The sequence below is a fragment of the Sprattus sprattus genome (assembly GCF_963457725.1).
Source record: "Sprattus sprattus genome assembly, chromosome: 19".
Taxonomy (NCBI): Eukaryota; Metazoa; Chordata; class Actinopteri; order Clupeiformes; family Clupeidae; genus Sprattus; species Sprattus sprattus.
In genome coordinates, this window is record NC_137917.1 from 10,270,675 (window position 1) to 10,342,763 (window position 72,089).

Sequence of the window (72,089 nt, forward strand, 5' to 3'; positions counted from 1 at the left end):
GTATTATAGCTCTTATAGACAGTTTCTTTTATTGCTGTGGTAGCCACGGGAGTGTTGAATTTTGACATGATTATGGTCTTGAATTCTTCATAACGCGTTCATGATCATATCCTGCGTTATCGGAGAAAAAAAAATAGTCTTTTTCTTTGAGTTTAGACCATTATACCTTTCAAAAAAATCATGGTTTTGGGGATCGACCTTTCTTGCCTTTTGAAGCAAGACGTGCACGCGCAATTTAGCTGACGAGATAAATTAACTTGAGGTTAAAATAAATTAGCGCCCGTCGCCAGACCGGTTTGGCCTGTTCTCATTTAGCGAGCTAGTTAATCTCCAGTTGCGAGCTAAATTAATTATCTTAGCTTCAGTCGTACGCCGAACAGGGCCCTGAAGACTGATTGAACTAAACAAAAAGAAAAAACACAAAATAAATGGCTATGTTATTAAACTAAATATTATCCATTGGAAAATGATCCCTGACAAAGTGCTACACTGTTAAAACAAAACTCAACAACTATTTACTACATGTGATGTCATGGAAGTATGGAGAAAATTTCAAAGCTGGGTTTTTTCAAAGTGCTCTCTCTCTCTCTCTCTCTCTCTCTCGCTCTCTCTTTTTTTCCACACACACACACACACACACACACACACACACACACACACACACACACACACACACACACACACACACATACACAAGCAGACTCACAAACACAGACAAAAACACACACACACACAAACACAAATACACACACTGAGATTGAGGCCTGATTTTTCCGGGTAAAACTCACTCAAATGAACACTTCCGTGAACCGTCAACTTCAGAATGTTGTTGTCGTTGTTTATTTAGTTTTTACTCTGGAGTGCCTTGTACATTTAAATGGAATTAAAACATAGATTGTCTCTGCATGGACATAATGGAAGTAATTTCCCTCTTACCTTGACATGGTCTCTTTCTTTTGATAGGCGTTGGAGACTTGTGTTTCTCTGAAGAAGGTTTAAAGTGTTGTATGGCTTAGAAACTTTCAGACCTATTTAAACCCCATCAGCCAGTAGTTATCTACAACTCCTTGTTAATTGAGGAAATTCTTGAAAATACGGTTGTCAAAAACAAGAATTATACAGTTCATCAAAGAGATAATATAAGTCACGTTCTGCCATGCCTCAGCAGCAGTTTGACCTTGTATCTAGCTATTCAGTCAGCTACTCTGATAAGATAAATACAAAGGGTACAATAAGGAAACCATTTTTATTTTGATGTTGTCTAAAAGCCCAAATACAGACACACACACACACACACACACACACACACACACACACACACACACACACACACACACACACACACACACACACACACACACACACATACAAATATTCACCCGAAATATAGTGTGGGAGATTTTACAGTGTCTAAAATAGGTGTTGTTATTTGCTGGCAGTTTATGCTTAAACTTCACTTTGTAACACCAGCTGAATTCCAATAATGATCCAAAACAAATGGAAAGGAAAGTGAAGAACATTTATTAATGTTTCTCTTTACCATGGTGTGTGAGTTTATGTTAGTACTTCTGACAATAATAACCTATTGCTCACAAGTATGTAACTCTTTCAGGTGTTCTGTGATCCCCTCAACCCCTGCTGGGAAGGGTCCCTGGGTTAACCTTTCACTATTAAACTGAATAGCATCCATTCTGGCAAAATGCTACACTGTGAATACAAAACTCATCAACTAACATGTGATGTAATGTGGAAATATGGAGAGAATATTTAAAGGTTGGATTTTCAAAGTTATCTGTCTCTCACACACGCATACACAAACACATATGCACACAAACATGCACACTGAGCTTGAGCACTGATTTATCCTGGTAAAACTCCTATAATAACCATAAATAAACACTCCATAAATAACCACTTCCGAATATTTCAGTTGTTGTTCAATGTAGTTGATTTTGTTTCGCCATTACTAGGAGTACTTTGTACATTAAGAAGAAATTAAAAACATAAATTGTCTCAGCATGGACTTAATAGACATGGTCTGCTTCTTTTCATAGGTGATGGAGAACTGTTTTCCTCTGGAGAAGTATTGATGTGTCATATGGCTTAGACGCCTTCTGACCTATGTTACTCCATCAGCCAGATATTATCCATTAACAAGTCCTTCTTAATTGAGGAAATTCTAGGCCACTATCTAGATTGCTTGTAAATATGGTTTTCAAAAACAGGAGACATGTGGTGAATAAAAGAGATAATAGTAGCAAAGTTCTGCCATGCTTAAGGACCTCAACAACAATTTGTCTGAGTATCTAGATAATCAGTTAGCTATTTTGATCAGATAAACACAAAGGGTACAATAAGGAAATAATTTTATTTCAGAGGTCCAAAATCCCCAATACAAACACACACACACTCACACACACAAACACACACACACACACACACACACACACACACACACACACACACACACACACACACACACACACACACAAACACACACACACACACACACACACACACACACAGAGACATTCACCGTCATAGTCAGTCAAGAAATATATTTATGTTCTTGGAAATGTACATTTTTATTGTAAATACACATGAACCGTAACATATATAAACGTGGTGCATGAAAACGGAACACTGTTCCAACAAGAAGCATACAGACAATAAAGAAAGTCACATCAGCTGGATTTTCAGAATATGTGCAACCTTGAATCTCTGTGAGTTACCCATTCTCTTTAATTCATCAGATACCACAGGTGCAAAAAGAAAATAGTGAGTTGATCAAAATGAATTCACCCTAAAGTAAGTCTGACTTTCATAGATTGCATAATTGAATGGAAAGCATTTCAATTAGGATATCCTGGAAACACTACAATAATTGTAAGGTCCTTTTAAATGTGCTTTTAATATGGATGTTACTTGATTAAGGGGTCTGATGTTAAAACACATGAAAAGCCTAGGTGGAATCACTGGACCCATCCAAGTGCTTTGATATATGTTCTGACGATATCAAGAAATTGAACCAGAGAACTTTACACATATTTTTAGTTTGCCTTACCCTTTTTCTTTGACTTTATAGTTGAAAGTGCTTATAAGACTTAAAGTGCTAATATGCTTTACTGTCAAGTATGTGTCTACTATTATGTGCGCACTGTCATGTATGTCACCAATGTAATGGCAAGAAGATGGTTCAAACATGCAGTCACACAGTGATCTTCGGTTGTGTCCACAGAAACCCTTCATGATTCAAAATGGCATTATTTAATAGAGCTGACATAGTTTGTTAGGGAGGAGTTCCATAGCACCTTTCATCCATTGTGTCATGACATGTCAGATATCCAAAAGAAAAACTGCATAGGAACGGCAAAATATGAATATGACACAACATTATATTTCTGTTTATTGTTTAAATTGTTTTGTTTATTTTCATAAACCGTTTTGCTTGCTTTGCAGTTCAGCATGTTAATGTAAATCAAGTGTGAAAACTGGCACATGAGATTTTTAGTCTCTCCATATTGTTTTTTTGCATTACAGTTGTCCATTTAATTGGTTTTTAATTTATAACATATCCACACAAAGATATAACACATGAGATTTTATGATTTCTGTAACACACAGAAAAAAGTGGGTTAATATAACTTGGAAAGTCTTCTAATATAAATAACAAATGTCATTAGCATGTTTAATTCTGAACAGAGTACTTTCCCTAAATATGTTATTTAAAACTGCTGATTGGATTTCATATCAATGTTGGCTAAATTAGTGTATATAATGTGTATGTACGCTCACCAAACAAACATGAAAATATAATGTACGTATCTCGTCAGATTATCTCAATATTTCCTCCTTGTGCTTCTCACAACGTAACTCTTTGTGAAAAAGAGTCTGATGTTCTATAGTGCCATAGATGGTAACCAAGGTTCCCAAGGACACCTCGGTTCCTGCACACACTGCTTATCATGACACACTGTGGAAAGGAGTTGATCTGCTGAGAATTTACAGAGGGGTCTCTGTGGTCATCACCAACAGAGGAGACAGCTGCTCAGAGAAACTGATTGGAGCTGAGTTTAGGGTTGGCAACTCCGTCAAATAAGGTAGGAGACAGTCACCCAGTGTAGGTGGTGTGTTAGGTTACCCCAATTTGACATTTTTATTGGTGTATGATATTGCAAATTATGTTTAAAAAAATAGGTCTGTGAGGTGGAGGTGCATGGATCACCACTAGACTAAAGCCAAGTGATGCTGCAACAGACAACACAAACCATTCACTGCAGACCTAGAAGACAGTCAGTGTATCACTGAGTTGTTTAAAACATCTATGATATAATAATCATATAAAGTGTTGATGTAAAGGCATTTGTGTCACTCTAAATGACTGAAATGAAAAAAATGAAATACTGTAGGCCGTATGTGTAAACAAATGTCCCATTCCTGCTCCTGTGTGTTAAATACACACTGGATATAAAACAACCATCACAGATTCACAGACTGATGAGTACTGATCAGATCACGGTACCCCAGTAAAAAAACATCCCCTTCATCAGTGCACACCAGGAACACACATGAGCCAGAAACATGTGGGGGTTATTTTTGACATGCCTATAAAAGCAAGAAGCACAGAAAGGGACACAACTCAGCAAAAGTCTGTTAAGTCTTTTATTTAAAGAAATAGGCAGCAGTTTTCCAATCCAAAAATTCTAACACACAGCAAAGAACTTTTACACAAAAGGTTAAACCAAAAACAAAATTCTCATCAGCACCTAAACTGAGTATCAGAGGAGAATAAAAGAGACTTAATATGTCTGAAGATTCCTGCAAACCAAAACAAAGATCTCATCAGCACTAAAACTAAGACTCTCAGAAGAGAATATAAAGGACTGATGATTCCTTCAAACTTACAATGCAGACCCATTAGGAACTCAACAGGCACACCCTGTGACATGGACACAGGTAATCAATGCTAACTGCAGACTGAAATTGTTAGCCATCTTAAATAAACACTGCGCTTCTGTTTTGTATAGGTAATGCAAGGGATGTGGGCCACAGGTGGATTTCTTGAAGCTAGGAAACTGAAAACTGTTCTTTGGCGCCAACTGGTGGCACCACAGGATGTGAGGTAAACTTTACTGAAAGGACTGCTGTTCTGATTATTTTGGCAGAAGAGTTAAAAACTTAACTACACAATACTTGAAAGGAACAGAGCTCAGACTCCCAGTAGGAAGGGAAACAGTCAACATGACAAACTGAGGGAAGAAGTGAGAGTCACCATTCAGATGACTCGTCTTCCCAAAGGCAGGCCTGAAACTACTAGTAGAATACCGGGCAGCTGGCAACAAAAGATTCACTTCAATCAAAAACTCAGGACAGTTGACAAATTGAATTTATAATTATAATGTCTATCTCCACTTGAAGTGAGCGTCCTAGAAGTTTTGCAACCACATCTGTCATACATTTATCATTAACACTAGAAACATTGCTGCAGTGGTGTGACAGTGAATATACTGATCTCTGTCCTCTTTTAACACATTTTGTAAATGACTTCAGCGTTGAATTAAATAAACTGTGCGCATCAATTCACCACTTTTTTAGGCATGTTTTTATAGGTAACAAGAACTGATATCATCTTCAAATTCATTTTAAGGTAGGCTTATATGGTCATTTGAAGGACAGATACACACACCCGTCGTTCCAAAAGAAATGATTTAGCATGCTAGGTTAGGATTGCTAGTTTTCGACCAACCTTTTACAACCCAGGGCGAACTGGTTTAAACTGGTGGCAACTCCAACATTCTATCCATGCAATATTAGTGTAATTGCACTCATTGTGAAAATGGTTGATTTGTTCCAACAGCTAATCATATTTAAATAATATGGGCCCTATCTTGCACCCAGCGCAATTGACATTGTCACCGACGCATGTATCATTCCTATCTTGCACCCGGCGCACAGCGCATTTTTCCCTCCAGAGGCGCGCTTCGAAATGAACTTGCGTCGACATGAGCGGGGGCGGAACAGAGAAGGCGTTTCTCTGGCGCAAGTGGTATTTTGCAGTTTCAAAACAACGACGTGCGCCGTGCCCCGTGCGCCATTGACCACAAAAAAGCTGGTCTAATGTCAGAGGCGCAATGTCTAAAGTCTGTAACGCCTATTCAGAACGCTATTTTAAGGGCGCATGTGCTTGCCAGCATAGTATAGGACCTATAGGCTACACTTTACTTCTGTCGTCTTCACGAGAGATTTACACCAATTGTTTGGCAAGCCATATATAATTACAAGTAAAATAAAGTATTTACCACATGAGGAAATCATTGTGATGTCCGTATCCAAGACATAGGCATACATCTAGCGTACACAATTGACCCAAATGATTCAGGTTAATTGAAGCTGCGTGACATTTGATTTATTGTATGGCTTTGTTGCATTTATTTAATGCCAGTATTATTATAAATCTTGTAAACTCATCTCTGTGTATGTGGGCTTTATTTATGTACCTTGGGTTTGGTCAGCTGGTGCACTGGCTTGGGTGCCGATTTCCATGCCCCCAAATCCCTGCACGCTCTCAGGCGTGAGGGTAGACGTGGCGATGTCCTCTGCTGCCGTCAGATCCTGGGTCGAGGCAGATCCACCTCCCGTGAAGCCACAAGAACGTGTGTTACCTTCCAGCTTGGATGTCCCACGTCTCCGGACGTCATTATAGCGTTTTCGGCAACGTTTTCGGGTGCCCCGTTGCAGAAACAATCACGGCAATATCTTGACATGCTTGCTTGACTTTGCTTACTTTTTGAGGGTTTCTCGTATCCCCATATATATATCTATCTCCCGGCTTTTTACAAAGCCATACAATAAATCAAATGTCACGCAGCTTCAATTAACCTGAATCATTTGGGTCAATGTGTAGGCTACGCTAGATGTATGCCTATTTTTAAAATATCTTGGATATGGATATCACAATGATTTCCTCAAGTGGTAAATACTTTATTTTCTTTGTAATTATATTAGCCTGACGATGTCATCAGGCTGGTATCCAGGCTATAATTATATATGGCTTGCCAAAAAATTGGTGTAAATCTCACGTCGGTCTCCTCGGCTGTGAACTTTTCCGGTCTTCCACCAGGTAATTCCGCCATCAAAATAACAAGCCGCTATGGACTATGCGCTCCTCGCTCTTAAAAGGAATGTGAGATGACGCTCGGATTGGTTTATTGCATAATACGCCCAAACCACACCTATGGCTGAGTAACCTCCTTTGGACCAACCCTTTTGACACTTGCGCTGGACGCAAGTGTGTTTTTTCCGCCGTTAAAATAGCAACTGCGCCATAGAGCCGCCCACACAGCTACTTGCGCTTGGCGCCGTCCTACTTGCGTTTCTGATCGGCAAGATAGGGCCCATTATCTGTAAGACTACCAGTAATTCTGTATTTTTAGTAACAAGAACAGATTCTATTTTTATAAATGAAAGTGTTGCCCATGACATGTTCAGCACAACAACACATTTGCTGTGTTTTGAGAGTAGTGTAAGCTATCCATCGCTTTTCCCTGGGCTTTAGTCCAGCAGTGATCCATATACCTCCACTTCACAGAGTGTCAGGTACTCTGCACGTCCAGGAATCACCACGGTAACATAGCGTCCCTCCATCCCATTACACTCAAAGGTCTCGGAAAATCCACCAGGAATAGAGGAGATTACAGCACACCTGAAAAGGATATTGTTTTTTTTAACGCACACTAATACTGGGTCTTTGAGCATACCCTATATCATTCTGTCATTGTTCTGTCATTGTTTAAGTATTCCAAATATTCTAGCACTGTCAGAGATTTTGTACGGAGTAACGGATGGCACAAGGTGCAGTTAAAAATAATGCATGCCAAGGATAACAATACAAAGGGCAGCATGTCAGCCCAGAGCTATACTTTGGTGTCAACATGGTGTTGGTGTTAGATATAGCCAGAAATTGAAATACCAATTCTTACCTGGGGTTGTTGATGCCATTGTTGTCCAAAGAATTTCCAATTCTGATTTCAGCTCCATTCAGTCTACTGGGAACACTATCCACAGTGTTGGTGATTATCACAGAGAAGACTTTATATTTTTGGAGCAAATCCACTCTCCACCAAGGGTTGAAATGAGATTTTGTGTGAGTACAGGAACCATGGTCATATATGCCGTCACGATTCCCATCAATGGCATTGGATGCAAATCCATATCCATGAAGGTCTGACTGAGTTGCTTTCCCTCTTAAAGCCACATTCTCACCTGCATAGAAACAATGAGAGAACTAAGACAAATGATCAACTGGACTAACAATTATGTACAGTTAAGAACCATGTCCTGTCTGAAGAGGTTGAGAATGTTTTTGGGCAATTCAATTGTATTCAACCAGGTTCCTCATCTCTCATTTACTGCTTTTCCTATGCTTACATCAAATCAGAATAGCTTGGCTTGTTTTCTGAACAGCTTTGACCATGCGCAGAAAATTATACTGTGTTTAGTTAACAGGAAGTAAATGCCTCTGGATCTTAAAGAAGAAATGTACTAAGATTCGTCTTCCATTTGATTTACCGAAAAATCTGATCAAGTGTGGGGATACTGAAAAACAATTGTAATTGTTCTTAAGCTTTTCAGTCTTGACAAAGACATGTGCAAAATAGTTTCAATATTACTACATTTGTATGCTTCCATTATAAAAACCTAAATATTGTGTGATATGTGTGATATATTTACAAAGACAATGCCTACCATTTGGTGCTAGATAGCCATACACCTCCACCTCACACAATGCCAAATACTTGCTGTTTCCAGGCAAAAAAACATTAACATAGCGGCCCTCCAACCCTTTATCCCAGCCGAAGGAGTGGGTTCTCCCAGCTGGGATAGAGGATATAACCTCTGCCCTGAAAGTGAAGTCAAGAGTTATAGTGTTTTGTGTGAAATATTCAGCGCTTTTATATGAAAACACATATGTACACATGTCAAATATTTAGCATCATTACATGAAAATAAAGGACCTTGTCTGAGTTTGTCTAATCATGATGAATCGCTTTAACAAGCATGCTAGGACAGAATATCTCTTCTTATTGATTCAATTAATAAATTGGTTGATTAATTACTTAATACATTGTTCTCCTTGTATAACATTGCAACATGAAAATGAACATGTAGTTTGGGTCAACCTAAAACCTGAGTGAAGCAGTTCTCTCAGACATATTGACTTTACAAACCACCTACTGCAATACAGAGTGTCAGAGGAAGGAGGCGGAAGAGTAAACAATATTCATTATCACTTTCTTTTGGCAGTATATGATAAGATAATAAACTATACATTTGCAGCTGCTCATTGAAACTGACCGTGAGCTTATGCATGAGAAATTCTGAAATAACTTTTCGACCTAGTCACTTTCAATCAGTTAACAACTAGAGCAAATGAGAATCTTACAATGGATTGTGATTGCCATTGTCCAGCAGGGAGCTGCCAATACGAATCTCAGCTCCGTTGATTCTCTCAGGGGCGTCGTCTCCTCTGTTGGTGATGGCCACTGAAGTAATAATGTACTGCTTCAGTAGATCAACCCTCCACCAGGGATTAGTCTGTTCATCAGTATGACTGCAAGATCCATGATAAAAATCTGAGTCACGATTTCCATCTATGGCATTTTGGGCAAGACAGTGCCCATCCAAAGGGTTTCCAAGCAAGTCTGACTGGGTGGCCTTTCCATACAATGCTACATTTCTAGCTGTAAAGAAATATTTTTCACAACAAAATGACTTGAACAACAACAGCGTATCATATGTAGTTTTCTTTGTTAATATGTGTGTAAGTAATGCAGCATTTTGCCATGTTATAATTATTGAAGCAAATTGTACCGATATCATCTTCTGATTAATTTTCATGAGTTTTACTTCAGGGGAATGTTGCAGTGGGCATAACAGTGAAGTTTCTGCATGCAGGTTTCCTATTATGCAGTGAGATTGCTGCTTTAAATGTGCATTCAATGAAATAATAAATACTATGTATAATTTAACATTGCCTTGTTTTATTATGTGCCATTAACAGAATAAATAAGTGACGGAGACAATTAGTCTGATGATTGTGACTGATGCTGTGCCTGTTGGGTCTGTTCTATATGGCTGTGTTAAAAACTGACCCATATCCGCTACCTGGGTTGACGCTTATTTGACACTTGAAACAACCCACGCGCGTACAAGAGGGTTTGGTCACTGAAACTGAAAGTAAACAACCAGCCGGCACTGCACTGGATGCAAACTTATTAATAAGCATTTTCAGAGGTCTAAAATATTGGTCCTAATTTAAGGCTTTAAATAAAAAGGAGAGCCCTTATTGCATGTGAAAGTAAAGTTATACGCCATTAAAAAGCTGAACATTATAAAATATGAGAAGTCATATTTCCAATGATGTGCGAACTGGAAAGACAGTGAATATCTGATCGGTCCGTTTACATGATGTTGCACTGGCAGGAATCCCGATTAATATCGGATTTATTTCCACATATGAATGGGGCCCGAATCAGAACTAAGAATATCCTATTCCATCTGCTTTCTTCCTGTTTATACGTACATAATACATATCCGTTCTGTGCCACGTGTGTGCAAAACATTGGAACTGGGTCACTTTTCACAGCTAATGTAAACTTAGCCTAAGAGATGACTGTCTGGAGAGCTGAAGGAGGAACTTAACCTTGACATGACATTGAGCATGACAGAGATCTTAGGGTTCCTCAAGCCTATCTATTTTTTGCAACTTTGCAATCATTTGCTATATCAGTCACAACAGTTTGATCAAATAAAGACTTGTTCGTTCTTGAGTGACAGACAATGTGATAAGCATCTGGTAAATAATTGATCACAGTTTGTCATTGTTTACCTTGAGGTAGTGCCATAACTGTCAATCCTGACACACCAAGGAAGATAATCAGGAAAAGTGTCTCCATTCTGGTTAGGAAAAAAATCTTTAAGGAGTCATCGCATGAGAAATATTCTCTGGAATGGAAATCAGTCTCTCCCTCTCTTTCTTTCACATATAGTTTTTTGTATCTGATGGCCTGATTATTCAAGTCTCAGCCACAGATATGACAGATGATGACTGAGTAGCCTAGAAAAGTTATTGTTATTCACAGCACTAGGTTTACAGCACTTTCTATATAACAACAGAACCAACACACACAGACATGCTAACACGCACACACACACACACGCGCACACACACACACACACACACACACACACACACACACACACACACACTGAGCTTTATGACTGATTGTTCCAGGTTAAACTCCTATAATAACTTTAAATTAACAATTAGAACTTGCACTCATTGCACTTTAGAATATTTCAGGTGTTCATTTTGTTTTTACATTCCTATGGATTACCTTGTGCATTTACATTTAATTAAAACGTAGATTGTCTCAGCATGATCATAATGGAAGTAATTTCCCTCTTACCTTGACATGGTCTGTTTCTTCTGATAGGTGTTGGAGACTAGTGTTACTCTGAAGAAGTGTTCAAGTGTCTTATGGCTTATAAGCTTTCCGATCTATTTAAACCTGTCAGCCAGATGTTATCGATTAACTAGTCCTTCCTAATTGAGGAAATTCTTGAAAATACGGTTGTCAAAAACAAGAAGCATACAGTTCATCAAAGAGATAATAGTAGTCACGTTCTCCCATGCCTCAGCAGCAGACAAAAGTGACCTTGTATCTAGCTATTCAGTCCGCTACTCTGATAAGATAAACACAAAGGGTACAATAAGGAAACATTTAAATTTTTATGTTGTCCAAAAGCCTTAATACAGAGACACACACACACACACACACACACACACACACACATACAAAGATTCACCGGAAATATAGTGCGGGAGATTTTACCGTGTCTTAAATAATTGTTTTTTTATTTGCTGGCAGTTTATGCTTAAACTTCACTTTGTAACACCAGCTGAATTCCAATAATAATCCAAAACAAATGCAAAGGAAAGTGAACAACATTTACTAACCCGTTTCTCTTTATCATGGTGTGTGTGTTATGTTGGTACTTCTGACAATAATAACCTATTGCTCACAAGTATGTAACTCTTTCAGGTGTTCTGTGATCCCCTCAACACCTGCTGGGAAGGGTCCCTGGGTTAGCGCTGTCGTTCCAGGATGGTCAGAGTACCTTACACTATTAAACTGAATAGCATCCATTCTGGCAAAATGCTACACTGTGAATACAAAACTCATCAACTAACATGTGATGGAAATATGGAGAGAATATTTAAAGGTTGGATTTTCAAAGTTCTCTGCAAAGTTCTCTGCGTGCAGGGATATGGGGGCATGGAAATCGGCACCCAACCCAGTGCACCAGCTGACCAAACCCAAGGTACATAAATAAAGTCCACATACACAGAGATGAGTTTACAAGATTTATAATAATACTGGCATGAAATAAATTTAACAAAGCCATACAATAAATCAAATGTCACGCAGCTTCAATTAACCTGAATCATTTGGGTCCATGTGTACGCTAGATGTATACCTATTTTTAAAATATCTTGGATATGGATATCACAATGATTTCCTCATGTGGTAAATACTTTATTTTCCTTGTAATTATATATGGCTTGCCAAAAAATTGGTGTAAATCTCTCGTGTAGACGAGAGAGGTAAAGTGTAGGCTACTGCGCAGCCAAGCACGTGTCCTTAAAATAGCGTTCTGAATACCCGCCACAGACTTTAGACATTGCGCCTCTGACATTAGACTAGCTTTTTTCTGGTCAATGGCGCACGGCGCACGGCGCACAGCGTTGTTTTGAAACTGCAAAATACCACTTGCGCCAGAGAAACGCCTTCTATGTTCCGCCCCGCCCATGTCGGCGAAAGTTCATTTCGACGCGCTCCTCTGGAGGGAAAATCCCGCTGTGCGCCGGGTGCAAGATAGGAATGATACATGCATCGGTGACAATGTCAATTGCGCTGGGTGCAAGATAGGGCCCATGGTCTGCTTCTTTTCATAGGTGTTGGAGAACTGTTTTCCTCTGGAGAAGTATTGATGTGTCATATGGCTTTGACGCCTTCTGATCTATGTAACCCCATCAGCCAGTTATTATCCATTAACAAGTCCTTTTTAATTGAGGAAATTCTAGGCCACTATCTAGATTGCTTGTAAATATGGTTTTCAAAAACAGGAAACATGAAGTGAATAAAAGAGATAATAGTAGCAAAGTTCTGCCATGCTTAAAAGAAAGAATTTTATTTCAGAGGTCCCCAATACAAACACACACACACATACATTACATTTTTGTTGTAAATACACATTAACCGTGACAAATATAAACGTGGTGCATGAAAACGGAACATTGTTCCAGCAAGAAGCATACAGACAATAAAGGAAGTCACATCAGCTGGATTTTCAGCCTTGCTCAGTGTCTTCAGAATATGTGCAACCTTGAATCTCTGTGAGTTACCCATTCTCTTTAATTCATCAGATACCACAGGTAGAAAATAGTGAGTTGATCAAAATGAATTCACCCTAAGTAAGTCTGACTTTCATAGACTGCAGAATTGAATGGAAAGCAAAGTAAGGATATCCTGGAAACACTTCAATGATTGTAAGGTCCTTTTATGTGTGCTTTTAATATGGATGTTACTTGATTGAGGGGTCTGATGTTAAAACACATGAAAAGCCTAGGTGGAATCTGTTACGAATTGGGGTTGGGGTGTGTGAACTCAATAGCACGACTCAGACACAAGGGGTAGAATGAAGAATAAACTTTACTGTCCAGGGTTCGGTACACGGTAATCAGTCAAAAGGCAGGCAAACAATCCAAAGGGGTAAGGCAAAAGAGAAGTCGAAATCCAGTACAGGGTTGGCAACACGACAAAACTTAATTACAACTGTGAACACGGAGGAACACTGAGAACACTGAGAACATTGAAACCGCTAAAAACACTGAGAACTAACACGCAACATTAATGACGAACCAGCAACGAGAGACAAGAACACAAGGACTATATATACACACACACAAACAGGTGAAAACAATCAAGGCAGGGCAGACAAGGAGACACAGGTGGACTAAACGAGGGGAATTAACAGGGCACAGGTGAAACCAATAAGACAAACAAACCAGGTGATTATTGGGAACAGGTGAGGGGTGGAGACACGGACAACAACAAGGGCACATGGCATACACAAACAAACACAGGGAAGCACATGGTGGAAAGCACATGGTGGGAACAAGGAATCACAAAGACTAGACAACAAAGATCACATGACACACAAGGGAGACAAACTAATAAACAGCACAAGCACAATAACAAGGGAAGGGCGTGAGGAGACAGACACGAGGAGACAAGGGTAAACAAACACAAAAGAAGGAACACGTGAGAACACAAGGGATACATACCATGAAACAAGACAGGGACAGAACACAGACCTCACAGAATCACTGGACCCATCCAAGTGCATTGATATATGTTCTGACGATATCAGGAAATGAAACCAGTGAACTCTTTCTACACATGTTTTTTGTTTGCATAGAAAGTTAGAAACTACCAAATATGAATATGACAAAACATTATATGAGTTTTTATTGTTTATATTGTATTATATTGTATTGGTTTGATGGGTGATCCCCCATTGCATGTCAGATATCCAATGGAAAAACTGCATAGAAACAGCAAAATATGAATGTGACAAAACATTATATGACTGTTTATTGTTTATATTGTATTGGTTTTCATATTAATGTTGGCTAAATTAGTGTATATAATGTTGGTTAAATTAGTTTATATCATGTTGGCTAAATAAGTGTGATACAGTGCCACTTGAAAGTATGTGAACCCCTTGAGCACTTCGTCTGATTAGACCCATGTACATTTACCCCAGATCCTGCCAGAGAGACCCGAAACTCTTAAGAGGTGATGTGTGGGTTGGCTTTTACCTGATTTATTCTTCTTCTGGTGCTTCTTGGTGATGGTCTTGATGGGCGTCCACTTCTAGGTAGAGATGCGGTCATGTTGAATGCCCTCCATTTCTAAATTTTTTGACTTGGATGGATGGATGGAGCTGGAATCTTTTGGAGATGGTCTTATAGTTTTCCCAAGACTGATGGGCTGGGTTTCAAAACACTCACACAACAAACATGAAAAGATAATGTACGCATCTCGTCAGATTATAAATATGTCATTCCTGTTTCTCACAATGTTACCATAGATGGTAACCGAAATGCCCACGGACACCTCGGCTCCTGCACAGACACTGCCTATCATGACACCTCAAGGTTGGGAGTTGATCTGCTGCAGAAATACAGAGTGGACTGAATGGAACTGAGTTTAGGGTTGGCAACTGCGTCAAAAAAGGTAGGAGACATTAACCCGGTGTAGATGGTGTGTTGGGTCACCACCCAGTTTGACATTGTTGTGGGATGCATGGTATTGCAAATTGTGTCTAAATAGGTTTGTGAGGTGGAGGTGAATGGATCACCACTAGACTAAAGCCCATCGATGCTGCAACAGATAACACAAATCATCCTCTGCAGACCTAGAAGACTGTCAGTGGATCACTGAATTGTCTGAAATCTATTATGTAATAATAAATAAATGTGTCACTCTAAATGGCTGAAATCAATTAAATATACTGTAGGCCCTATGTGTAAACAAATGTCCTATTCCTGTTCCTGTGTGTTAAAAAAGGGTTCATTTTGTAATGCCTATAAAAGTAAACAAACGCCAGTTTCCAGATTTGTGTCAGCTTTTGAAAATTAACACACAGGCAAGGGTTAACATTTCAGAGCAAGAAGCTCAGAAAGCAACACAAGTCAGGCAAAAGTCTGTCTACTCTTTTATTAAAAGGCGTAGGCAGCAGTTTTCCAATAAAAAAGACATTCCAACACACAGCAAAAATCTTTTACACAAAATGTTTAACCAAAAACAAACTCATCAGCACTCAAACTGAAAGTCTCACAGGAGAATATAAGGCACTGAAGATTCCTTCAAACTTACAATGCAGACCCATTAGGAACTCAGCAGGCACACTATGTGACATGGACACAGGTTTTCAATAACTGCAGCCAGCTTAATTAAACACTTCGCTACTGTTTTTTTTTTTTACAGATGATGCAAGGGATGTGGGCCACAGGTGACAGGTCGAATTCTAGAAGCTAGGGAACTGAAACCTGCTCTTTGGCGCAATCTGGTGGCCACACAGGATGTGAGGTAAACTTTACTGAAATAACAGTTGTTGTTTTTATTATTTTTGCAGAACTGTTCATAACTTAACTACACTACCTGAGAGGGACAGAGCTCAGACTCCCAGTAGGAAGGGCAAGAGTCGACATGACAAACTGAGAGAAGAAGTGAGAGTCACCATTCAAATTACTTGTCTTCCCAAAGGCAGGCCTGAAACTACTAGAATACAAGAAGTACCGGGCAGCTAGCAACAAAAGGTTCACTTCAAACAAACAGGACAGTTGACAAATTTAATTTTATAATGTCTACCTCCACTTGAAGTGAGCGTTCTAGAAGTGAACTATCTCTTGTAATACTTTTTGTCATTGATTTCAGCGTTTAATTAAATCAACAGTATGTATCAATTTACCACTATTTTTAGGCATGTTTTTATAGGAAACTAAAACTTTTGTCATCTTCAAATACATTTTTAAGGTAGGCTCATATGGTCATGTGAAGGACAGATACACACACCCGTCGTTCCTGTGAACTAGTTCTGTGATTCGAGTCAGACCACCGCACGGAAATGCAAGAAAAGCTTTCACAGCACGACATGCCAATTATGCTACTATACTACTATACTCCCTGGGCTTTAGTCCAGCGATGATCCATATACTTCCACTTCACATAGTGTGAGGTACTCTGCACGTCCAGGAATCACCACGGTAACATAGCGTCCCTCCATCCCATTACACTCAAAGGTCTTGGAAAATCCACCAGGAATAGAGGATATTACGGCACACCTGAAAAGGATATCATTTTGTATTAATGCACACTAATACAGGGTCCTTGACCATAACCTAAATCATTCTGTCATTCGTTTAGTAAGTATTCCCAATAGTCTAGTCTTGTCTAGTCCTTTGTCAACTCAGAGCTACTTTGGTGTCAACATGGTGATGGTGTTAGATATGGCCCGAAATGAGGACACCAATTCTTACCTGGGGTTGTTGAGGCCATTGTTGTCCAAAGAATTTCCAATTCTGATTTCAGCTCCATTCAGTCTACTGGGAACGCTATCCACAGTGTTGGCAATTATCACAGAGAAGACTTTATATTTTTGGAGCAAATCCACTCTCCACCAAGGGTTGAAATGACCTTCTGTGTGAGTACAGGAACCATGGCTATATATGCCGTCACGATTCCCATCAATGGCATTGTATGCAAATCCACTTCCAGCAAGGTCTGACTGAGTTGCTTTCCCTCTTAATGCCACATTCTCACCTGCATGGAAACAATGAAAGAACGATGACAAATGACCAGCTAGCCTAACAATTATGTACAGTTAAGAGCTATGTCTTTGCTGAAGTGGTTGAATATGTTTTTTTTTGGCAATTCAGTTGTTTTCAACCAGGTTCCTCATCTCTCATTTACAGCTCCTACTGTATATGTACATTACATAAGAGTAGCTTAGCTTGTTTTCTGGACAGAAAAAGTATACTGTATGTGTTTAGTTGACAGAAAGTAAAATGCCTCTTGATCTTAAACAAGAAATGTACTTAGATTCCTCTTCCATTTGTTTACCGAAAAATCTGATCAAGTGTGGGGATACTGAAAAACAATGATTTGTAATTGTTCTAAAGCTTTTCAGTCTTTACAAAGACATTTGCAAAATTGTTTCAATATTGCTACATTTTTACATGCTTCTATTATAAATGTAATAAAAACCTAAATATTTTATGTATGATGTGATATGTTTGCTATATTTACAAATACTGTTACCATTTGGTGCTGGATAGCCATACACCTCCACCTCACAAAGCCCCAAAGCCTTGTTGTTTCCAGGCAAAAAAACATTAACATAGCGGCCCTCCACCCCTTTATCCCAGCTGAAGGTGAGGGTTCTCCCAGCTGGGATAGAGGATATGACCCCTGCCCTGAAAGTGAAGTCAAGAGTTATAATGTTTTGAGTACAAATCTCAAATATTCAGCATCATTACATGAAAATAAACTACTTCCTCTGAGTTTGCCTTATTAATCGCTCTGAAAATCATGCCAGGACAAAATATCTCTAAAATATCTATAATTAATTTATTCATTGGTTGATTAATTACTGAATACAGTGCACTCCTTGCATAACAATGCAACATGTTACAAAATAAACATGTAGTTTGGGTCAAGGGAATAGGGTACATTGTACCTAAAACACAAAAAAAACTAAAAATCACTGTTACCTCAGTGAAGCAGTTCTCTCAGACATATTGACTTTTCAAATCACCTACCGTATTTTCCGGACTATACGGCGCACTTAAAAGCCTTTAATTTTATCAAAAAACAACAGTGCGCCTTACAATCGGGAGCGCTATATAGATTAATTCTGGATGCGCTCTGTCAAAATGTTTTAGTACGACTTTGGTAAACTACAAAGCCCGCCGTTTGCAGCATTACGGCTACCGTATTTTATATAAAACCTCAAACAGTACATTGCTTCTGACTACTGCTGGTCTATTTGCTGGTGACTCGGTGTTGAAAGTGCCTTCTCTACAGCTAGCTTGAAATGACAAGGGGCGCAGGGGACAGTTTACCTCTGGGTCTCCCAAATGGAACTTGTTAAGTTTGAATTTTCCTCTGCTAAAATAATAAACTAAGCCTACATGGTCATAGGCTAACTCATTATTCACGTTTTTGTCATTGACTTACTTTCACCACTGATGTTATGCTAGGCTTAGGCAAATTATCTCTGGTTAAAACTAGCTAACGTAAGCTATTCGCTAGCTAGCTAGACAGCTATCGTTATGGTGTTAATTATCGGACTGCGTGTGTTTTTGCCAAACGTTCACGTTGTCATTTTAATCCATTAGCTACTAAAATGAGCACATCGATTGTTAAACCATTATTAAACTTAGCATTTTGATTGTTTAACAGCATTGCCGATATTTGACAATGTTAGATAACTGACCTAGCAGCTACGTTAGGACACTGCCCTGTCAGCATAGTAATTTGCTATGGAGTAATGCTGGTAGCGTTGCTCTCTATCCATTAAATATGGAATGTATTTCACGTGTAGAACCTATTTAGAATGGCTGACCTTTCATAAAACGGCAGTGAAAGACAAGCCTGGAGACAAACAGTAAGCTACCTCTGCCCTAAAGGAGGGGGAAGTGTGAGAGCATATCAGCATGCTAACGTTATACGTATTAGCAGCGAGGCTAGCTAGCTACTATGTGTTTCTATGTGTTTTTGATGCTGATCTGCTGAAGCGGCACTGAGTGTTGACGACCCGGTGTGCGATATCTGTGCTGCTATGACGAAAGCAAGGGCTCAAAAGCGTCTGGCGTTCTGGGAGCGTACCGACGCGAGGAGGACGACTCCAGCGTCAACCGGGGAGGTTTCCCCTGTAGGTCCCTCCGGCCCCAGGCCGTTTAGTGTCCGGCAACTGCCCTGTGGCTGCAGCCGGTCGGGACAGCCTGTCTCCCTCCCCCTCTCCTGCCCTCTTTGTCAACCCAAACCCTAAGTGACGGCGCGCGTGGGCCCGAATTTATGGGCTCCTGAGGGGCTGGGCTCAGGACACAACGCGACGTCTCTCTGCCTATCGGCATGAATGAATAAGTTCTTTGATTGTTCCGTGAACCTTGGTCAAGTCCCATTTGTTATATCTGTTCCCTGCTAAGGTAACTGAGGTTACGTAAGTAACGAGACGTTTTTACATTTGCAGCTGCTCATTGAAATGGACCATGGGCCTATGCATTAGAAATTCTAAAATAACCTTTGGACCAAGTCACTTTCAATCAGTTAACAAATAGAGAAAATGAGAATCTTACAGTGGATTGCGATTCCCGTTGTCCAGCAGGGAGCTGCCAATACGAATCTCAGCTCCGTTGATTTTGTCCGCGCAGCAGTCTCCTCTGTTGGTGATGGCCACTGAAGTAATAGTGTACTTCCTCCATAGATCAACCCTCCACCAGGGATTACTCTGTCTATCAGTATGTGTGCAAGATCCATGATGGTAATGTGGGTCACGATTTCCATCTATGGCATTTAGGGCATGACCTTCCCCTGAATAGGGGTTTCCAATCAGGTCTGACTGGGTGGCCTTTCCGTACAATGCTACATTTTTAGCTGTCAAAGAAAAATTGATTTCACATCAATAATACTTGAACAACAACAGTGTATCTTATTTTATTTTATTTTTTGATATGTGGGTAAAAAATGCAGAATTTTGCCATGGAAAAAATATTGAAACATATTTTTATAAGCAACCTGTACTGGTATCATCTTCTAACTAGAAAATGCATTTCCTGAAGGAAATACCAGTGCATGAAATGCAAAAGTTAAGAAAGGAAGAAGAAAAGAAAGAAGGGTGAAAGAAGGAAAGAAGAAAGGAAAGAAGAGTGGAAGAAGGAAAGAATAAAGGAAAGAAGAGTGAAGAAAGGAGAGAAGAGAGGAAGAAGGAAAGAAGAGTGAAAGAAGGAAAGAAGAAAAGAAAGAAGAGTGAGGAAAGGAAAGAAGAGTGGAAGAAAAAAAAGAAAGAAGAGTGAAAGAAGGAAATCATAGTTGAAGAAGGAAAGAAGAAAGGAAAGAAGAGTGAAAGAAGGAAAGAAGAAAGGAGAGTGAAGAAAGGAAAGAAAAGTGAAAGAAGGAAAGAAGAGTGGAAGAAGGAAAGAAGAGTGAACAAGAGTGAAAGAGAAAAAGAGAGTGAAAATATTGAAAAAAGGAGATAAAAATGGAGTGAAGAAGAAGTGTGTGAGAGAAAGTAGACTGAGAGGGATAGAGAGAAAGATGGAGAGATGGAGAGAGAAAAAAGTAGAGAATGGAAGGTGTCTTAATGTTCCTAGTTACAGTTAAATTGAGAGGGACAGAGAAGAGGTTCCTTGGATTTGGCGCAGGTGTCAGTGAAGCACAGGTGCAAGCCAGTTTAAAGACCCTATTATGATGTCATAATGCCCCAATGTAAGTCAATGGAAAAATTTAGATTCGTTTTTATTTAATATCTTAAAAAGTATAAAGTTTAGAAAAGTGAAAAATGCATAGCATAAGTGTCCTTTACAAGACCTACGCGACAAAGTTTGAATGAAGTTTCTACGTTAAGCGGTTCGGGCTGAATTAATCGCAGAAAAAGGTAAGAAGAAGAAGAAGAAAATGCCTAGGAATAACAATACAGGGCATTTCATGCACTGTAATTAATTTCCATCGTCTATGGCCATTTGAAGGACAGATAAACACACTTGTCATTCCAACTAGCTGTATGCACTATGCAGTTCTGTCGTGCCCAATGAGGAAGCATTAAAAAGCTTTCACAGCCCTACTTCGCCAACTATATTGCCAAAAGAAAAGTGTTACCATGCTAGCAGTGCCAACTGTCCTGTTGTTGGTGTTTGTAAGTGTAATGGCTATGTTCCTTGTGCAGTTTGTCCTCTCCTGTCCTATCTGTAGCTCTGGGCAGCTGTACTACATCTGATTGCTCAATGAGGTGCCTATGGCTCTGGGAATTTTAACAGGTTGCTTAACAGGTCTGGTGTCTGCAGTAGAAGAGAGACTTCTTGCTTGGGGACTGCCGGGCTTCATACTTCTCAGTCATGGATTTCATTTAGTGTTGCTGTTGCGTTTTGACTGTTATTTGTAGTCTTAATTTAGTGTCTTGGTTGTTTATAGAGCTATATATTAATAAATCCCATGGCATGGGTTTGGTGAGTTTTACTTGAAGGGTGGAGTGTTGTTCGCCCTATAGGGCCACCCAAGGGCATAACACTGAGGTTTCTGCATTCCTGTTGGCAGTTAGATTGCTAATGTTTGACCAGAACTCCTCAGTGCTGCTTTAAATATGCATTAAATAAAATAATAGCCTAAATGCTCGGTATAATTTTGCATTAGGTTTTTATTATGTTTCATAAATCACTAACTAGATAAGTGACAGAGACAATGAGTCTGATTGTTGGGACTGATGCTGTGCCTGTTCGGTCTTTCGGATTGATTTCCACATATAAATGAGGCCCAAAACGGATCTGAGATTATACGATTCCATGTGTTTTTTCCTGTTTACACGTTCATAATACACATCCTGTGTGTGCCACATGTAAGCAAAATATCAGAAATGGGTCACCTTTCACAGGCAATGTAATCGCAGCATGAGTGTCTGGAGAGCTTAATGAGGAATTTACCATGACATGACATTGAGCATGACAGAGGTCTTAGGGTTCCTCAAGCATATACATATATATATATATATATACTGTATATACAGTGGGGAAAATAAGTATTTGAACCCCTACCGATTTCGCAAGTTTGGCCACTTGCAAAGAAATGTGTGATCTAGAATTGTATTGGTAGGTGTATTTTAACAGTGAGTAACAGAATATCAACAAAAAAAATCAGAAAACTGCATTTTATAACATTTATGACTTTATTTGCATTTGATGCAAAAAATAAGTATTTGAACCCCCAAGCAAACAGCAAGAATTCTGGCTCACAATGACCAGTTATGTGCCCAAGGAACACACAGATTAGTCCTCATTAGGTCTAACAAGGTACACCTGATCTCAACTGGTGACGTTTATAAAAGAAACCTGTCCAAAGAATCATACTTCACACCTTCAACCTAACCACCATGGGCAAGACCAAAGAGTTGTCCAAAGACGTCAGAGATAAGATTGTAGACCTGCACAAGGCTGGAATGGGCTACAAAACCATTGGCAAGCAGCTTGGTGAGAAACAGACAACTATTGCTGCGATTATTCGTAAATTGAAGCAACACCAAACAAATGTTAATCGCTCTAGGTCTGGGGCTCCATGCAATATATCCCCTTGTGCGGTATCAGTGATCATTCGAAAGGTGCAGAATAACCCCAGAACTACACAGTGAATGATCTCAAGGCAGCTGGGACCACAGTCACCAAGAAAACCATTGGCAACACACCACGCCGTAATTTTTTGAAGTACTGCAGCACTCGCAAGGTCCCCCTGCTCAAGGAAGCGCATGCACACTTGAATGATTCTAAGGAGGATTGGGAGACAGAATGTGGTCAGATGATACCAAAATCAAGCTGTTTGGCATTAACTCGACATGCCGTGTTTGACACGGGGGGATGCTGAATATGACCCCAAGAGTACATTATACCCACCATCAAGCGGAGGTGGAAACATTATGCTTTGGAGCTGTTTCTCTGCCAAGGGATACAGGACGACTCCACCGCATCAAGGGGACTATGGATGGGGCCATGTATCGTGGAATATTGGGCTTGAACCTCATTCCCTCATTCCCTCCCATTGCAAACGCAACCTTAAAGATTTGGAGAGGATCTACAAAGAGGAGTGGACCAAAATCCCTCCTGAGATGGGTGTAAACCTGGCTACCAACTACAAGAAACGTCTGTGCTTGCCAACAAGGGTTATTCCACCAAGTACTAAGTCATTTTTGTCAGTCAGTTTTGCTAGGGGTTCAAATACTTATTTTTTGCATCAAATGCAAATAAAGTCATAAATGTTATAAAATGCATTTTTCTGGAATTTTTTTCTTGATATTCTGTTTCTCACTGTTAATATACACCTACCATTACAATTATAGATCACACATTTCTTTGCAAGTGGCCAAACTTGTGAAATCGCCAGGGGTTCAAATACTTATTTTCCCCACTGTATATATATATTAGTGCTGTCAGTTTAACGTGTTATTAACGGCGTTAACGCAAACCAATTTTAACGCCGTAAAAATTATTATTATTTTTTTTTATAAACGTTCTTTTTGGCCTCGCAAACTGTGTAGTAGGCTAACGTTAGGTTTGAGAGAATGGTGAGCGCGATACGCCGAAATGGATGATAAAAAGCGTCTGAATAGAAAGTTTACCTTTAAAGGTTATGTTGTGCAAAAGCGGCGAGCTTCACTGTTGTCTGTAAGCACAGAAGAAGTAGGCTTACCTTTTATTACCTTACTGTTACGGTTCATTGGTCTTTTAAATAAGAGGCCTGACTTCTATGTTCACAGCAAACTTGAAAAAAAAGAAAATATTAAGCCATGGTTTAACTGCACTATAGGCTGAGTCCTTGTTTATCTGAAATATGCACTTTATAATTTTATTTTGTACCGCCCCGTTTGGCAATGTTGTTTTTCAATAAAAGAAAACATTGCATAAAGAAAGCCAATCCACTTTTTTCATGTTGATAAGAGCATTCAAATAAAATAAAAATGATGGAAAAAAATAATTGAAAGGACATTTAGAATAGATACAAATTTGCGATTATTCGCGATTCATTTTGAGTTAACTATGACAAAAATGTGATTAATCGCAATTAAATATTTGAATCGTTTGACAGCAGTAATATATATATGTGTGTGTTTCATTTGCTATATCAGACACACAATTTAACAGTTTGTTATCATGACAGACACTGTGATAAGCCAAAAAAAAAAACTGTTTGTTGCTGTTTACCTTGAGGTAGCGCCATAACTGTGAATCCTGACACACCAAGAAAGATCAGGAAAAGTGTCCCCATTCTGGTTAGAAAAATAACCAAACTTATAGCAGTCATGGCATGAGAAATATATGGAATGGAAATCAGTCTATCCCTCTCTTTCTTTCACATATGGTTTTATATCTGATGGCCTCATAATTGAAGCCTGAGCCACAGATATGATGACTGAGTAGCCTAGAATAGGTATTGTCATTCACAGCACTAGGGTTACAGCACTATGTACTGTATCTAACAACAGAACTAAACAAAAAGAAAAAACATCAAATAAATAACATGTTATAAAACGGAACAGCATGCATAGGAAAATTATCCCTGGTAAAGTGCTACACTGTGAATAAAAAAAACGTTACAATTATTTTGTACATGTGATATAATGTGGAAATATGGAGAGACTATTCTTTCACTCACACACACACACACACACACACACACACACACACACACACACACACACACACACACACACACACACATGCACGCACACATACACAAACACACATGCACGCTCACACACAGACACAGACAAACACAGGCACACACAGACACACACACGTGCATGCACAAACTGAGCTTGGTGACTGATTTTTCCAGGTAAAACTCCTATAATACTGTAACAATAACAACACTTAAAACAGTCTACTTCAGAATATTTCACTTGTTGCTCATTGCTGTTCATTTTGTTTTTGACTATGGAGTGCCTTTTACATTCAAATGTAATTAAAACATAGATTGTCTCTGCATGGACATAATGGAAGTAATTTCCTTCTTACCTTAACATGGTCGTTTCTTTTGGAGTTGGAGACTTGTGTTTCTCTGAAGAAGTGTTGAAGTGTTGTATGGCTCAGAAGCTTTCAAACCTATTTAAATCCCATCAGCCAGTTGTTATCCATTAACAAGTCTCTCTCAATTGAGGAAAAATACAGTCATCAAAAACAAGCATACAGTTCATAAAGAGATAGTAGTCAAGTTCAGCCATAATCCAGCAGCAGTTTGACTTTGTATCTAGCTAGCCAGTCAGCTATTCTGATCAGATAAACACAAAGGGTACAATAAGGAAACATTTTTATTTTGATGTTGTCCAAAAGCCCAAATACAGAGACACACACACACACATTCACCTGAAATATAGTGGGGAAGATTTGGAGATTTTACAGTGTCCATCATATTACAAATTGTGTAAAAATAGGTGTTTTTTTTGTTGGCAGTTTGTGCTTAAACTTCTCTTTCTAACACCACCTGAATTGGCTCTGTGGACTTGAAATATCATATAATATGTGACCGTGAAATAATCCATACCTAAAATGAAGGAAAGTGAACAACATTTACTAACACTTTCCCCTTTCTCATGGTGTGTGTGTTATGTGAGTACTTCTGACAATAATTTCTAATTTACCTTTTCTTTTCTGAGTATTAAGGGCCGAGGTGGTATAAGTTATAGGAAAACGTTGCATAAATGTCAATGTCAAATGATACAAACATTATTTTATTTGTATGTGTTTATCACAGATATATCAGAGAGCCAAGATTTTAATTTAGAAACCAAGACCTCTAGAAGAAAGTCCCCCCTCCACGTCACAGTTCGGGCCACAAGTGGGCTGTTTGTTAGACAGGAGAAGACAGAAGACAAAGGTTAATGAAAAACCAGTTAGATATTCTGATCAGATAAACACAAACGGTACAATAAGGAAACAATTTTATTTTTATGTTATTCAAAAGCCCAAATACAGACACACACACACATTCAAACATTCACCGGAAATGTAATCAGGAAGATTTTAATATTTTGCAGTGTCCATCATATTGCAAACTGTTTAAAAATAGGTGTTTTTGTTTGCTGGCCGTTTATGCCTAAACTTCACTTTGTAACACCACCTGAATTTGCTCTGTGGACTTGCAGTAACATCTAATATGCGCTTGTGAAATAATGCCTACCAAAAAGGAGACGGTGGTACAGGACAGGAGGTAGAGAAGTTGTATAGTAATCAGAGGGTTGCTAATTCAATTCCCTGTCGCAGCGTCCTTGAGCAAGACACTGAACCCCTAATTGCTCCTTATGTGCAGTGTGCCGTCAGTGTAAAATGTGTATACATCGTTGTAATAAAGCGTCTACAAAATGAAATGTAAAAACAAAGGACAGTGAATGACATTTACTAACACGTTTCTCTTTACCATGGTGTGTGTCTTATGTTAGTACTTCTAACAATAAAAACCTATTGCTCACAAATATGTAGCTCTTCAGGGTGTTCTGTGATCCCCTCAATCCCTGCTGGTGAGGGTCCCATGGGTTAACGTTGTCGTTCCAGGATGGTCAGAGTGCCTTATATATATATCTACTGTGTGAGGGGAAAGTGTATGCAGAATACAAAAGGAGTGATGTGCAATGCATTGACTAACTACATGAGCTTGTGTGCTCTACATTTATACATTGTCCTTGTAGCCTGCTGCTTAACAAAAAGGTCATCGCATTGAGAAATATTGTCTGGAATGGAAATCATTCTCTCCCTCTCTTTCTTTCATATAGGGTTTTATATCTGATGGCCTCATAATTCAAGTCTGGGCCACAGTCATGATGACTGAGTAGCCTAGAATAGGTATTGTTATGGGGTGGGATTTTTCAAAGTTCTCTCTCTCTGTCTTTCTCTCTCTGTCTTTCTCTCTCTCTCTCTCTCACACACACACACACACACACACATACACAAACACACATGCACACACACACACACAGACAAACACGCAGAGACAAACACACGCACATGAATGCACACACTGAGCTTGATGACAGATTTTTCCAGGTAAATATCCTGTAATTACTATAAATAAACATTTAGAACCATCTACTTTAGAACATTTCAGTTGTTGTTCAATGTTGTTCATTTAGTTTTTACATTACTTTGGAGTACCTTGTACATTAAAATGGAATTTAAAAAATGGATTTGTCTCCGTTTTGACATTTTTTCATAAGTGTTGGGGATTTGTTTTCCTCTGGTGAAGTATTGACGTGTCTATGTAACCCCACCAGCCAGTAGTTATCCATTAACAAGTCCTTCTTAATTGAGGAAATTCTAGGCCACTATCTAGATCAGTGGTTCTCAACCGGGGGTACGCGTACCCCTGGGGGTACGTGTAGGTAGTCCAGGGGGTACGTGAGATTTTTAAAAGATATATTCCAAATTAGCCTCCATTCAAAAATCCTTTAAAAATAGTTATCTCCCTCTGGAACGAAATACTGTTTTCTGATTGGCTAATGGGGTGTACATTAAGTTCGTATAACCGGACACCTTGGACGTAGTTCCAGTAGAAACGTTAAATCGCCGTTCCATATCAATGCTCTTGAATGGTTACCATTGACAACCAACGTAACGTTTATTTTTTGACAGCTAGGATAATTTGAACCAAGATGGCGGCGTTTTGGGACAAGTTAGTGGGCAATGTTTTATGTCAATTAAGCTGTCTACACGACTTTTTATATGTCTAAATTGACTCGGTTAGTTGTTTATGTTCTACACGAATGTTGTAGAATATTGTAATTCTTAACTGAAAGTCTCTAATATTATTTGTAGGCGGCTGTTAGCGCTTAGAAAAAAAACCCATTGAAACAGATGTTAGCTCACGGCTAACTAGCCGGCTCGATTGTGAGCCTTCGACCAAAATTACTAAACTTGACCTCCCTGTTGCTCTGTCCAACTTCACCATCAACGGAAACGTGGAGTTCAACTGTAAATAGTAAAACCTTATGAACAATACCTGTGTCCGTGTGTCCGTTTACTTACAGAGGTGAGCTCATGAGTGTCACTTTGCAGCAATGCCCGGGGAAACTAAAGGTTCAGTTCCACGCACTACTTTCTCACTACTTTCTCTAACGGGAGCACTAGGCTTCAAATCAAGAATTCATCAGGTTATTATGCATATTACATTTCCTAAAGATAAAGGAAATTCTAAATAATAATAATAATAATAAAAACATTTTTGGATGTTGTAAACGGGAGATAAGCGGGATAACGGCCTCCGAGCTGTCCAGTTCTACGAAGTTAATGGACTTCTGCGGACCAACACCACTCCGCTCCGCGTCGTGGTGTTCTTTGCCCCGCAGCGTCCATTAACTTCGTAGAACTGGACAGCTCGTCGGCCGTTATCCCTTACTTATTATACGGCTATTCAGAATGTTCAGTTGATTTGTATGGGCCATAGCTATGTGGGTTAAATGTCTGCGTTCGCAGGTTTGTAGTTCCTTGATTTTCACTGCTGCGAAAAGTTTATATCCGCTGTCATTGGCAACGGCTTTTGTGCTTCTAATTCACATCTTTCATATCAGTAGTAGTCCGGTAATTGAACGTAACGGAAAGTCATTGAAACTTGAAGTCAGAAGGCGGGTTGCTGCGCATTTGCGTGTAGAACTATTTTTTTCTTAGGGAAATCACGGAGGAATGTCTTCTATCGTTTTGGCAACTGACTGTAGCCTATAATAAGCGCGATTTGTTCGCGAAAACATGGAAGCTGAACACACACACAACTGTGCTGCACACAGATATGCGATGGCTCTCTCTCGGAATACTTAACCGGCTGTTGGAATTACGATCTGAGTACAAACCTTTCTGAACAAGCACAGATCTCCCCATGCATGCCACACAGACTGGCTTGCAAATATGTGCTATCTGGCAGATATATTTAGCAAATTGAACGAACTGAATATGTATGCAGGGAAAGGACACCAGCATTTTAAACCTGTATGACAAGGTGGGAGGTTTCCTGAAGAAAGCAGAGCTGTGGAGAAGAGCCAGGGGAATTTCACCTGCTTTCCTCAGGTGGATGATTTTCTCTCTAGTGAGGATGCGGACAGAGCTCCTGTCAAGTTGGTCATCGTGGGACATTTGACCAATTTGATTCGAAATTTAAATTTTCGAATGTCTTACTTTCCTGGCATGGAGGAGAAATCTACACAGCTGGATTGGGTGAGAAACCCATTTCTCTTGTCCAAAGCATATGGAAGCAAGCTACCTGTCACTAATCAGGAAAGACTCCTGTAAGTGTAATCTGACTGGCCTCCAGATGAAGTTTGCCAAATCCACACTCACACAGTTTTGGATGTGTGTGAAGCAGGAGCACCCTGACCTGGGAGAGAAAGCTTTGGAGCAGCTACTACCCTTTTACTCCTTATATTTATGTGAGGCCTCCTTCTCTGCAATGACTGTGATCACAACAAAGCAGAGAAACAGACTGTGTCTGGAGAAGAGCTTGATCACAGCAGTTGCCTTCCTGCCACCAAGACTGACAGGTTTTCAGTGAAGCACAAGCACAAGGTTCTTACTAAAATGTAATTGCAAACGCACTCAGTTAAATGCAACAATGTTCAATGTTCAATATTCAGTGTTGACAGTTTAATAAATAAGAAAATGATGGCATAGCGCTGTGAATTACATATTCTTTTAAATCAAAAATGCTTTGCGCTGCTTAGGGGGTACTTGGCTGAAAAAATATTTCACAGGGGGTACATCACTGAAAAAAGGTTGAGAACCACTGATCTAGATTACTTGATAATATGGTTGTTAAAAACAGGAAGCATACAGTGAATACAAAAGATAGTAGTAGCCCAGTTCTGCCATGCTAAAGGACCTCAACAACAGTCTGACCGTGTCTAACTAACCAGTTTGCTATTTTGATCAGATAAACACAAAGGGTACGATAAGGACATTATTGTATTCAGTGGTCCAACCACACACACACACACACGTCAGTGTCCATGATATTGCAAATTGTAGTCACATCTTATATGTGACTGTGAAATAATCCATACCAAAAATGAAAGAAAGTGAACAACATTTACTAACATGTTCCTCTTTACCATATTGTGTTCTGTGATCCCCTCAACCCCTGCTGGGAAGGGTCGCTGGGCTAACATGGTTAAGGCCTTTTTATGCTACTCCGTACGACACGTTTTTGGGCACATAGGAACGCCTTCAGGTAGCTGGAACGTAAGCCTTCAGGTAGGCTTCACTACAACATCACAGATAAAAGCAGAGGTGTGTAGCAGTGGTGGCTGCTGACTAATTTTTTTACTGAAGCGCACCCCCACCACTACCACCACCACCTTTAAAATACACCTTTTCGTATTTCTTATTTAACTCTTCTTTTTCTTATTATTAATTGCCGAGATGGTGTAATATAGTAAAAAACATTGCACAAATGTCAATGACAAATGTATAACAGATCAGAGACAAACAGATTTTCATTCAGAAACCAAGACCTGTATGGGTACACAAAGGGTACAAGAAGGAAACAATTTGTATCAGTTGCCCCAATACACACACACACACACACACACACACACACACACACACACACACACACACACACACACACACACACACACACACACATTCAAACAGTAACCGGAAATATAAACAGGAAGATTTTTTTTCAGTGTCCATGATGGTTTCTTGAGAAAGTGAGATTATAGCTGTTTAATGAAGGCAGTGATTGATCAGAGTTTTGTATCAATTGTGTTCATGACCAGAAAGTGCATAATGCTGGAAAATGTATTTTTACTCTAAATCAGGTAATTATTTTGATGGTGTCACGGACGTCAGGCTAGAACCCGGGGAAATGAAAGTCCAGAGCTTGACGAGGGAGCTGGAAGATAAGGTACACGAGGTGACCAGACAATAACTGAGGGGAGTGATGAGTTTAAGTAGACTGGTGGAGGGAGTGACTTTTGGCAATCGAGGGACTGGGAATGTGACTGAGGCAGGTGAGTTGAATCAGGAGGGGGCGTGGCAGGAGTAGAGCTCAGTGCTGACTTTAACTTCTACTCAAGTCATTATTTTCTTATAGAGTAAGTAACAATACATATTATGAAGTAACAATACATTTACTTTAGTATAGCGTTTGCCTATCCTACCCACCTCTGGTTAAAAGTCTTATGTAGGCTGTCTGATCTATTTTCAGAGTTTCAAAAATGAAAGGTATACCTATAATGTGCAGTCCTAATATCATTTCTGGAAAAATACATTAATTTACTTGAACCCAATCCATTTTGAATTTGTCTACTCAATATTGCCGCTACATTAAATATATAACATCTCCTACCGGTGTAACAATTAAACAACCAAGGCTTATGATATCCAGAATATTCTGCCCTCTTGAGATGATTACAATTAATGGATGTAACAGATATTATTCACTTTATTCATAATTTTCTTTTCCCACCCTCTTTCCTTTACAGGTTTAACAGGAATGTGCTCTCCCTTCTGGTAAGTTTGTAGATTGACAGACCAGTCCTGGGTCTTTCTGCTTTTTTTTTTTTTTTTAAAGATTACATTATTGTCATTGTGCAGAATATGGGTACAAAGTCAATTACAGATAAGTGCAAGAAAAGTAAGTACTAGAGCATAAGTGATGATAGATAAAAATCGTACAATATGTAACATTCAAGTTCGAGTCCAGTGCCAACCCGCGCATGTCCACATAACGCAGGTTACACATACCGAGAAGAAGGACAGAGCTAGAGAATAGAGGGTGCAAATGTAAGGTTATAGGTCCAGTGTGAACAGCATTATGTACATTTGGCTAAGTATGCTGATGTAAACAACATATGTACAGTTGGTTATATGTACAGTAACATTATTTGAACGAGGTTAAGACTGCAGAATATGAATATAAAATAACACAATTGTTAAAGTACTGTACACTGTGCAGCAATGAGTGCAATGATGTTAAAGTTCAGCAGGGTAACAGCCTCAGGGAAAATGCTCCTCCTAAACCTACTGGTGCGGGAGCAGAGTCTCCTGTAAAGCCCGACAGGAGGAGGGTGAAAAGTCCATGTTTAGGATGAGAACATCCTTGATGATGTTTCTCTGTCTGCCTAGGCAGCACTTGTGAGTGGGTGCTGGTGATGCACTGGGTAGTTTTTACCAACCGCAGGAGTGGTTTACGGTCAGATGCGGAGCAGTTGCCATAACACACTGAGATGCTGTTTGTGAGTATGCTTTCAATGGTACAGCGGCAGAAGTCAACCAGTCACATGGGACACAGTTGAGCTTTCTCAAGCCTTTGTAGGAAGAAGCTGAATGGGTTCAGGTAATAGAGCAGTATTCCAAGTCTGTGGTTTATTGACTAAACCAGATAATTTAACTCTGAGTAGGTGATAAACCTCCTGATATTAAGAATTAAGTCATACTCTTCCATTAAGAGGTTAACAACTAACTCTGGGTAAATGTATCTGGGTTAGTCACTATGCCATGTGCTTGGAATACCCCCCAGGTAAGATCATCTGAGATGTGGATGCCTAGGAACTTGAAGCTTGAACCAAGCTCTACTACAGCTCAGTTGATGTAGAAGGGTGTGTGTGAGTGCCCCCCAACTCACCGGAAGTTCATGATTATCAAATCACACAGGATTAAAAGGCAATCTCTAGAAAGACCAAAGGGGCTTGCTGGCTTGGCTTTGCCCAATTTTATATATTATTATTGGGCCTGTAATATCCAGAAAATATTGTTCTGGATGGAGGACTATCAACCTGACAGCAGTGAGGCCTGGATACATCTTGAGTGCACAGGTCCACTTGGGCTCTGTCTTATGCGCTCCTACCACTCCGACCCCTCAAACCAGACTTTTCTCCAACCCAATTGTCCTTAACTCAGTTAGAATCTGGTTACAGTTTAAAAGACATTTCAACCTGTCTACAATGTCAATTCACTCCCCAATTGTCAATAATTACAATTTCCCACCCTCTACCTTGGACTCAGCTTTTAAAATCTGGATGGCAAAAGGCATTACCTCCACACTTAGCCTATTTTTTCAGGGCAAATTTGGATCATTCACACAACTCTCTGAGAAGTTTGACCTGCCAAAATCACATTTTTTTTTAGATACCTCCAAGTAAGACATTTTGTGCAGAAAAACATTGCTTAATTTCCAAATCTACCATCAGATAACGCTGACAATGTTCTCTCTTTGTCCCCACACCGTAAATTCTTAATTTCAGTCCTTTACAATCAAATCTGCAACATCTCCCCCCAATCACTGCAAGAAACAAGAACACTTTGGGAAGAAGACCTAGGGGAAGTAATGAGAGAGGATCAGTGGGAGGCTGCGCTAGACTTTGTACACACACCATCCCCATGCGCTAGACATAGTTTAATTCAACTTAAAATCCTCCTGAGAGTTCACTGGACCAGGGCTAAACTTGCCAAAATTTTCCCTGATGCTGACCCATCCCCGCTGTAAAAGTCAACCAGCTGATCACATGCATATGTTCTGGTCTTGCCCTCTCCTCAGAACATATTGGGCAGACATCTTTCATGCTTATTCAACAATGTTTGCTGTGGTCATCCCTCCAAACCCAATATGTGCCATTTTTGGCTTTACCGATGAAACACGTTCTCTCAAGGGCAGGGCCTATGTTGTCATAGCTTTCACCTCTCTGCTTGCCAGACGTCTGATACTACTGTTATGGAAAGAAAAAACACCACCCACATTCAGTAGATGGATTAGAGACACCATGTCTCTCCTGAAACTGGAAAAAATCAGATATACTCTGAAAGGTTCCATACAGAGGTTTGAGAGAACCTGGACCCCTTTCTTGTCATACTATGAGAGCATACAAAGCCCACTACAAGAGACAGATTAGATGGCAACACCCCCCCCCCCCCCTTTTTTTTTCTCTCTTTCTTTCTTTCTTTCTTTCTTTCTTTTCTTTGTTTTGTCTTGCAGCATTGTGGTATGTATGTATTGTAATAATCCCAAACTTTTTCTCTCTCTATATATGTATATATACAGTATATTCTAAATTATCTCTTAATGTATGTACTTCTGCTGCATGGGGTAAGCTGGATGGGGGTGGGTGGGTGGATCTTATTGTGGGTAGGGGTATAATACTTAGATTTGTGATGTGTAATTGTATAATTGTATTGATTACCCAAAAAACACCAATAAAAAGAGGGAAGTTCATGATTTTCTGCTTGGGCCTCTGGATGTTAAGCACAAGGTTCTGGTCGATTGTTGATGTTGTGTATAGAGAACGAAAACGTACAAATCAGGCAGGGAGTGAGCCAGACGCATCTCAAATCCTCTGTGACGGGACAGTATATCAAAAGAGGCATATGTGGGGTGGGAACACATACCCATGTCCCACTGCTCCTGTCCCTCCAGACGTAATGTGAATGCAGACCTAAGTTGCATGTTCTTAAAAGGGGAGGGGGTGGGGGGGGGGGGGGGCACTATACCGTTAGGGAATTGAGTCAAACTCCGGTACACAGCCTAAGCATAAACATAAGAAGTTATTTTGCCTGTAGGCTATAGATCACGTTCTTGTACAACATATCGCGAGATTGTCTCTGAGCTCAGTCCGCTTTACCCAAATCCGCGGCTGCGCAGTTTCATTTTTAAACTTGTGTGGTGTGTGTCGTGGTGGACTAGAGTGGCACCAAACAAGAAACAATGGCGACAGTGGCGACTGCAGCGGGAGGAACTGGTTCAGGAGGACCAGCAACTGGTCAAAGTGGCCCAGGAACCTCGGTCGGGAGAAAGAAAGATGGAGGGCCTTCTTCAAAATATTGGGAGAATTCAGAAACTATTAATCAATTGGAGAGTGTGCGCCAGTGGATCGGGAAGCACTACAAAAAGGTTGGCCATCATATGGTGCTAGCTAGCTTGCTTAACCTCCATTGATCGAAAGGCCCCGCGCCTGCTACCATCACACAATAGAAATTTGTGTTCAGATAATGTTAGCAACTTTGTTGTGAAAGTTTTGTGCTTAAGCGAAGTGGTTTGCTTTTGCACAGTCATTAACATGAAGCATTGGAAGCCTGGTAGGTTACTCTTGCTAATTGCCAAAGTATATGCCAGACAAGCTATCTGGTAATATTTATCAGCTAGCTTGCAAGCTAATGTTTTGATAACGTTACTTGCTTAGCTAGCAGGCTAGCTCGCAATCTTCAGCTAACGGTTGTGCAGCGTTCTGGCGGGTCGCAGAAAGAAAGGGGAAATCGGTGTTCGACTGAAAGCCTACTCGCTCACTTATACTATAACGGTTTGGCGTTTACTGTGGTGCAGTTTCTTCCTTCACATAGCTAATAATTGTTTAGAAGATAACCTAAATATGGTTGAGAGAATGAGAAGCATGTATTGCTAGCTGTCTTAGCCAGTGAGCTAGCACCGGGTAGCAAGCTAAAGAATAACGTTAGATTGTGGAGACAAGTCCCTTTCATATTGTCCTCCTGCATCGTTATGGAGCTAAATTGGTTAGCGTTATTAAATCCACAGAATTCAAACGGATACTATTTGCGTGACGGTTATACGACCAGATAAACCAAATAATGTTTGAAAAATGTTTAGTTGTAGACATGACCCTGTAACGTTAGCATGCCTCTAGTTAACGTCTTGCAGATCATGGGACTGAATAATAGGAACTATTGTAGAACGCTAGCTCTGGTTTGCGTCATTAGTACCAGCTCAGTCACTCTGTGCTTTCATTCATCGAAGAGATAAAAGTTTGGTTTACGATTGTCCATTGGACGTGATGTCTGGTGACAGGTAGTTATGGCTGTATCCGTATATATGAAGACGTTCAAACAAAGGCAACTAGTATCATGTCTGTCCATCCACGTTAGAAGACCAGTCCCCATACATTTGTTAAAGTGCTTTTCTAACGATGGTGTAAGCATGGGAGAACCTTCCCCAACGCCTCTGTTACTTTAAGATGCTAACCTCGTAATGTACTGACCCATCATTGGTGTAGAATTCTTTTAACAAGTGATTCATTACGTTTGACAATTAGGCTAGACGCTATAGGTTAGCAACCTGTGTTTTTCAGTTATTCACCAGTTATGATGTTTTTTCCTATGTCCTCTCAACTCTGGTGTGTAGTATGTCCAGACTGACAACCCTTCTAGCAAGTCCCTGGCTGGGCTGGTCATACAGCTGTTGCAGTTCCAGGAGGATGCCTTTGGCCGAAGAGTGAACAACCCAGCCCTCACCAAACTGCCTGTGAGCCCCCTTCTTTCTCAGCATTTAAACCGTTTTTAATACTTTTTGAAAACTTGCTGTAACACATGGTAAGCTTTGTACTCAATGCACGTTTATCAGTTGACATGGCAATGCCAACAGCTTGCAGCACACATACAAACTGCTTGTGTGTGTATATGATGTATCGCTTCACATAAATCAAAGGGATTGTTGTTTATGCACTAATCATAATTTTTCTTTTGCCCATTCAGGCAAAAATCTTCCTTGAATTCAAGGCAGGGGGTGCCCTGTGTCACATCCTGGGGTCTGCCTACAAATACAAGAGCGAACAGGGCTGGTGAGTCAGGGCGAATTTGGGGGGAAAGAGGCGTGCAGGTGTTGATTTGAAGTGTGCCCTAAAATTAGTTTTCTACTTTTAACCATGCTGCTCTGTGCGCGACTATAGGCGAAGGTTTGACCTCCAGAACCCCTCCAGAATGGACAGGAATGTAGAGCTGTTCATGAATGTCGAGAAGACCCTTGTCCAGGTACTGATGAACACACATTGTGGTCTTGGTGTTAACATTTGAATATTGGTTTTGCTTGCTGGACCGTGGGCAGCGAAATGTCCCTGCACCAAGAGAGAAGGATATCAGGCAATAAAATGTCATTTTACTTTCAGAATAACTGCCTGACCCGCCCAATTGTCTATCTTTCGTCTGACCTGGAGCAAAAACAAGCCAGCAAACTGAAGGACATCGTTAAAAGACATCAGGTTTAAGCAACTACTAAGCCATTATGAACATCCCTGTGCTTCAGGGCGCTCTTTTAGAAAATGTAGTTGGCTCTTCAGGTTTAAACATTAAACATTTAGTCTGCTGTTTAAGCTGACACATTGTGTGTTTACAGTTGAGACACTGTGTATTTTGTTGACAGCTATGGTGAGGAACAATAGTGAAATGTATTATTTTATTATTTGAATGACCTGCACCAATACCTTCTTATTTGTTTCTGTTTTTGTTATTTACTTGCTCTGTTTTTTTTTAGGGAACCATCACTGAGGAGAAGTCCAAAGCCACCCACATCATCCACCCGTCCCCATCACAGCAAGAGGAAGGTGGGCCTTTCATGTGAATATATGAAACAATCAACAAAGCTAGCGGTGCAACTGTTAGGTTTCTCTGCTCTACATTAACGTGACAGGCTAGCGTTAACCTTGTGTTCATTGAAAACCAGTGCCATTGTTTGGCCACTTTGTTACCTTTCTGTTAATTGGTTAATCATAAAAAAAAGCATAACCTGATCAAGCGCATAACTTGAAGACGTTGAGGGACATGCTGTTCAGGCTGAAACATCCTTTCAAGACTTTCTGCTGTGTACCCATCTCATTGTAATATCTTATTGAGGTTTCATCTAAGGAGATGGAATCCAGACCACATGTTGAATGAATGTTTTCCTGACATTGCACAAAGTCTGGCTCTGTAGTTCTAAGGTGCTTTATTCAATTTCTTGTATCATGGCTAGTGGAGATAGGAGTATGTAACCTGTATGCATGTGTGTAAAATGTCTTTCAGATGAGTGGCTGCGTCCTGTAATGCGCAAGGACAAGCAGGTGCTCATACATTGGGGCTTCTACCCGGACAGGTGAGATTTGTAAACAGTAGTTTGGGGGTTTCCTTACCTTATGCTGGGGAATGGGGATTTTGCCTCAGGTTTGGTCATGTTCATTGTCTGTAGTGCTATATCCATACAGAAAATGTAATCCATCAGATAAGGGCCTCTACAGTCTGCACGTGTTTGGTGGTGTGGTTCGTTTTAGGTCCCACAAATAAATTCCCTACACAAGAGATAAACGCTTAGGAAAATGCTTTTCTTCATAACGGAAAACAGGGCCTGCTCATGCATAGCTCAACCTGACATGTAAGGATGCCTTTTAGATGCGCTTTGATTCTGTTATGTATGAAGATGTGAATCAAATCAACATAAAAGTATGTTATCTACAGCACTTATACATTGTCGTCATGCTAATTTGTCTACAATTGGGAGAGGTTTATTTTTTTCTCTTCCTTGTTTCTCTTCATTGAGTAGGGGTGTATATGGGATGTTTTGATGAAGTATGACTGCAAGAACTGAGATTTAGGAAATGCCCCTGTCTCTCTGTGTTTGAGATGAATGCCGAAATGAATCCTTATGGTTTGTGTGCCGCAGCTATGACACCTGGGTGTCTACCAGTGATGTGGAAGCAGACGTGGAGGACCCACAAAGCTCTGAAAAGCCCTGGAAGGTGAGGATGAAGTGTGTTAATCACTGCAAGACTCGAAGCTAAAATGCTGTCTAACTGGACAGCAGGGCATCAAGTGTTGTCCGAAAACGGTTGTACTGTCTTTTCCTGTTTTAGTAAGATAACTTCAAATCTTTCCCGACACAGTTGATGCTGCCTCTCCCCAGATGCTCTGTTTCACCCCCATAACTTCTCTCTCTCCCCCCTCCTTCCCTTCCTTTCTCTGCACCTACCCAGGTGCATGCCAAATGGGTCCTGGACACGGACGCCTTCAACGAGTGGATGAACGAGGAAGACTATGAGGTGGATGAGAACAAGAAGCCTGTACATTTCCGCCAGCGCATCTTCCCTCGTGAGGAGGAGGTAGGAACATAAGGCAGCTGTGTAGTGGTGTGTGTTTGTGTGTGTGTTTTCTTTTTCCTACCCTTTCAATGGGAACTGCTCAGTCAGCTAACTATTCAGTGCTATCTGCTGAAAGGCGCACTTTTTGGGCTTGACTTAACGCTGTGTCTGTGCATGGTTGTGAGCTAACGTGCATCTAAGAGAGTGTGTGTGTGTGTGTGTGTGTGTGTGTGTGTGTGTGTGTGTGTGAGAGAGAGAGAGAGTGTCAAGCTGTGGTGTAGTTGTTTTTGCAGTCATCTTTTTTCACCCATCCTTTCAAGCTCCTCTTTTCTTCCGCCACCTTGCATCCTCCTCTCCTTCCCTCATCCTTCCACCCGTTGGCCCGCCCTCCCCTCTCTCCTTGCCTCCCTGCCAAGCGTAGGAGCCGTTCCATCCTCTCATTCTCTCGCTCTTTCTCTCATCCTTCACCCCCACGCTTCTGATCAGTCTTCCCGTACACCTGATCGCAAGGACCGCAAGTCCATGGCCGGAGGCAAGAAGAGGAGGCGCTCCCCGTCCCCACCAAGCACCCCTGTCGAATCCCGCAAGAAAGGCGGAAAGAAGGGGTGAGAGTCAGCACCCTACAGCTTAACACCTCAAAACACACCATAGCAGTTCTAATGATGGGGTGTTCATCTCAACACAAATCACTGCAGTATCTAATGATGGGGTGTTTATATGTGGGCCTCAGTTGAGCAGTTTGAGTGGAAGTCTTGACATTAAAGCATGTTATTGTTGCTTGATTGTTATTGTACACATTTCTTATGTATGCATCCGTGTTGAGTTTGGCTGGTTGTAAGGTGTCCGTCTCTGAATTGCGCCTGTCTGCCACTAAAAGGAACCCAGGACTGCACTGGAAGCGCCGTGGGCATCGCGATGATGACGAGCAGGACGACGACCTCACCAAGGACATGGAGGATCCGTCCCCCGTGCCTGGAATGGAGGAGATCTCACTGCCCAAGAGCGGTCAGTAGCAGTCAGCCCTGCACTCACTCCAGCCTCCTGCCCAGCTGGTTCAAACTGGCTATGCCAGCTCAGCCGCTGTGGTGATGTAAAGAGTCAGCTAGTGGTGGACAACAGCAGTAGCCAGAGATTTTGCTAATCAGAGGTCCACAGGGAAAATTCTGTTGTCACATTGAGATTGTCAAGATTAAGTTTTAGTTGTGACTAGTGCTGCCAACCGATTAAAAGTAAATAATTTAATAATAATCACACAATTTGCTGTGATTTAATTGCGTTTTTCTTTCTTAAGACTGAAGCTTGTAGCAAATATTTAAATGTAAAATCACAGCGTTAACGTAGAAAAACGCAAAGGAAGTATATGTATATTCAAATCCTTTTGTGTAATAGCGTCTTCTGTTAACGACAAATTTCCAACAAAACCATGACAATTTACTGTATATTTGTCATGTGTGTAGAACGTAAAATGGGAAGGAACTTTTATTTTGAAATGGGAATTGAGATGAAGATGCAGAGAAGATGACAGATCAGCAGGTCGATAGTTAAAGCGTTGGGTTAGTTGAAAGTTTAAGTGCATTCCACAAAGCTCTTTTTTTTTTTTTGCCTGTTAAATATTTCAAATTATTCACAAAAATGAACGTCTTAATTTTGACCGCACTAGTTTGAATTTAACAGGCTCCTGCAGGTCAGGGACATTATGCTCATAGGTTAGCAACTCAAGCTCTGACTCTAAAAAAACATTAGGTGTGTATGCATTTCACGGTCCATAGTTTATGTTTTATACTTGAAAATGTCACTGGTCAACTGCCAAGTATACTATGTTTGTAGGGGAAATTCAAAAGCACCCTTCAGAAAAGATCTGTAATTTCAGGACCTCTGTTTATTTGTAGAAATCCACCAACAAGACAGCCAATCATCAGCTTGTTGGCTTGAGAAATACATGTTTTCAGTGTACTATATAGTCTTCCCTTTTAGAAGTGTTCATCTAAAAGAAGCTGCTTTTCCTTTGTGCTGAGAACGTCCCTTTGGTGCTGTCCTATAATACTCAGACAAGCATTTAGTTTCTCAGAGTTATCAACGGACTGATGCTTTCTGAAGGGTTGGCAGGGGCCTATAGTGATGCATGTGAAATAATTGCTTGTTCCATTTATGCCCTGTCCTTTGCTGGCCTCCTCTCTCTTGCACACCTGTGCACTACTCTGGATTGGTCTTTGCAGTCAACCAGAAGAAGGACAATGAAAATACTCCTGTGAAGGGAGGAACTGTGGCTGATTTGGGTAGGTTGTGTCTCTGTCTGTCTGTCTCTGTCTGTCTCTTTGCCTGTGTGTGTGCATTTATGAGGAGTGATCTGTAATTTCATTTTTCTGCCTCTGGCATCATTTGTAAAATAAGCCTCTGATGTAAATGCATTAATACCGTATTAATGCATCTTTTAAAATCTTCTTCATTTTTGTCAATAACTTTCAGATGAGCAAGAGGATGGTTCTGTGGTTTCTGGTGGCAAGGTAAAAGCAGCATCAGATCACATTTCTAATTCTCCACAGGTGATCTCATTAAGTGTATTTACAAATGAGCATAGCCTTCACAATACATACAATGCATGGACCACATACCTCGTGGAGGCGAGGATTTTTAGCATTAGTTGGCTTGTGTTGGTGAAACAAGGATGCATGGGAAGAGTTGGTACTTTGTGGGCTTTTGTGGGAGGATGATTCCCTGATGAGCTAAAGAGCCCGCCTCTCCTCACAGGATGATGATGAGCAGAGCAAGGCTGAGGTGAACCGCCTGGTGGACTCCGGCGAGGACAACGTGACCGAGCAGACCCACCACATCATCATCCCCAGCTACGCCGCCTGGTTTGACTACAACTGGTGAGGGACTGTGTGTTTGTGTATGTGCCTGTCTGTCTCGTAGCCGAACCATGCAGAAGGAAGTCTTACCCTGTCTATATTCAGTTCCTGAGAAGGGAGTAAGTATGAATGCTCCATGTGACAATTCACACGATATGCCGAATAATACATAGATTGTATTAGATATAACAAGGGAACGATACATCAAATGATCTGTGACCTGTGGTGTGGTGCAGGGCAGCGGTGGTTTTGGTCTAACTGTTCCATCCCTTATCTCCACAGCATCCATGAGATTGAGCGCAGGGCTCTGCCAGAGTTCTTCAATGGAAAAAACAGATCCAAAACTCCAGAGATGTGAGTCCCCTTAGTCATGGTCACACATACACATACACACACACTACTCACACACTTGAACATCTGTGATGCAAAACGTGTTCATTTTGTTAGTGTGAAGCTTCCCTACCTCAGGTCCACCCTCAGTCACAAGACATGAGTTTAACCTCCATTGTGGTTCTGCCTTTTTCCTTCAGATACCTGGCGTACCGTAACTTCATGATTGACACCTACCGCCTGAACCCGCAGGAGTACCTCACCTCCACCTCCTGCCGTCGCAACCTCACAGGAGACGTGTGTGCGGTCATGAGGTGAGATCATCCTCTTTCTGGTGCTGCTATATGATTGGATGGGCATGTCAACCCTGTGGTCTGAGGTTATGGGGCCTGAAACCACAGGGAGGTAGTGTTTAGGATAGGAGGGGTAAACATTTCTCTCTTAAATGGGCTACAGAACTTTTTAGTCACCGGCAGTAAAGTGCTGGTCACAGCATACATATTGCAAATCTGTCTGCGGTGAGGAGCACTGTCTTTGGCAGGGGGTTTCCCAGTCTATTATTCCACATGCTGTACAACGGTAATGTTTGGAAAAGACACCAGCTAACTTTGTTTAGCTACCAAGGCTACTGTAGAAAAAATGTAAACCTGCCTGATATCCTCGCCAGTAGTCTGAGAGTACTCGTGGTTCAATTTGGCGCTACACGACTCTTTCACAAAGATGTACTGCAAATTATTCCAACTATCTGAAAGGTCCTCCACACAATAAGAGTGTCTTGAAACAACATTTTTCTCCTGCGTTTCACGAACAGAATTATGAGAGCACATTTGTTTCCATACGGACGTGAAGTTGACTGAAAAAGCTGTCACTAGCTAGGCCATTTTTAAAATATATATTTTTTTAATAACCTGGGCTGCAAGTTATAGCCTACAACTCAACATGATTACTATCAAAGCTTAATTAAGGTCTTGAACCCGTTTTCAAAAATATGCGTTTTCAAACCCGAAACACTTTCACAAAAACTAAATTTTAACCATTGTCGTGTGAACGCCATCAGAGACTAGCACTCTAGACTACATGACTTTAGTTTTTGAAGCTAAAGGCTCCTGAGGATCCTTGGGAGAACCTGCCACCGCTAAGAATCTGTCCAGAGCCAGACAAATACCAAGTGGTGATGTTACAGTGCAAATGAAACATGCATGACTTCAATTCATAACTTCTGCTTCAGAGACATCAGTAGTCTTAAGGTGTGTGTGTGTGTGTGTGTGTGTGTGTGTGTGTGTGTGTGTGTGTGTGTGTGTGTGTGTGTGTGTGTGTGTGTGTGTGAGAGAACCCTCCTCATCAGAGGAGAGCTCTATTCTGCCTAATGTTGTGAGCTCACAGGTGTGTAGGCTCCTCTGCCAGTAGGATAAAGGCATGTGTGGTGTCTCATGCCCTTGTCTCAATGCTGTGGTCAGGAAACCATGTGGGATGGAGCTGTGGTGTCTGATGCAGTGTTGCACCACTGAACCTAGGCCAGGGATTCAGATCCCAGCCAGATATATACAGAGGAGTTATAGCTCTCTTTAGATGTAGTGGCGTTCTTAGTCCGGCCCTGTAGACATGGTTGTGTGTGAGCATGCCAAAATGCAGAGGGGTTGCTTAAAAGCATTAGCTAATGCAAACCGAACGAGTGATCTGTATATCTGATTGGTCTGGAGCATCAGTTAAGTATAAACATGGTGTGTCAACTCTCGTGTCTTATTGGTTGATTCAGGGTCCATGCCTTCCTGGAGCAGTGGGGACTGATCAATTACCAAGTGGACGCAGACAGCCGGCCACTGCCCATGGGCCCACCCCCGACCCCCCACTTCAACGTACTGGCTGACACCCCCTCAGGCCTGGTGCCTCTGCACCACCGCCCCCAACAGGTGAGTCCTGGAAATGCAGCAATGTGTACTCATCAGAGTCCAAGTATTCAGTGTTTGTGTGTTTTCTTAAAGTTTTAGATCACTTACCTTCCCAGAACATTTTAAATATTTTCTGTGTGTGTGTTTGTAACTAGCAGTTGCATGCTCCATTGAATGTTAGTTTGTTTAATTGAAAACTTGGCCTTGAAACTTGTCAGTCCTTGAATTTTCTGTTCCTGCAACCTTGCAGCCACATCACAGATCCTGTGTGTGTGTTTGTTTGTAGGTGCCGTCTGCCCAGCAGATGATGAACTTCCCAGATAAGCCTAAAGACAAGGCTATTGACCTGCAGAATTTCGGCCTCCGGACAGACATGTATTCCAAGAAGAACACCAAGGTCAGAGGCCATGATTTTGTGTTTAAGCCCTTGTAGAAATGTCATTGTAGAAATGTCATTGGAAAATCTGGTAACTATATATAAACTGCATATAAGCAGTTCAGTCTACACAAAAGCTCCTGAGTTTGCACGCACGGGCGTCTCCATCATAGACTAGTTCTGCAGTAGTGAACACACCTCTAACCTCCCAGTGATTAATCATGTGTCTGAGAGGATGTGTCCACGTGTTAATCTACAGGAAAGGTGTTTTTTTTTCTTCCCCATAGGTGTATAGTTTTCTCTGCCTCTACCTCACACATTTTTCCTCTACCCTGAGGTTTAATAATGACTGATTTGATTTAATTGATTTGTGATTGATTCCCCCCCCCCCCCCCCCCCCCACCATGTAGCCAAGCAAGGCGGCTGGCAGGGAGTGGACTGAACAGGAGACCCTGCTCCTGTTGGAGGTGAGTGTTCATGGTTCTGTAACACAACTATATTTAAGACTATATCAGACGCACGCGTGTGCAGCATGGCAGACATCTTTACCACACGGAAGAAGATTTTCACTCTTGAGTTTGTACTCTGTGATCTCTCTTACAACTTTTTCTGCTATTTTTTTAGGCTCTGGAGATGTACAAGGATGACTGGAACAAGGTGTCGGAGCACATCGGCAGCCGCACACAAGACGAGTGCATCCTGCACTTCCTGCGCCTGCCCATCGAGGACCCATTCCTGGAGAGTACCGAGGCCACAATGGGGCCCCTGGCCTACCAGCCCGTGCCCTTCAGCCAGTCTGGAAACCCTGTCATGAGCACCGTCGCCTTCCTGGCCTCTGTGGTAGACCCTCGCGTGGCAGCTGCCGCAGCCAAAGCAGCCCTGGGTAAGAGAGAGAGAGTCAGAGTGCGTGTTTACCAGGGGTGTAGCAGTGTGCGAGTTGAGTTTTCTTTTGCTGATATCTACATAAAATATGCCTATATCCCAGACCTTTCTCTTATTTTCTCCCTAGGTTACACAATTTAGTACCACTTTGGCTTTAACTTTGTATGTTTCTCTTCTCTCTTCCACTTTTTCTTACCTTTCTCCCTCTGCCCTTCTTTATCTCTCCATCCCTCTCTCTTGTTCTCTCCATGTGTCTCTCCTCCATGTCTCCCTGCAGAGGAGTTTTCTCGTGTGCGTGAGGAGGTGCCTGCTGAGCTGGTGGAGGCCCACGTGAAGAAGGTGCAGGAGGCTGCCCGTAACACAGGCAAGGTGGACCCCTCCTTCGGCCTGGAAAGCAGTGGGATCGCTGGTACTGCCCCTGAGGAGCCAGAGAAGCCAGGTACACACACACATGCACAAATGTTGTGGTTTTAACACACACATGCGCACACACACAGTCTACTTGAATTGCAGTTCAACTATGTACAGCCATGCAAATTGCTTTATGTAAATAACAATAAGCCAAACATCTCTGAAACATCCAGATCAAATACATACAAACAAATCACTCCAAACGCCTCACCCAGTTCAAATGAAGCAGTAGCATTCCGAATATTCAACATATGCAGTGCCCCTGTTGTCCAGCAGAGGGCAGCAGCTGTGCAGTGATTATCTGAGCCCCAGTTGAAGATAGAGCTGCAGTCAGGGGTGGAGGCTGCAGTCGCCGCCTCAGCCTGTCTGCTGGTGCATTTAACTGTGCCTGAAGAGGGAACAGCTTTTCTTCTTATAATAACCTGGGTTGTTTTTTGTTAGTATTAATTTGATTTTAGAGTGCATATATTAAGTGGAAAATAGACTCTCTGGGCTCTGCAGATAGGTCGTTTTTGTTGGCACCCGCTGTTCATACCAAAACTCCTCTCCTGACGAGCCTCTTTTAAGCAGCATTGCTCTCCATGCTACTGCATCATTCTGAGCATCTCACTGGGTTGATGAGGTGCTGTTTGTCTGACTGATGGAGGGGAGCTTGACTGACAGATGATGTTAATGTGAATATGACGGTGCTGGTGTGCAGACGGTATGCAACGGCATTGTTGCAGCTGCGTCCACATCCAGCATCATCATGGATGCTGTGGCTCATTGTTCATGGAGGATCTGCTAGGAGAATGGCAGCTGAGAGGCGTGTGTGTGTTCGTGTGTGTGTGTGTGTGTGTGTGTGGCTGGCTGCCGTGGCAACGCACAGATTAGTGAAGCAGCAGCAGATGGGGTGAGGGGGGGGGGGGGGGATGGGGGGGGGCTAAAAGTGGGTCAGCCGAGTGCGAGCTCAGTGTGCCACACTGCAGGCTCAGAGTAGACGCACACTGCCACTCAACACACACACACACACACACACACACACACGGAGACAAAAAGCTAAAACATACTCGCTTGCTTTTGCTCAAAACAAATACGCACATGCATAACATTTGTACACACAAACACTGCGGCTAAAAGCACACACACATGCACACCCTGCATATTGACAGACATACAAATTTAAATACACACACAGAGCCTCACATAAACCTCTGAACTTTCACTGCCCTGGTTCAAAGGTTAATGTAGTCAGCTGCCAAGCCTTGACATTTGGAGAGTCTGCTGCACACGCACGCACACACACACACACACACACACACACACACACACACACACACACACACACAAACACTGCTCAGTCCCCATGCCTGTGAACATCACACACAGCTGGCATCATCACCCCTTGCTGTCAGCACGCTGACATGGCATGGCCTCATGTCTCAGCAAAATTCTGTCTCACTTAGACACACACTCTCAAACACACTCAAGCCAATAATTCCCAAAACAGGGCTCCCAGTTGCAGCCGTTTAAGAGCTGTACAGAGTAAAGGAAAGATTTACTTCATTGAGTTTCCCACAGTGTATAAAGTACCATGTATGTGTACGCATGTCTTTGGAATACCAGTATCCCAGTCTTGGTACCACTGAAACCTCACACATCCTTCCATCATAAAATCTGGAACGAGTTTGATAATTTCTGTCTAGTTTTCTGTTAAACACAGTTATCAACCTTTTAACTTTAACAGATGCATTGAGGTTTGTTGCAGAAAATAAGTTGTTGGAAGCCAAATATGACTCCAACTTCTGTACACACACACACACATTCATATTCACACACACACACACACACGTGCAGTGCACGCACAAATCTGCACCTAGCCCGTGTTCAGAACAGAATGTCCAGCGTTGATCTGTGCGGAGCTGGCGTATTAAATATGGGTCCGCTTTGTGCTGGGTCACTTCCCTCCACCGCTTGCCGGCAAGCCTCTCCTCCTCTAGTTTATCATCGCAAGGGCAGTCCTTGTGACCCACCTCGTAGATCAGCCTTACTTACACACACACACACACACACAACGCCCGTTCTCCCGTGGTGTCCTCCAGTGCTTGTTCAGACTGCCTCTCTGTCAGGACTGCCGAGTTGGGGAAAGCCTATTGACTGACCGCTAAGTAGACTGGCCCCGCGGGTGTGTTTCTGCCCGTTCTGTGTTTTAGTGTCGGGTTAATGCTCACAGCACTTTTGTGAAACAGTGAAAACAGCATTAGCCTACACAGACACCCCCACTCCATTAGTTTCCACCACTCTCCTCTCCCTACGTGCTGTTCAATGTTTCTCATTGAGTGGGCTTTTTTCCTTTTTTTTTCTGAATGCATCTCTGTCGCCTTGTGTTGCAGATGTCAGTGAGTCAGAGAAAATGGACACAGACTCTTCAGACTCCCAGCAGCCCGACAAGGTGAGTGCCAGAGGTCACTGTAAAGGTCACATTCTGCTCAGGGGTCTCACTCTGCCGTGCCTCTGTGTGGTTTCTGAGGTCACCTCTCCCACTATGTGGAGTTAACCTGTGAAGTCACCTGTGAAGGTACCCACCTGCCCCCATGATTCCTCTTTTATGTTCCACTGCCATGAAGTGTTCCAGGACAGATGGTTTGGAAAATAGCACAGAGTAAATTGTCCTGAATGTTCAAAGGCCTCCTGTCTAGGTTATACATCTTTATTTTCCCTCCAGGTTGCTTGGCTATATCTTAGTTAAGGAGAGGGAGAGCGCACTGCCACTGATTGTTAAGCGACGTGTCACTACTATTGACCACTCCTCATCTGAAACCCAGTGGGAAAGGCACTATATGACGTTCAGCTTTGCTCATAAAATCCACCGTAGTCCCTTTGAATGAAACCCCCTAAACCTGATTTTTTTTTGTCAGGAGACAAATCAGACCTGGTCAACACATCAAAGTGTCTTTACTGTGCTCAGCTGTCTCCACCCAAGGTTTGTCTCACTTGTTTCTCTCTTGTCACATGGTCCCAGGCGGAGTCCAAGGAGGAGTCTGAGAAGCCGAGCGAGACGACTGAGCGTCCGGTGGAGGGAGACAAGGTGAAGAGCGAAGTGGCCGAGCCGGCCGAGCGAGAGGAGGAGGACAGCGATGGAGGAGAGGAGAAGAGCAAAGGTACAGCCCGCCAGTGCAGCTCTTGGAGGAGAGCCCAGCAGGGATTAACTGCAATCAGTCCCCCAGCTCTCTCTGTCAGACACACAATGGGCGACTGTTTAGGCCTCTGTCTGTTCTAGGCTTTTAGGAAAATTGTTCAGCCATTACTCTAGATGTTTCCTGATGATTCTAGAAAGGTCTGTGATGACCTGAGAGTGGAACCTTGGTCTGCTTTTAGTGTTTACCAGAGCTTTCAGCTCTCCAAAGACTACTTGCTAAGAGTAATAGCAAGAGGAAGGGTCTGATCAGCAGCAGGAGCATGGGGCAACTGTGTCAATCAAAAACTGCCTGCATGGCTTAAACCAGCTTTTCACCTTTTTACGCCTGCACCGTTATATATGAGTGACCATATTGAGTGTGACTTGGGGACTTTTCAGAGAAAGACAAGGAGGAGGCGATGGAGACCCCAGAGGAGGGGAAGGAGGCAGAGGAGGAGCAGGACGAAGCCCGTAAGAAGAAGGTGGAGTTGGACGTCGGGGAAGGAAACATCGCCACAGCCGCTGCTGCCGCCCTCGCTTCTGCTGCCACCAAGGCCAAGGTCAGCCACCCACTCCACTCCACTCTACTCTACTCTACTGTACTCTACCCCACCCTCCAACTGTTCTCTCCGCTCACTGTTTCTGTGTCTTTCCTCTTCTCCTTGATTTCCAAGTCTCCTCTCAAAGCTGCCTGGTCTCTGTGCTTTCTACTCTAGTCTGTATCTCTGTCTCTGTCTCTCTCTCTCTCTCATGACACTACATTTCCAGTCTTCCACTTGGTTCGTGATAGACATTACTGCAAATTAAACATCTGAAAACTATTTTGGGAAAAATATTAGTATTAGACAAAGTGACAGATCTAAGACGCTGACTGCTGTGCAGACGAGAGACTGGTCCCAGTCAGTGACATGACCCTGCCTGACCCCTGTGTGTCCTGTAGCACCTGGCTGCCGTGGAGGAGAGGAAGATCAAGTCTCTGGTGGCCCTGCTGGTGGAGACGCAGATGAAGAAGCTGGAGATCAAGCTCAGACACTTCGAGGAGCTGGAGACCATCATGGACCGCGAGAAAGAAGCTGTGAGTGTATATAACCCCCCCCCCACACACACACACACACACCTAAAGGAGGTGCCGAATAGAGCATGGATCGGGCCGAATTTTTCTGTCCGAGCCTGGCCCTTGACCGACAGAGTAGTAACCGAACCCAGACTGAGTCCGACAGCCATTCAAATATCTTTTTCCTAACCGTGCCGACGGAATCAATTTCTCAACTGTTCATACTAATGCCACATTTACGTACATTTTTTAAAGATTAGCCTGGCTTTCTTTAACTGGGGACATCAACAGATAAATGCTCGCTCATGCTCGCCCACACAAACAAGCGCTGTTAAACGCACAAGCATGCACAAGAAGGCCAATACGCACATTTAAATTAAATGATTCACATTGCAAGAACATGTTGTAAAATGGAGTTGTTGTTGTGGAGAACGACGATTGCATCAATCATATTTCATTAAAAATTCACACTTCTTACATTGGACATATCCTACAGCCTAAAAAGAATCTACTACTAAGCAGAAATATATCCATCCAGTAGATTTCCCTTTGTTTAGTATCATTTTAAACTCTCCAGATGGCAGTTTCTCATTAACTTTCTCCGTGATGCTATTTTGCAACCTGTTATCGCGTTGTCACCGTCAGAAAAAAATTCCCGCCACTGGAAGAAGGCTGTTATCCTAAAATGTAGGACCTACTTCTGCATCATGTGAAGCAGACAGTTGACTTCACTATTTATTAAGATATTTTAAATATGGAATGTTCAATGCATTATCGCACTGATGTGTCCGAGCCCGACCCAAGCCCGCTTTTAATTTCTAAACCGACGGGTTCCGACGGGCTCGGGTCGGGTATCCATCCTCTAGTGCCGAACACCAGAAACTCCATCAACACAACTTTTCCTGAGAAGTAACACTTACAATCTTTTACAAACCGAGGGTGCAGGTCTAAATAAATAACTGAAAGTCCTCTTCCCTGATGACCCTCCGCCCTCCAACACACACACACACAGATATGGGGCTGAGATGTGTGGCGCGAATTTGCGTATTTTTAAGCCGAGACAGGTTCAGGCATGTGACCCAAGCTAATCCACACAAAAGGAGAGTCTGCTCCTACCTCACACCATGTATGAATTATGCTAGACGAATGCAAGGCTTTGTTAAGGTCTAGCTCCAAGTGAGAAGATTTTATTGATCCCCTGGCGGGGAAATTTGGGTGTTAACAGCAGCAGAAAGGCAGATGAAGAACGTTCAGTGATTTTTAAATTGTTAACTTTAAAGTGGTTTAAGTGTCCAAAGTATCTATATATTTTAACCTGATTGCTGTCGGCACGAAGTAAGCACCTGAATCACTCGGTCTTGCACGTGGGGAAGATGAGCCTGTGGCTAATGGTGCTCCAAATCTGCCATAGCTCATCATAGAGGGGATGGGAGAGGTTATGTTTCCGAGGACCCAATGCGCAGGTTGGCAACTTGGATTGGAGCCTCTGCCAACAGTGTATGAATGGGTAGATGTCTAAGATATTCATTTGTAAAGCGCTTTGAATGCTCCATGCAGTCCATTTACCATATAAACGGATGTAAAGCTTTGATAAGGTGTAGCTCAAAGCAAGGTTAGAAGGTTTTAAGAATCCCCTGTGTTGGCTTCCGCTTCCGCGGACAGTAGACTGCTACAGATGTTGAAGGACCTGAGCCTCCCAAGAAAAAACTGTCTACTCCATCCAGTTCAGTTTATTGTCGATGTACACTTCCAGGAAGGCCTCTATCAAATTGGCGTATATCAAGTCCAGGATTTTAATCTCCCTTGTTTTGCATTTAACACACTGTATGATTGAAGTTAGTAAGCGTTTTGGACAAGGAGATATGGTTGGTATCTCTGTTGATTCTCCTGAAGGCACTAGGGTGCTGTGTCTGTAATCCCGAGGCGGTAGAGTGGATGACGTCAGAGGTGCACACAGCTATCACTGACAGTGGGTGGTGTAGACTACAACGGCGTGTGAGAACTCCCGAGGCAGAGAGTATAGCCTTAGACCCACAGCCAGAAGCTCTATGTCTGGAGTACAGAGCCTTTTCTTCAACGTTACATGCCCAGGGCCACCATTTAGAGGGAACAAAGACATCTAGACCTCCACCTTTCTGTCTTACAGCTATGTTGTCCCCCTGTCTGCTCGCACTAGTGCAAAGCTGGCTAGCTCAACTGAACTGTCCGGTATGTTCATCCATGTCTCCGTGAAGCACAACAAATTGCATCCCTGAATCCACACACTTGACTGCTGCTCACCAATGCTATGAGTTCATCCATTTTGTTTTTCAGCAATCTCACGTAACTATTTTCTCATGACTATCGATGGAAGGCAGGGATTTAGTCTCCTGTGCCTCACTCACCTCTCCCTCGCCTTCACTGGCTCTCATCCCGCGCCCACGTCTCCGCAGTTCCTTAAACTAACTCAACTAAAACTTGGAGAAAATAGCCGATGTAGCGGTTTGTAAAAACGGTAAACTGCGAAAGTTCAAAAACTGTAGGAGCTGCTGTAACAGGATTCCATCCGCTGTGTCATCGCCCAGTAGTAATACATTGTCAAACATCAGACGGGTTTTGAAGCAATGTTTTGCCCATTAAGACCACACACACAAACACAGGCATTCATCTCACAAGGAAATACACGTTCACACATTCACATCTTAAGAAAATGATGGAGGTATTGCATTGGCGTGTGTGTGTGATGCACTTACTAACCTATGCGGCTGCAGTGGAGATATGTGCCAGCCCTGTAGATAGTAACCCAGTTTACCAGCTGTAAATAGTGCATGAAGAATCAGGCTTTATATAACCCTGTGCAGTATTTTTTGTTGTTATAATATTCTGCCATTTTTGCCTTCTGTTCTTCCTTCACTTCCCAGAGCTGCTGCTTTTTTTATGATTTTTAACCAGACTGTTCCTTTAGCCATCTGCTTATCTTACGAACACACACACACACACACCCGTGTTGAGACTGTACGATCCTTAGGGAGTGATGTCCTCTTTTTAACCTTGAGTGCATTCTCTGGGCCATGATAAAGTTGTTGAGGAAATGCCTGGTGTGGTCTTGCCACTGCACGAGTTTATTTGTCTTCCTGTGTGTTCACTTGAATCTTTTCACAAGCCTTCATTTCTTGGCACAGAACTAACCCTCCTGTCTGTGCCAAAGCAGACCGATTTGGGCTCTCAGTCCCCTTGAGTCCTTTTACCATAGACTCTATGGCATAGAGCTTCAGGCTACCTGCCTTAAGAGGGCAGGGAGAAGACGTTATCATGCAGTTATCGTTTTCCTCGTTAAGACGTTATCATGCAGTTATGTATCATCGTTAAGACGCGATCATGCAGTTATTTGTATCCTCGTTAAGATGTTATCATGCCGATATCGTATCATTAAGACGTGATCATGCAGTCCCTCACTTACCAGCTGGTTAACATGGCAGCAATGGCAGAAACTCTGACATCTCTCTTTGTCTTTCTCTCTCTTCTCCCCTATGATCTGTTTCTCACTCTCTCCGTCTCCCGTCTTTTTCTCTCTCGATTCCCCCCCCCGTCTCTCTCGCTCTGTCTCTCAGCTGGAGCTTCAGCGGCAGCAGCTGTTGACGGAGCGGCAGGCCTTCCACATGGAGCAGCTGAAGTACGCCGAGATGAAGGCCCGCCAGCAGATGGAGCAGCAGGCAGCCGCAGCTGCCGCCGCAGCCCAGAACGCCACTGCCGGCGCTGGAGTCCACCACAGTGGGCCTCCCCCACACGGCCCCCATGCTCCGCTGGCTACCCACGGACCCACTTCCCACGGGCCCATGCCAGGCTTGCACCCTGGCCACCCAGGCAATCCTGGAGGACCTGGCCATCCGGCGGGCCCAGCAGGCTTCCCGCCCATGCACCACCAGATGGGACCACACCACCCAGCCCAGACAGGTGAGCATCGTCAAGGTACAGGAGGAAAAGCCTGTCTGAAAACACCTATGTTTGTATTTTGTGTGTGTGTACGTGCACGTGTACGTGTACGAATGAGGATGGGGTGAACAAGGTGTTATTAAAAACATGGTGTGGCTGTTGGGCTGGGTTTCACCCTAGCAAGAGGAAATATAGTCTTGTAAGACATGTACAGATTTGACCTAGGCAGGGTGCAGCTCTGCTGTGGCTTTTTAACACACGCTCTATAATGAATGAGCACTCTGTCCCCAGGACCCTGTGTTTAATTCAGAAGTGTGTGTGCGTGTGTGTGTGTGTGTGTGTGTGTGTGTGTGTGTGTGTGTGTGTGTGTGTGTGTTCATGCGTGTGTGTGTGTGTGTGTGTGTGTGTGTGTGTGTTCATGCATGTGTCTTCCTGAAGTGGAGCACTGAGACTTGTTCTCTCAAGCCTTTTGCCATATATGGACATGCTAAGCCATCAACCTTTGCTCCACCCATCATTCTAACCTTAACACCTGCTAGGCTCTCACGCAGCATTTGTATATAATTGGCCCATTTTGCTGTCTCCTTTTGTGCAGGACCAATGGTAGGCCCAGGCCCGCCGATGCCAGGTCGCATGATGCCTGGCCCGCCCCCTGGCGGACCACCCCCGGGCAGCATGCCCCCCATGATGGGCCCTCGACACCCAGGAGCCCCCAACGGCATGTGTAAGAGGCCACACTCATCATCATCATCATAAGGATGTTATTTTTCAGCTGTGATGGCAGGACATTTTTTTCAAGTAGAATCTGTACCCCCAATTAAATCCAGGAGCACAGTCAGGACTTGAACATAATACATTACTATTATACAATTAAACAAACCTTGTGAAGGTTTAAGAATGACCAACATATACAGGAAACATGATGTTAAAGAATTTTTGGGCCTACTTTATTTCCTTTAGTTATTTTCATTGTGTTGTAGTATTCATATTTTATCACTTAATGTTTCGGTAATCATTTTTTATATTGTATGTTCAAAATCATATAGTGCATACAGTCTGTGGTGGTAGGCGATGATCGGGACAAAAGTAACAGTTTTTAATCCAATGCGATATACAAATAGATGCTTCAACACGGTTACAGACCTGGATAACACCGTTAAGGTATAATTGAGCAACAGCAGAACAACCGCAGTATCGCATTTGCCCCTCATCATCAGGCCGAGGGTAACAGACATGCAGGACAAAAGTAACATTCAGTGCACCTCCCAAAACGCCAGTATTTTACAACATATCATGATTGTTTCTTTACAAATGTTATATTTTAGATAGAATACTGCTGGACTAAATCATGCTTCACTGTATGCCTGTAATCTAACCCCTTGTAGTTACCCAGCGTGAATCTTGCGGTTATAGAAATATTGTGCCATATGGGTGATGTAGCCTTTTACACAAATAGAACTGTAAGCCATCGCATTTAAATCATGTTTCTATCCTGCAAAATGTTCCTTAATTGTGTATTTTTGTGAGTCAAACTGTCGCACATCCAAATAGGCCATCGTGGTCTTATCTTGGAGGGACACACGCCCACACGAATGTGTGTGTTGTAACATGTGGCTTTTGGGCATATATTGCATTTGTTTTGTGAATGCGAGTAGTCTCGTGTGTGTGTGTGTGTGTGTGTGTGTGTGTGTGTGTGTGTGTGTGTGTGTGTGTGTGAGTGTGAGTAAGTATGCATTCAGGAAGTTATTTGTCCCTGACATCTCGTCTCTCCCCTCAGACCCCGGACCTCCGTCTGCACAGCATGATGGGATGCCTGCTGCCCCTGTAGGACCTCCAGCGCCTGCGCAGGCCCGTGTCGCTGAAAACTGAACACGCACACAGGCCGTTTCTCGTCCTTTTTAGAGCCTCTTGTTTAGAAGGCAAAAGCTGTTCCCCTCTCCCCCTCTCACGCTCACACTGAACCCTGTGGACAGGCCCCTATCTCTACTGACTGCCTTGCTGGTGGATGGGTCCTCTCTATTGAAGCCTCTCTCTCTCTCTCTCTCTCTCTCTCTCTGGGCCTTATGCCCTCCTCACACACACACGCACACACGCTTACTAGCTCAGGGCACATGGACAAGGGTGCCGCGTTCCTTTCCCCCGGCCTCTCCAGCTCAGCAATAGCACTGGTTACTCCCTTCCCTTTCTCTGTCTTTAGCAAGGCTCTGCCTGGTGCTGGTCGTAGCGCCCCCTGCTGTCAAGTAGCCTCCCAGGGGGCCTCTGGTGCAGATGTAGCTGCTGTCTGGTGGTGGGCTCCTCCCTTGTAATGTGACGGACCGTATGTGTATATTGTGGTGTTCTGCATAAGCTAAGTTCACAAAGGGGGACCTGGAAGGAGTTAGTGGGGCGGAAGAGGGATTTTCTTTCAACTTGGGGAGTACCAGGCTTACAGCCTCTGTCTCTGTCTCTGTCTCTGTCTCTGTCTCTGTCTCTGTCTCTCTCTCTCTCTCTCTCTCTCTCTCTCTTTTCCCGCCCCTTCCCTGTGTGTCCCCTTGCAACTCAGAATTACACTGTAGCTGATGAGCGTCCACCCCACCAGTGGCACCTCTGCGCTATGCCCCTGGGCATCTGGCTCAGTGTTCCCATTCAGTGCCCGGTGAAGTAGAGCTTTCAGTGTGTCTTAGACTAGCGCATACCGTGCGTGTGGTGTTGTTACTGTAAATGGGGAAGTCAAGTTATTTGCGTCTGTGACCAAACATAAATGCACACACACACACACACACACAGAGGGTCACCTGTCCTCACCCACACTCTCCCTCACACACACACACACACACTGAGAGGATCACCTTTGCTCTCAGCTCCCCTGACCTGCTGTGTATCTGGGAATCTACCTCTCCAGGATGTTGCCCTGGCATGTTCACTGCAATGGTGTAAAGCGCATGATCCTGCCCTGCCATCAATTTGTGTGTGTGTTTGTGCGTGTGTGTGTGAAAGGCAACTCAGCTGTTTCCTCTTATTGCACGGGGAGGGGAGAGGGCTGTGTTAGTGGATTCCTGCCCAGCTAGCCTCTCTCCCGCAAACACACACACACACATATACACACACACACACACACACACACACAGCCAAGATCAATGCCGATCTGTGGGCCTGCCATAACTTCTGATTCCACTCGGTCACTGGGCAGTCATGCAGCAAAGCCAAGTAGTATGCCACACACACACGCAGGCAGGCAAATACACTTGCACTTCCTGAGTTTCCCCTCTGGATGTCAGACATGCGCGCACACACACACACACACACACACACACACACACACACACACACACACACACACACACACACACACACACACACACACACACACACACACACACACACACACACACACACACACACACACACACACACAAAAGAACACACATGTCTGTTACTGTCCAAAAATGTCAAACACACACACACACTGCCCTGAGACACACTCACACATACCTGACCACACCCACCCAAACACACGCTGCCCTTAACGAGTTCAGCCTGGTGTCACACTGAAAGGATGGAGGGTCTCTGCTTTGTAGATGTACTGTTGCACTCTTCCCGTAGGTGCTAAAGACGTAGCTGTCCCTGCCTCGCTCTACCTCTCTCACTGTACTACCTCTCTCATCACTTCTCGCCTCTCTTTCGCACTACCTCTCTCAACCCTCTTGTCCTCTTTCTCTATGTTAGTTTTCAGATTATTTTCCCTGCTCCCACATGCGCTAGTCTTTCTTTTTCTTTCTTTCTTTCTTTCTTTCTTTCTTTCTTTCTTTCTTTCTGTGTGCCCATGTGACTGCTGCATAACTGCTGTGTGGAGGCTGTGTGTCCTCCTTTTCCTCAGGTGTACCAATTTCCCCCTGCAGACACACACGCACATAGCTGACACGTGTGACACACACACACACACACACACACACCCCTAATACATCGCTCCCCCACTGCTGCAGATGTGTGCGTGACTCACTCATGCCTGACACGCATACACACGCCTAATACATTGTCCCATTGCTACATGCATACATGCGAGCTGAAAAGCCACACCACGCACATGTGCAAACACACCTGAACTCAAGCTTTCCAGGCTGTTAAAAACACAAGAGACGGGAACCAAAACTCTCCAACACGTGTGTCGCCCCCCCCCCCCTCCCACATATATATCTTTTATTGCTACTTTTTATTTTATGGTAATGTATTTTTAAGAAAATAAAGTTTGTGTAGACTGTTATCTTTGTTCTCTGAGGTTTGTAGTTTATTTCTTTTCTTGTTTTATTTTAACAGGCCCATTGGTACTGAGACCTGATCACTGTTTAAATAAAAATTAGTTTTTTGTTTTTTAAATTCCACTAGCATCTCTCTGTGTGTGTGCAACTACAAGTGTCTTTCCACTTGAACTGTCAGTGGTTTTAGAATCGATCACAACCAGACGCCGAGTCAATCACATCACTAATGGTGCTTAGCCACTTTTCTGAGTGCGTGTGTGTATACACTATAGATGTACTATAGATTTACTAGTGACACTATTCCCTGTTACAGAATAAACATCCTGTTTTTTTATTGCAAGTAATGGATCACATTGTGTAGTTAATTTAAATAAAAACCAGAAGATCATGGGTCATCCCAGGACATTAATATAAACTATAATCTCACACACACAAATGCATGTATGTGTTCATATTGATTTGCTATTTACGTCATCCATATTGGGACTTCAGTGTCATGCTGGCTTGAGCTGGAAAGTGCCCTGGATGGGACAGCAGCTGGCTTTTTAAAATGTGCCACACCATGGTGTGTCACATGGTTATGCTGCTCCTCCCCTACAGCCAAGACAAGCAAAAAATGAAAAAATAGAAATCATAAAAACATGCTTATAATTTATAAGACTTAATCCCAGCTGCATAATCTGGGCTGTGGAGCGAGGGTGACCTGCACCACAGTAATACAGTGGGGGTGGGGTGGGTCTGCCCTGCTACAGCGGGAGGGGAATTATTATGGTCTCTCAAAGCCACCCTGTCGTAAACCTGTGATCTGAATTAACAATGACAAAATACTATATTACAAGTAGCTAATCGGCCCAACAGCAGCCTTGCCACCAAACAACAACAACAATATTAAAAATGGGAAGCAAGACATTTTAATTTTTAAACATATCAAAAAATCAGTGTAGTGCGATCATCTTATGTTTTGCAAGACTTAAAGTTCCATAAACACACAAAAACACAAAAGTATTCTTTACACTAGTAGTTAAGCAGTCCTCCAAAAATGATGTGGGAATCAAAAGCCACCCTGACAAGACCTGCAGAATTGTGTTTTGTCTACTTACAGGGAGAACAGGGCGACGTGCTATTAGTGCCTTGCTTCTCATCCAGCATCATGTGAGAAATTTGTCTATATTTAGTATGAGGTGTGAGAGGCACTTTTGTTTATTCCCGAGTGTCTGCCTGGTTGGCATGGTTCTGCCGCCGTGCAGAGGAATGCGCGAGAATTGGATGTCTGAGCCATCTGGAAGGCCATGATTGCATGCTCTTCAAAAACGGCACATGGTCTGAATCTCCTCCATATATACAAATACAGTCCAATGGCAAGCTAATTACCCCTTTGTGAGAGCATAGGATAGTTTTGATTCCAGAATTTAGTGATTTATTCAGGGAGTATTTCCAGTATTTTCTATGCATTTTGAATAAACATTAACTCATTTAGTTAGCACTATCAAGCTACAGTCGGTGAAAGTGTGTTGAGTGTGTTCCAGTGGTATCAAATACATGGTATTGTTAACACCTTGCCCTACCAGTGGACAAAGGAATTACATGGATTGCCTAACCTTAATAGCCAGACAAAACTCATACAGACGTGGTGCACCAGACTCCAATGCATTAGTGTTTGTGTGCGTACATTATCAATGTGTGCCGTTAAGGGCATCTGGCACAGGTGCTTGATTTCAGCACTGGGTATTTATGACCTGGCTGTTACTGAGGCACTTATCTCTGGGTTGGACTCCATATGGGTGATGGTTAACTGTCTTTGTTTCAGAGCGGTCTGATCAGGCACACCAGATGTGACACTGCCAGCGCGCTCATAATGACTCATGCTTAGCCTTCTCGTTCTGGGCTAACGGGACATAGTGAGAGCCTGCCCTCAAACGCAGGGGGCAGACTGTAAAACATCAGCTTTAGCAAGACAGAGAGAGACAGGAGCCTGTCTGGTTCTGATCTTACCCTCTTTCACCACCTCTCTGCCTCCCTCTGTCTCTCTCTCTCTCTCTCCCTTCCCTTTTTTCCATCTCTCCCTCTCATGCAGTGCAGCTGAGAAGAAATCTTTGCATTCTGGCAGCTAAGAGTTTGGCCGCCATGCTAGTTGCCTCATAATTAACACATTGCTCCATCCCTCTATCTCCTTCAATCTCTCTCTTCCTCTCCATTTCTCTCTCCTTCTCTTCCTTCATCCCGTCTCTTCTTGTTTCTCCCCCCTCCTCCTCCTGCCTGGGCTGTGCTGATTCTGCCACCCTGGATGAGCTCACAGCACCACCACTCAAGCGTGGCTCTCCCCTCTCACACACCCATTCTTCTCCCTCTCATGCCTTTCCACCTCCTCCTCCTCTCCCTCCTCCTCTTCTCCCTCCTCTCTCTCCTCTCACCATGTCAGTTCTTTATTCCCATCTCCTTTTTGTCTTTGTTGTGACTGTCGTGGTACTGTTTTTCTTCATCTCCTGTTGTTCTTTACCTCAGGTTATTTTCTCTTTCTCTCTGTCTCTCTGTCTCTCTGTCTTCCAGCTGTATCCCCTTATCTCTCTCCCCCCTTTCCCTGTGGCTGTTGATGTAGTGATCTGAGCATGTGACAACGCGACATTCCAGCTCGCTAACAATGGGGCATAAACACACAAACACACTTCCGCACTACTGTTTCTCTGTGTGTGTGTGTGTGTGTGTGTGTGTGTGTGGTGGGAGAGGAATAAAAGGCGTGAAAGAGAGGCATCTGAAAAATAAGTGTGTGTGTTGTAGTTTCACATTCACTTCTTCTCAGTTGGAGGAGAAGAGGAGTGGTTACCTGTCAGTTTCTCCTGCACAGGGGTTCCAGAGAGCTATGTGTTTTATTTGTCCACACAGATTTTTAAATCCTTTCATGAGTTAAAGGTTTAATACATGGCAACATTTGGGTTGATGTCCCTAAAAAATAATCTGGGAAGCCTTCAGTAAACACTCTTAACACCTCACAAACACTGGGTGGTGAGGACTGTGAATGCCAGGTAAATGTGTTTGCGAGAAGAGTTTGCAGTTTGGTCCCTTGCGGCAAAAATACAGAAATATATATATATAAATATATATACAAACACTGACAGCCTGTGTGTGATATGCAGATGGCTACCGCTCAGAGGCTGCCAGGGTCTGTTCGAGTGTTTGTGTGAGTGAGAGAGAGAGAGCGAGAGAGAGAGAGTGTGTGTTAATGTGTTTCTGCACTTTTTGAGGAAAAAAGGAAAACTGTATTCATAGCAGTATCTGATGCATCATAATTCCTTTCCTATCAGCTGCAGGCATGACAGCAGTGTTTAGACGTTCTGTATTGCCCTACTCCTTCTCAGAAGGTTCCCATGGCAACTGTTCTCATTATTCCACCTGATGTTTCCTGGCTCCCCCGTATCTGCTGTTAAGGAAGTGTGATTCACCTATAGAAATAGTCCGCTTTTCAAGAGAATCAACCCTCATAACGAGCCGTACTGTCTTGGCCTTCTGCTCTCTAAAATCTCCTTCTTCATCACTTGTAAGTCAAACCCACCAGCAGCACATTCAGGATGCTTTGCTAGTGCTCTCTCTGGTGAGTGCAGTTCACCATTAACCTTTTCAAGAGTAGCCTACCAACACTGAGAAGGACTTGGGTTGTCTTAGCCTCCTGGTTTCTAATGGCAAAATTCACACTGCTACAACATACACACAAATTGCCACGTACACACACATACACGCACACACACCCACACACAGACTGCCACATACACACACACACACACACACGCACACACACACACACACACACACACACACACACACACACACAGACTGCTTTGTCAGTGCTCTGTCTGTGGAGTCTAGCTCATCATGAGCCAGCAGCTAGCCGGCTCGAATGAGACAGAAGTGGGACACAGCCACAGGCCTGTCTGCGAGCTCCCAATTAAGCTCAGTAAATAAGCCCATCCCAGTGAGGGCCTCAGGGGCCCCTGGCACTCTGCTCAGCTCATCACAGTCTGGGGCTTAGAGAGAAATGTGAGGGGTTTTACTTGAAGAATCACTGACAAACCACAGATAGACTTGTGTACATACTCCATTGCATTTAATTATTCTGTCAGAGGCAGAAATCCCTTTTCATACGTATGTATATATATTTACGTCTTTTTGAGTAATAGAATGTCAGAATTGTTAACAAATATTGCGATGTATTTGGACATGATTATTCATTATGCAGTATTATGAAGTGTACGTGAAAGTGACAAATGTACATACAAAGTCTTGAGATAACTCCTTGAAACTGTGATCTAGAAGCGTGAAATTAAAAGCCTATTTACTTTTCCTACAAAACCCATCCCTATCTTCTGCATGACAGTGTGCCTTTAACCTCTTCCTCCTTAGTGCCCTGCCTTTAGGAGGCGTTTGGATGGGCTTAGAAATCTCAAATGGCTTTAATGTCATCATCGTTCCCAGCCAGATGTCAGCCACACATCAGCGAGGCTGTGTCCAGAAATGGTGTCCGCCCACGTGCATATGCATTCCAGTATCACTCGCCAGACGTCAGGGATTCAGTCGGAATTTCGGCAAACTGTCCAAACAGCCGATCAACCAGGCTGTGGCAGATCAGGGCCAGACCTGTTTGAGACCAGGACCACATCAGGATTGAGTCCTCTCCAAGGTCAGTCGTCTCCTGGGTGCAAAAGATGAAGGCCATGACAGGTTTGGTGATTGCTGTGATTCTTAACTCTCTGTTGTGTTGTGCTGAGGGCCGTGAGTGAGCTGAGCTGAGCTGAGCTGAGCTGAGGCGTAGACATGGCCTCGCTGCCTTCTGCTGTTTGGCTGGCTGCTCTCAGCATCTGCTTTGAGTTGTTGGGTGCTTTAGTTTCACGCCCCACAGGCGCACAGTGATAGAGAGTGAGCGTGAGTCATCCGCAGCCTCCCTGTGTTCTCTCTCACTCACTCACACGCAAACACACACACACTAGATGACCTTTAGCTCACACAGAAGCGTTGCACCAGAGGCAGATTGTTTCCAAACTGATAGGTACCCCAGTGTCTGAGTAATTGCCTTAAAGTTCCTTAGTGTACCGAAGAACCAATAGGAAAGTGACCAAAGTGGCGTTCAGCTCTATAGAGTGGTGTAGTGTTGAGTCTTACCTCAATCCTCAGACCAGAAGTAGGCTATGTCATTTGATTAATTCCAAAATACAAAACAATAAACGATCCCTCAACAGTTCAATGTCATTGTTTATTTTTTTTACCTCAAACCCTACTCTTTCTCCTTCCCCAAGTACCAAGACCTGAGTGGTAGTGCCAAGTCACTAACAGCATGGCATCCTTTGGGGACCCAAAGTAAGAGGCAGGCATTGGACTTGCATTGAGTTTAGATTACACCAGTGCCTCACAGTCAGTGATGGGGACGCTATTTTGCAAGCATAGTTTTGCAAGCTACCAATAACTTCACACTGAAAGAAGTTAAACTACAACAAAGTTACCCTAGGGAGAATCAAGTTAAGTTAACTATCTACTTGTGCAAATATGAAGCTTCTGTAAAATCTAGTTAAACTACTAGTTTAATTATAGCTAGTTCACTACTTCCCAACATTGCTCCCAGAACACAAAGGATCACAGAGAAGTGGGTAACAGCACATCTGAGCTAACTCTGAAATACCCAGTGTTGGAAAACCAGTGCATTTAATGAGGTCCCCTGTGCCTCCTGCCTCTATCTCTTGTACTAGCAATTCCAACATTCCGTTTCAGTTCTGTTCAGTTTCAACATGAGGGCTGACTAATAACCTCATTAACCTCCATTAGAGTGTCTTCTACATTCTCAAAAAAAAATCTGTTGTTATGGTCAAAGTGTTTTTCGGTGTACTGTATGTGTGTAAATTGTATGTGCAGAGAGCAACAATAGAAATGTACTAAATGTACTAAGTTTCACAGTGAAGCTTAAATGTGAAAATGATCCACATCTATCAAGGAAGCTATTTCCAGTTTCTTAGAGTTACATGCTCGGCTATCTCTGCTTGAACTGAGCCTGAATACTAAGATGGACACAAAGCTGCTGTGAGTTATCATTCCCCTCCTCCTCCAACATCTCATCTTCTTTTTCATCAGCATCGTTATCTTCATCATCATCTTACTGTCTTTCAATTCTCTCCTCTCCATCAGTCCAAGCGAGACCAGGGGCCCTAATTTCATTGACGGGCAACCACCAAAGCAATGAGCATTGAGCAAAAAACTACAGCTATTGTCTGGCTATGGGAGCATTGCACTGACACACCTCACCTAGTACCATTTAGGATCTTGCTCATTGTATTAAATTAGCGACATAATTTTGCCAAGTTAAATTAGCATTAGTTCATTCACTGCTGACTTTGCTGTTGCTCATTGCTTTGCAAGTTGCTCATTGCTTTGCTCGTTGCCAGTTGCCTGTCATTTTCCTGCTTCTCCTTCTATGCTCAGCTCACTTCCGCTCTTCTTTTCTTTGGTTTTCACTCGTTCCTGCAAAAGAAAGCAAGACAATCATCCTCTGCTGAAATAAACTGCAGAGTCACAAAGCCAGCCCTCTCGCTTTCTCTCTCTTTTACTAATTATAAAGGATATTCAGATCTGCCGTTTTGTTTGAAATGTCATCCTATAAAGTCAATAAAGCCTTTTTTTGTGGGGGTAGTTTCTATAATTTACACACACGCACACACACACACACCTCCATTAAAAAGGCCAGAAATAATGAAAAATACATCAGGGAATTTTACATTATAACCTGCATTAAAAGTGTGAGTCTGCAGTCCTTTTTATCCATTCCTCTTTCCAAGCTGAGCAGTGGCAAGCGGTGTCATTCAGAAGGTATTGAATAGCCGCCTAGCACTGAATCTCTGCACTTAAAGGACATGGTTCATCGAGTGGAGAAGACAGCACAATAGTGTGGGAGAGCAAATGCATAATCCAAGGTTGTTCTTTTGTACACGCTGTATAACCACAGAGAAGACCCAGTCATGTGTGCCAATCGGCTTTAGACACTACAAGTCCATAAGTCTTCTTACACAATATAAGGACCCATAAATAAAGAGACTTCCTTTGGAAGAGATGCAATTATTTCAATTTGGTCTCATGAGAGAATGTAATCTGAAATTAAACTGCTCTTAAAGGCTGCTTTTTGACACTAGGGGACTGTGTTTATTTTTGTATATGACACTGAAATCAACACCTATGCCAAATCATGTCCATCAGTACAAATATTGGAGTTAGAATAAGCCTAAAAACAAAGACTCATGGTCTGCCAGTAGCATTTAACTCTGGCAAAAAATAAATGACCCCTCTCAAGGTACAGGAGCCTGCATTCACCATGAGGAGTAGTTTGAATGTTTAATGTAATGTAATGTTTAATGTGATGCTAAGCTGCCCTCTTTGTCTTTTACAAACTGAACCTGGACACTTTCTACCATTTCTGCACAAGTTCTGACATTTTCTTTCTCTGTCCACATAGTAGGGATTTTCAAATGCTGCACCAATCTGCAATAAACCAGATAAATGTTCACTAACCTAGTAATGTACCCTACCAGTTGCCTCTCCAGTTCAGGGGAGAAAACCTGCCAGTGTAGTCCACCTTAAGACTGTAGTAAAAGCATCAAATCACACACTACTAACACCTCTTATCATATATCACATGTTCTACTTGGGAAGGGGAAAAGTGGTCAAATTGTGTCTAGCTCAGTTCCAGGTGATCTTGACTAAAGGTAAACAAGATGTTGACTCAGAGGGTTGTGTCACACAATGTAGCTATTTCAGTTTTGAGACAGATCTCTAAGACTGAATGTGACAACTTATCCGTGTGACAACTTACCTGTGTGGAAACTTCACCAGCTCTCCCTTACATTGTAATTGTAAACCATGTGTGTTATAATATTAATTCTACAAGTAGGAAGTCTACTGACATGTGTATTGTAAACCATCTCATATGTGGAGCTCCTGATTCAGCCAATTAGCTGAGCTGAATAAGTTAACAGCTGATGTCATGGACTGCTTCTGTGTGAGATCCTTTGTTCCATGCGGAACAAATTTAGGAAAACCAGTCTTTAGAACAGAACGCTGGCAGAGTTTTAGTGAGTGTAAAAGCAAAATCCTGCCAAACTGAAATCTGCCATGCTGTCACCCTGTCCTCCTGTCATGGCACGCCAGGCTGAGTAAGGCTGGCCTGGGTTCTGGCCCTGATTCTTCCCAGATCCGGCTCGAGTCTAGCCCAGCCATGACAGAGAGGGTTCAGATCCATTTAAGAGCCATCTGTCATCAAGGACAGATGCAGTGTCCCACTGAGTTATGTCTGCACAACTGGCCAAATCAGAATAACCCCTCTCACTCTCTCTGAGGCACTTGCTCCAGTTCTTTTGCCAATTATGGAGGGATAAGAAAATCAAGTAAAAAAAAAAGATGACTTCAAAATGAACATGGAACACTTTCACAGAAATATGGATGTGGCAATGGTGACAAGTGTTTATATTTGGAGCTTTATTTTCCAAGGTGAGGTATTAAATTATATCCCTATCCACAGTCTCAGCCTGGCATGAGGCAAACTGCAACGTGAAGAAAAAGGTTTAAGAGGTATCTGACTGATAAATGTATTATATTATTCAAAGACAGCAGCAACAGACTCGGTTTATCCATTCATCCTGTTTGCTTTTTACATGCCTACCGCCAGGCGGTATAAATATAAAAGGCATCTTAACTTTACTGTAGATGAACAAGAAAAAGACTTGTGCTGTATTTATGCATCTCTGTAGGTTCCAAAGTGCTGAGAATCAAGACTGTAGACAGCAATGCAGCAGGTACTTAAAGTTAGGAGTACAGTTCATTATTCCCACTCAGTTAAACAGTTAAGCAGAGCATAAAATCTCTCCTGCGGATCTGGAGGAGAGCTCCAGTTCGTATCCACACTCACAGGTCAGTGGCCATAATACTGACAACTGAGTAAACAGAGCAGTGAGGTAGTGAACTCCACAAACCCAGGGTAGTTACACAACAAACATGCGCATACACGCTAAAATGCTACTAAAAAAAATATGCAAACACACTAGACATCAACATGACAAACATATGTACACACGCAACACAGCAACACACTACACAGCTTCACAACAAACATATGCACAAATGCTACACAGTTACATAACAAAAATATGCACACATGCTACACAGCAAACATGTACACAGGTTATATACAGAAGGTACACAACAAACACAGGTACACAGTCTACATTGTTAGAACACTCAGACGATGGTTGATTCTGGAATGGATGCAGCCTTGATGGGACATGGATGTGAACCAGACCAAGTCGACATATGACTAGGACAGCTGCAGACTGACTCTTCTGTTGAGTGCCGTCTAAGCACTCCAGAACTGAACTGAGTCTCTGCACGGACTTTATCCTCCTTTGTGTCGCTTTCTACCTCCATCCTGTTTTTTATTGATGTGACAGGTTGTTGGCATGTGCCACTGGGGACAGGGCGGACGAGGGGGCATTAAAAATGGAGTATGTGTAAAAGTAGGCCAGCGATTCACGCAGTAGTCTGGAAACGAGGAAAGGAGGGGAAGGATCCTCACACACACACACACACAAACACACAAACACACACACACACACACACACACACACACGCACAGACACAGACACATACAAGTCCTTCTCTCCATCGACCCTCTTTATTGCCGCCATTCCCTTCTTTCTTTGTGACCACAAATAATGGAATTGAAAAAAATCTAAACATTTCAAGGGTAGTTACTGTTTCTTCAGCACAAATAATTCATCCACACAGGCTGATTGTTCCTCCAAAATTGCATTTCACCCATGTCCCCTCTCCATGCCCGACTGACCTCTTCATCCTGCCTAATCCCATCAGAGCAAATCACCAGTTTGAACACATCTTCTAATCTATGAAAATAAATATGACAGAGTAGCTTTCAGAAATAACCTATTTTGACTGATTTACTAAAAATAGCAAAGATGAATACAAGCATTCCACATTACTGATTTTGCCATTTTTCTTTCCACACAGACAATCTTATCATTTCCCCAGAGTTTCATCACTTTACCTAATGATGTATTTCCCTATTATTACAACACATTTAATCTTATTATAGCCTTTCTGTGTAGAAATCATCTTTGTCCAGCTGAATCCAGATAAAAGTTGCTGAACAATAGCCGCCATTAGAATCCTTTACAGGGAGAATTTGATGCCTCTCTCTAAGCTCAATGTGTTTCTCCTTTATTAGCTCTTGGCTCATCAGTGCCTTGGGCGCTCCTCAATCGGCCATTTTGTAACAATAAGTACGGGGCTAATTATCCCAGTCACACACTGTAAAATTAGGCACTCCAGTCAGTTTCGCTTAGTGCATGACACTGCTAATGGGTGGTGAAATGCTGCCTGGTCATGGAAGATGGGGAATTCTTCCCATCCCATCTCAGTCAGAAGCTCGCCACAATTTAGGAAGGGAACATTAAGCAGTACACACATGAGCTCACTCCAACAATGGGAATGTAAGCGGTCTTCATGTTCTAGCCCTGTCAGCTCTTTTGTTCATTCTTGTTCTCGTAACAACGTTACCTGTATCTCCAAGGCTTCAGCCGCTGGAAGCCCAAAATAAATATTGCTTTGTGCTTCCTCCTCATTACCTGCAAACCTTTTGTTCGCGTCCTTGTTCGCTCCAGTTATGTAAGCGCTGTGGCTTGGTTGGACAATGAATCCAATTGTTCGCTCAATCAATTTACCATTTCTGCTTGGTTTGAATTAATGAGGCACCGATGTGTCCAACATTTTGGTCCCTCGTTGGCTGTGCACGGTTGACAGAGCCGGCCTTATTTGTACTGTGATGTCTGTGTTGAGTGCAGGATATTTTAGAAGACTGGGGGAAGGATTATGTGTGTATGTGGTGTGTGGTGCGCTTGTCTGGTTGCTGTTTTACAGTGACTTACTCTTTTTCTCTGTTTGCAGATCCCCCATACCCCCATCGGAAAGTGGGCCAAATGTCTGCGAAAATTAGCGCTGCAGAAAAGCAAGTACTGCTCCCTTGCCATTCAGATGGGATTGCATTATTCATTCATCTCTGAGTAAGGCGGTACACTTGTGACACTTTAAGCACTCTCTCAGAGTAGTGTCACCAGCACAGTGCCTGTTTCAGTGATAAAGTTTTATATTAAATCCCCACTGGATAGACAATAGTTGGAACATGGATGGCTGTTTGAGAACATTGAGTCTCGTGTGTGTGTGTGTGTGTGTGTGTGTGTGTGTGTGTGTGTGTGTGTGTGTGTGTGTGTGTGTGTGTGTGTGTCTGTGTTTGTACTTGTACTTGTACTTTGTACTTTGTACTGTGTGTGTGTGTCGGTATGGGAATGTTGTGAGAAACAATCAAAAACAGATTCTCTTGATCTCCTCACTCCCCTCTCTTTCTTCATCAGCAGAAGCCCATGAAAGGCAGGAGAAAGAGCCAGTGGAGGTGGGTGGTCACAGTGTGGCTCATCTCCATTGTGAGTAGAGTTCAGACATGTGGATCTGACAGGGCGTCTTCACTGGGGCTCCGCTGGCTGTCGCCTGGTGAGTGGAGCGAATATGGATGGCCGCTCAATTTATTCCTGGTGGACGGCCCTCTTCTCATTCACATCCTCCTCACCCAGCGCCACTCAATAGCTTCGATCCAGTCAGAGAGGGATCGAACTGATCAATCCACTGCATGGGTCTTTAGTGCACGAGACCTACTTTAGTCAGAACAGTCTGCCACGACAGAAACCAATTCAATATCGGTGCCATGCAACACCAATTCCAAACTATTTTGTCAAGACAAGTACTTTTTAGCTGTATCTCTGATCTCTCTGATGTGAGACATTCTGCCTTACTGTAATATTACTGAATGAGGGGTTTTAACATTAGGATAGAGCAGCCCATTTTTCAAACATGTATCATCTGCATGAGGTCACTCTTTTGCCCTTGTTAAGCATGTTTTAGGTTTAGCAATGGCTGTGCCGTATATATTTTAGCAACTGATACACAATCACCTGACTCAAGAGAGAGAGAGAGAGGGAAAGAGAGAGAGAGAGACAAAGAAAGGGAGAGCGAGAGGGAAAGAGAGACGAGGGAAAGGAGAGAAAGAGAGAGGTAGAAATTTGCAGCTCAGTGTAAAATGAAAGAGGGAGAGCCTGCAGAGAGCCAAGTGTGGGGGATGGGGAGATGCTGTTGGTAGTGGACTGTGTGTGTGTGTGTGTGTGTGTGTGTGTGTGTGTGTGTGTGTGTGTATGAAGTGGGGGGGGGGGGGCACTGAGGGAGGGGGCAGTATAGAGACGGCTGGGAGGGGGGGGGGGATTAGGGTTGGAAGAGGGGGGGTGCACAAACAGTTTAGTTCTGCTCTGGTTGGCAGCACATCAGCTAGTGTCCTCCCAGCCCAAGCCCAGCCCACAGCCAGGAATAGCAACGCAGCACTAATGGTACTAGAATAAAAGGAAGTGAAAGATGGAGGAAGAGAGGAGAAAGAGGAGGAAGAGGAGGAGTATGGAGGGATGCTGGAGGAAAAAGAGACCTCTGGCCACATGTAGAGAGGCGGCATAAATACATCTGGAATAAGGCTCCTCTGTGGAAAAACTTGCCTGTGTTTGGAAATAATGGAGAGGGACACAGGAAGACATGCTGGGAGTTCCAGCGCATGGAACGCTGTGGAACGCTCTGAGGCCTCCGGCTCACAGATGGGATACACTGATAATTAACATTTAGTTTTCCAGTCAAACTTAATTCACGTTTATCAGCCACAGTTCCTAAGGAGAGATGAAATATTTGTGCTTGTCAATAATAAACAACATATGCTGCGTGGGTCTCATCTGTCACAATATTACACCATGGCTGGTCGCATGCTTAAGCTTTTTCATGTCTCAATTTCATGTTGTCCTTTCCAGCCCTAAAGCTGATGTGTTAAGCTGTGTTATGATGTTCCTCAGACCCAACTCAAATGTTGACCTGGCTCTGACCTCAGTTGACCTTTGGACTTGTTTTTGTTTTCTTATTTTGATCCAGTTTTTATTTTGGGCATCTGGTGTGAAACTGCGGGTCAAGTAGTGATTATCCCTTAGTCACCCCTACGGTGACATGATTTTTGGGATCAATGGGGGCATCTTTATCATTGTTAATACATACTGTAGCTCTTTGTTTGTATGTACAGACATGCTGTGAGTAATGTGTTTGGAGGTAGGATCGCTCTTTTCATGTGGATATTGTACTCTTGGGGATTATTCAGTAATCCATGTGTTTTTGGCATTACATCTAAACCGATTGGTTGGGGCTATCAAAACAATGTCACGAGGCCTGGCAGAAATGATAACCTTAATATTTGTAATACTACACATCATTGTGAATGCCAATGTCCTTATTGTTTGTGTGTTTATGAAGCCAACGGATGTTTTTTGGAGTGAGTTAAATGTATGCTCATCACTGTGTTGCTTTAATACAAAGCCTCCAATAGCAGTAATTTGTTCATTTACACATTTGCAATGTTTACGTGTATCCCTCAAATGCCTTTAGTGGCTTAATTTACATATGAAAAGAGCTTTTATATTAAGCCATAGCATCATATACAGTGCCCTCCACAAATATTGGCACCCCTAGTGAATATGAGCTAAACAGGCTATAAAAAAAGATTACTTTGCTGTTTATCCTCTTGGTCTTTCACTCAAAATATTCACAAAAATCTTACCTTTGAATTGAAGTAAAATTATTGAAAGAAAAAAAAAAAACTGTTGACATTAAATAAATATTTTTCCCCAAAACAT

At 42.5% G+C, this 72,089-nt stretch overlaps 2 protein-coding genes across 2 annotated transcripts; one reads left to right on the top strand and one right to left on the bottom strand.

Moving 5' to 3' along the window:
• Positions 1 to 7,551: 7,551 nt before the first annotated feature.
• LOC308380124 (fucolectin-like) lies at positions 7,552 to 33,404 on the bottom strand (the record flags this gene model as incomplete). Its single annotated transcript, XM_080857395.1, has 4 exons — positions 7,552 to 7,702; positions 7,980 to 8,262; positions 17,952 to 18,147; positions 33,366 to 33,404. 4 exons carry the CDS (start codon positions 33,402 to 33,404, stop codon positions 7,552 to 7,554), a joined length of 669 nt encoding a protein of 222 aa, XP_080713521.1.
• A 1,630-nt stretch (positions 33,405 to 35,034) lies between these two features.
• On the top strand, positions 35,035 to 58,411 carry smarcc1a (SWI/SNF related BAF chromatin remodeling complex subunit C1a). The gene is made up of 28 exons (XM_080858360.1): positions 35,035 to 35,255; positions 36,498 to 36,617; positions 36,848 to 36,933; positions 37,042 to 37,123; positions 37,258 to 37,350; positions 37,623 to 37,692; positions 38,150 to 38,219; positions 38,784 to 38,859; positions 39,094 to 39,219; positions 39,685 to 39,803; positions 40,076 to 40,203; positions 41,415 to 41,474; positions 41,665 to 41,702; positions 41,947 to 42,068; positions 42,330 to 42,401; positions 42,578 to 42,691; positions 44,134 to 44,287; positions 44,553 to 44,663; positions 45,053 to 45,109; positions 45,267 to 45,525; positions 45,802 to 45,963; positions 48,308 to 48,366; positions 48,937 to 49,075; positions 49,492 to 49,652; positions 50,033 to 50,167; positions 53,737 to 54,079; positions 54,654 to 54,782; positions 55,836 to 58,411. Exons 1-28 carry the CDS (start codon positions 35,070 to 35,072, stop codon positions 55,925 to 55,927), a joined length of 3,363 nt encoding a protein of 1,120 aa, XP_080714486.1. The 5' UTR covers positions 35,035 to 35,069; the 3' UTR covers positions 55,928 to 58,411.
• Positions 58,412 to 72,089: the final 13,678 nt, after the last annotated feature.

Coding starts and splice junctions, on each gene's coding strand:
- smarcc1a (XM_080858360.1), top strand. CDS start 35,070: ATGGCGACAGTGGCGACTGCAGCGGGAGGAACTGGTTCAGGAGGACCA. Junction 48,367..48,936: donor ACTCCCAGCAGCCCGACAAG/GTGAGTGCCAGA, acceptor ACATGGTCCCAG/GCGGAGTCCAAGGAGGAGTC. Junction 54,783..55,835: donor AGGAGCCCCCAACGGCATGT/GTAAGAGGCCAC, acceptor CTCTCCCCTCAG/ACCCCGGACCTCCGTCTGCA.